The sequence below is a fragment of the Papaver somniferum genome, chromosome 2 (assembly GCF_003573695.1).
Source record: "Papaver somniferum cultivar HN1 chromosome 2, ASM357369v1, whole genome shotgun sequence".
In the NCBI taxonomy this organism is placed as follows: Eukaryota; Viridiplantae; Streptophyta; class Magnoliopsida; order Ranunculales; family Papaveraceae; genus Papaver; species Papaver somniferum.
In genome coordinates this window covers 97,310,851-97,382,939 of record NC_039359.1, presented here as the reverse complement: position 1 = coordinate 97,382,939, position 72,089 = coordinate 97,310,851, and the positions used below count along the sequence as shown (strand labels likewise).

General features: G+C 36.7%; 1 protein-coding gene across 1 annotated transcript; it reads left to right on the top strand.

Moving 5' to 3' along the window:
• Window positions 1–13,606: 13,606 nt before the first annotated feature.
• Window positions 13,607–18,038, top strand: LOC113348501 (ornithine carbamoyltransferase, chloroplastic-like). Its single transcript, XM_026592302.1, has 5 exons — window positions 13,607–13,971; window positions 15,894–16,228; window positions 16,883–17,014; window positions 17,141–17,416; window positions 17,523–18,038. Exons 1-5 carry the CDS (start codon window positions 13,779–13,781, stop codon window positions 17,703–17,705), a joined length of 1,119 nt encoding a protein of 372 aa, XP_026448087.1. The 5' UTR covers window positions 13,607–13,778; the 3' UTR covers window positions 17,706–18,038.
• The last annotated feature ends 54,051 nt before the right edge of the window (window positions 18,039–72,089 follow it).

Sequence of the window (72,089 nt, the reverse complement as noted above, 5' to 3'; positions counted from 1 at the left end):
TATCCGAAAGTATACGATTTTCTTCCATTCAAGACACGTACAAAATCTTACTATCATGGTAAGAAGATAATCATGTCTTAAAGACACAAATATCCCCACAATATCATGACCAGAATCTCACACAGTTGAGATTTCTTTTCCCGCCAAATATCTTTCCCGTGAAGAAGAAGATGGGTTCCCCTTATCCGGTCCTGGGGTGCGAATAGCAGATGCCATGAGGGGTGTCTCTGATCAGCTGCTTGGGTGCAAATATCCCTTGGGTACCCCTTATCATTTGGGTGCCCCTTATCCACAAGTGAGAGTCTGAATAACACGTTCCTTCCGGTGCTTTAGATGACTTTTCGAGCCGATTTTTCCAAGAATGTTTATTTCCAAAAATACCTAAAAACACATAAAATACCATAATAAGTACAAAAATTTACTACCAACAATACATGAAATTAAGGACAACGTAGACACAAAATGTGTCTATCAAATACCCCCAAACTTATTATTTGCTACTCCTCGAGCAAATCTAGAAAATAAAAATGACTACACTTAGCACGTGCAGCAAGCCGTTAAACCGCTAGGTGGCCCTAGCGGCGGAGTGTTGTCTACGGAGGGTTTACCAGAGGTGTACCCACAAAACCATTACTCCAGACCCTAGCTATCTAAGAAGAACCTTGGAAGGAATTAAAGAATCTCCTTGGTTGGCATACAATGATTGACTGTAGGAGGAAGTACCCTGATGCGAAATTTTAATTGATGTACACGAGTTTGCACTCAGCATACTAAAATTCATATACAAGTGACAGAGCTCTACTCAGATAGGTACATCATAACCGGAGTCAACCAATCACATGGAAAGATTAAGAAGATGGATAAAGAGATGGTTAAAAGTGAACGGTGTTTCCCATATCTGTCTGAAGGCCTCTGCCAAGGTGAACCTATCCTAATGGACTGAGATACCGGTCTGACTAATATCAACACATCTGGCATATACAAGGGGACCAGTGGTCGATAAACCTAACTCCAGGTCAACACAACTGGCATATACAAGGGCACCAGTGGTCGACTTTATTGAATTTATTCCGGTTGGTCTAATGGCCTGGTCTTTTTTTTTTTTTTTTTTTTTTTTGTATCTCAATCACTCTATTCCACCCTAGCAAAGGTAACAACTTGAATCATGTGCCCCACCAAATCACTTAAAAAAATAAAAACAGAAGGATTAGGATTCAATGAGATACGACGAAACTACCATGTTTTTTTAAATCTAACACCTGAGCTCTGTGCTTTTATGAATAGACTCTTTAGATGTTTCCTTCTAATCAGATTGGTTCCTCAACTCCTACAACCAAGATGTTCCCATCCATTAGATTGGTTAGTGCCAACCTTAATAAGCATAAATTTCTAGGCTCTGGAGTTTATTTTTTGCAGCTAAGAGCTAACAAAAAGTTTCTTCCCCACACCCAAACTTAAATCTAACATTGTCCTCAATGTTCTAAAGATGAAATTAAAAGCATGTACAATAAGAAACTGTTACCACTTGATGGATGGAAAAAGAAATAAGTAAGGATATTACCGTAAGCATGAGTACCTCCTAGGAAATGCTAAATTTAAAGTCTTTAGCTAGACATCAAATACCTCAAAAAGTATTTTCACCTTCCAAAGTCATATATCAATAGTAGAAACAATTGTGGGTCCATAAGACCAAATAGAGCTGACACCAGTATGAGACAACTGCAGTGATTCAGAAAAATGAAAAGAAGGAGCACGTCCTCATCTAAGGTTTCTGTCAAGACAACTGGGTTTACCCGCGGCGCGTAATTGAACTTCATATGTGTGTCTCGATAAATAGATTCATCCGAAAAACGGGTGTCTAATACCTGGGTTACCTCCTGGACAGTATCAGGAGGATCGGGTTGCGGATTCTGAAAAGACTCAAGTAATATCTCAGATGTACAAGGCTCGAGTCCCAAGTTAGGGACTCTAATTAGGGATACGATACAATCACAAGAACCATCACTACCCCCGAACTTAGGGTTCACAGACAAACCTCTAACTATTTCTTGAATTTCCGGATCTTCAGAGTCCTTAAAATACTCAAGAGATTCTTCTAGTTCTCTACCCCAAACTTAGGGTCATCATTATTCTCAGAAAAACCTAAAACTATTGCCTGAATTTCTGGGTCCATAGAATCTTTAAAATACTCAAGAGCTTCTTCTAAAGATTGATCACATATCTGATCTAAGAGAATGGTTTCCTCAAAATCATCTAAAGAATCTACCAGTAAAGTGTCAAGCCAATTATCCTGAACCAAATCCTGAACTAAAGTGCATCATATTCACTTCTTCTAAATCATTCTCAGAAGGTGTCTAGTAACATTAAAGACATTTAGTTCAGTGGTCATATTACCAAAGGATATGTTCATAAGCCCAGTCCTACAGTTGATGACAGCGTTAGCTGTGGCTAAAAATGGGCGACCTAAAATCACTGGGATTTGACGACTTGGGTCCTGAACAGGCTGGGTGTCTAGAACAACGAAATCCACAGGATAAATAAACTTATCAACCTCAATCAGAACATCCTCTATGACACCACGAGGGACTTTGACAGACCTATCAGCTAATTGTAGTGTCATTTTAGTCGGTTTCAACTTACCAAGACCTAGCTGGGTGTATACATGATACGGGAGTAAGTTAACACTAGCTCCTAAGTCAAGTAAAGCTTTATCGACCATGTGATTACCAATCGCACAACATATGGTGGGGCATCCAGGATCCTTATACTTAGGGGGTGTTTGGTTCAGAAGAATGGAACTTACCTGACCAGCTAAAAAAGCTTTCTTATGGACATTAAGCTCACGCTTTCGTGTACAAAGATATTTAAGGAACTTGGCATAAGCAGGCATCTGCCTAATTACTTCTAATAGCGTAATTTTGATGTTCACCTGCTTAAATGTTTCCATTATCTCGTTGAAAGTCGACTCCTTCTTTGTTGGGGCTAACAAATGTGGATATGGGGCTCTAGGCACAAAGGTAGACCTATCAGGAATTTCTTGGGAATCCTTAGACTGTTTCAGTTTCCTCGTCTACGGGCTCCTCTTGGGAAGTAGAAAGTGGAACTACAGTATGTCCACTAGGCATGGCTACCTTATTGTCTACCTTTTTACCACTCCTAAGGGTTGTTATCGAGTTCACATGGTTTGATGATTTCTCACCAGCTAAAGATATTTGATGGACTCCCCTAGGGTTGGGTTGTGGTTGACAAGGAAACTTTCCTTTTTCTCTTAATGTCTCATTTATCTGACTAACCTGGGTTTTCAACTCGGAAATAGCCTGAGAGTTAGCCTGATCTCTTCTCTTATTTTCTTCTAAACCTTGAGCAACAAATTGCTAAAACTGCACAGTGTTACGAGTAAACAAAGCAAGAGACTCTTCTAAACTCATAATCTTCTTATCCGAAGGGTTCTGAAACTGTGCCGTAGCTGAAGGATTCTTAGTATAGCCATAACCTGGGGGAACCTGAACATTACTAGACTGATCTTGATTCTGGCACTTGGACCAAGAAAGGTTTGGATGGTTTCTCCAGCCAGGGTTATAGGTTTCTGAATATGGGTCAAACTTCTGTTGGTTATCAAAACTAGTGTTGTTATAAAGAGCATTGGCTTTCTCTTCAACAACATGGCCTTCCCAAAAAGTCTCATTTCTTCCACTACTACCACTAGAATGACCTAATTCTAAGGCTTTTAACCTTTTGGCTATAGCTGCTATTTTGGCATCTGACTCATAAGATCCTTCTACCCTATTAACATTTCCTCTACTTAGAAGAATTATTTTCTGGGGTTCCCTACTATTTTCCCATTGTTGGGTCTTATCAGCGATTTCATTCAAAAATGTCATCGCTTCATCAACAGTTTTATTCTCAAACCCACCTGTGCATAAGGACTCAACCATGGTTGTTGTTGAATAATCTAAACCCTCGTAGAGGATCTGAACTAACCTAACCTTCTCCAAACCATGATGAGGACATTGAGATATCAAGTCATTGAACCTTTCTAAGTACCTATATAAAGATTCGCCCTCTTGTTGGGCAAAAGTACAGATTTGTGTCCTAATAGACGATGTTTTATGCCTTGGGAAAAACTTATGTATAAAGGCAGAAGTAAGTTGGTCATAGGTTTCAATTGACTCAGAGTCCAAACTATACAACCAAGATTTGAATTTATCTTTTAAGGAAAAGGGGAATAACCTAAGTTTCAACGCATCATCACTTCGGTTTTTAATTTTCAGAGTATTACAAACTTCCTCAAATTCCCTAACATGAAAATAGGGGTTCTCATTCTCCCTTCCCTAAAAACATTGGGAGCATCTGTAAAGTCCCAGGTTTCAGTTCATAATTTGCCTCGGTTTCAGCTAACTTGATACAAGACGGACGAGAGGTCCTAGTTGGGTTTAGCAAAGCTTTCAAAGTTTCCATTTCTGGCACTACCAAAGGACTAGGAGTACTAGGGGTACTTTCCTCACGAAGAGACTGATTCTCAAAACTGAAGTTTCCAAAAACGGGGCTCAAAAGAAGAGTCTTCGAGCTCCCCGTCTTCACAAGAAGAACTACTAGGTTTTTCACTAATCAAACAACCTAGAGTGTTTCTTTTCCAAGCCCGTTTAAAAACTTCGAGCATACACTAGAAAAACAAAATCAAAAAGAAAAGTCCTAAAACGGAAGGGATGTTCTATGCAAACACAAGCAAGGATGACTCCACCAAAGCAAACCTACTGATTTCTAGCAAACAAAAAGCATGATGGATCCACTTAGGTTGTTTCTCGACCAGCTTCTAATCCTTCGAACGGGAATTCGTTACAATTTAAGCAAACCCCCCTGGAATCAATCCGAGTCAAAGTAAGTTGAATAGAGGCGAGGGAATCTCGGTGGAGCTTTGATACCCAAGGCCTCACCGGTATTACAAGGCGGCGCAGTCACGCATTCAACTTACAGAAACCGTCAAGAACTTCGAAGTATGCTTAAAAGAGTAACCAATATTTTTCGAATGACTTTCCTGCTAAGCTCGTTACCCTATCGGTCTCGTTCTAGTCAAAATTTTAGGCTTAGGTTCGCGTTTGGTGTCGTTTTTCTAAGGCGGGCAAGAAGAGAACGGTGATGAAATCCGAACCCTTATCTTGCATGGCCAGTCCTTGCCCTTTACTAGGAAATTAAAGCAGCCGTTTTCAAGTCCTCAACATATATGCATACGAAGGAAGACAGTAACTCGCTGACAGGGGATTCGCGAGTGTTTCGACAAACTTACCTCCCGTACCAGACGGGGGATGAACCTTTGTAGTCGACTCGGGCCACGACTCTTATGTCATGTACGAACCCGAGGAGCCGAGGTGATATCGTAATCACTGTCCTTCTCTGCAAACAATTTATATTTAAACTACCCTTCCGTAGGGTTTAAAAAAAATAATGTCTCAAAATTTAAAGTCCAAAGTCCAAAAATATAAAGTGCAAAAGAAAATCTAAAAAAAAAAAAATCTACAAAAATAAAAATGTCTCTCCTTTTTTTTTTTCTCTTTTTTTATATAAAAAAAATCTTCTTCTTTCGCTTTTCCTTTCACTTGAAGTCTTTAAGTATTCACCAAAATCTTTGGCAAAATTTTCTTTCGCTCCAAATTCCGAATTCATTAAGAAAAACACAAAAATCCAAAAACGTAAAGAAGAACAAATAAAATAAAAACCTAAAAAAAAAATCTAAAAACTCTAGCCTAAAAACAAATCCGCGTCGGCGGCGCCAAAAATTTGATGTATTTTTCAAAGTTGTTGTAGTAGTATGATTCGTTCAAGACTTGTGAAAGCGGATTTTTAGATTTTTTTTAATAAATAAAAATAGCGAACTAATTTAAAAAGATGTTGTGAAAATTATGGAGAGAATAGAGATAGGATTCCACCATTGGTTGATATTCATGATTTAATAAAACAATAATTATGCAACTCAACATTCAAATTGATTCTAATAGTATTGCCTAGACATGTAGATTTCCAAAAGAATAGATGTTAATCCAAGCATAGAATATCAAAACCCTGAAGCAAGCATATTCTATCAAGAGAAAATACACCTAACTAATCAAAATCATATAAACAATTTTTAGTTCAATGCAAAAATCATAATAGAGTTGTTGTAATTAATTAATAGAAATATATCACTTTTACCGAAACAACGGCTTCCTCCATAGCCCCAAGGATTGGGTTTAGCTCTGCATATTGGAAACACACTCAGAATAATTTTTCATTGCTTCAAAGTGTTTACAAGTGATGAAATGGGAGGAAATAATAATTAAAACGGGTTTTCTCTAAACGATCCCCAAACTATCTATTCCCCCACTGATACCCAAGGCACTCTTATTTATACTGTGAAGCCAATCTTAGGTCGACAATCATCTCAATTACTCCAAAAGATCTTTGCAGTTAATGAAAGTATTTCACGGGAATATTTCCTCTCGATTTTCACACGTCTTCTGAGTTGTATGGTATATCCAAATCTTCTCATTTAATTGAGCCAAATAATGAAGAGAATATCTTCAATTAATTCTGTGAATAATTCTTTCCCTGTTTTCGAAATTATCCAAAAGTATACGATTTCCTTTCATTCAAGACACGTACAAAATCTTACTATCATGGTAAGAAGATAATCATGTCTTAAAGACACAAATATCCCCATAATATCATGACCAGAATCTCACACAGTTGAGATTTCTTTTCCCGCCAAATATCTTTCCCGTGAAGAAGAAGATGGGTGCCCCTTATCCGGTCCTGGGGTGCGAATAACAGATGCCATGAGGGGTGTCTCTGATCAGCTTCTTGGGTGCAAATATCCTTTGGGTGCCCCTTATCCACAAGTGAGAGTCTGAATAACACGTTCCTTCCGGTGCTTTAGATGACTTTTCGAGCCGATTTTTCCAAGAATGTTTATTTCTAAAAATACCTAAAAACACATAAAATACCATAATAAGTACAAAAATTGAGTATCAACAATACATGAAATTAAGGACAACGTAGACACAAAAATGTGTCTATCAACTGGTAAATCAGATCATCAACAGATAAGCATATGTTTATGCAATGTCCATAAACCTTAAAGTTATGGAATTAGTTTTTCAACAGTTTTGGTATTGATTGAGTTTTCTTCAATTCTGTTAAAGCTACATTATGAGAACGACCATCTAAAAAAGGTAACGCTACGCATAAGAAGTTATGGGGTTTATTACAATTTGCAATCTGGTGGAACATCTAGTCAAAGAAAAACAACAGAGTGTATGGTGTTAAGAAGAGAAATTGTAATCAACTAGTCATTGTTGTGAAGTGAACCATTTATAATTGGACTAGAAACTCTAAGATTTTTGACAACATTCCTTTGAGTTATATTATTTGTAACTAGAACGCCGTATTGGCATGAGCTATTTGTTTCCCTATGACTGTATTTTTTTAATACCTTGTTGGCGTCATGCTTTGTGATTGTTACATATCTTTATATAAATTTTCCTTTTATCAAAGAAAAAAGAAAAAGAAATCACATATGTTATGATCGTATTACCAGGAAGCTACCAAGTATCAGACGGCTACTAATTGTTTTAAATACGAATACTACCACTTCTAGTACAATATAAAAAAGTGTACATAGTACATACATACGATAACCCAAGACACAAATAGAACAGAAATAAAAGGAATGTTTTATTATTACTTTCTTTGTTTTCTCTGATTACAACCAAAGGGAATAATGGCTATTTACAGCCTCCACCAAACGTAAAGTCGGCTAATGAAATGTATATGTGGCTAACACCTGTGAGCTCACTCGGCAGTATATGGCTAACTTGGATATAATGTTTATCTATAAGATAAACATGGTTAGTCTCATCTTTTATGTAGAGTGAAGGGTGGGATAATTACTAATCCATTGTATCCTTAGATCGATTGTTCTCAATTTCAAATGGTGGACCATCCACTAATTAATGTCATGCTTACGTAACACTCCCCCTTGGATCACCATTTATATCACGTTGCCTCGTTTGTTAGAAAATTTTTACGGGATAAAAACTGAACTTGGAGTGAGACTGGTCACCGCCCTGAAATACTTCCTCTATCAAAATTGTGTCAGGAAAAACCACTTGGGACAAAGCCTAAACGCCTGTAATTCATAATATTGCCGATGTCTATGGGTATGTTCTCTTGATAAGATGTTTCCAGGAAAAACCGTGTACGGTAAAAACCTGAACCAAAAGAATAATTGCGATTCTCCAATGGCGCATCTCAAGAAGCTCTATGGATGCACATCTCTTTAGATGGTGATCACAGTTATAAGATTATTATCTCATTAAAAACCTCGTCAGGAAAACCTAGAGGGACAAAACCTGGACGTAGGAAAACATGAGTTCTCAGAACAATGATAAACCCGCAGATGTTGCCTCGTTAAAACCTTGTCCGGAAAAACCCAGTGGGACAAAAACCAAGACGAAGGAAAAAGAGTACAACATGTCGAATTGCGGATAGCAGTGGAATCGCATGCCTCATTAAAACCTTGACAAGGAAAACCCAGTGGGACAAAACCTTGACTAAGGAAAAAGAGTACACGACGTAATGTCCAATATGCCCATATCCATAGTCTTCCATGGCTTTACTCCCCCTGATGAGAAGCCTTCTCGGTGGATCATTATGACTGGTAGTACTTAGAGTTCCGAACCACCCTTTAAAGTCTTGAGCAGATCCAGCTTTCTTTAGTTGAGAAAATCAGTCTGATTTTCCTCTGTGCAATTTCTTAATGATCATCTGGTTGTGCAAGTCTTTTTATTCTCCAATAGCTTTGTCTGGACAATCATATTCAATCAGAGGATAAACAAGTCTCCTATACTACCAGACTATTAGCTAGGAAAATGTTTAGCTGCTTTAACAAACCTGCCAAAAATCAAAACTTAAACAGTCTGATTATCTTTTCTCTGTGGGATACTTTCAACGATCTTTCATGCAAAAGACCAAGCTTAATGGTACCACGAAGATGAGGGGTTTTCTTCAGACCAATGTCTCGATATTGGCGCTGGATAGAACCAGACTTTCATTTTAGTAAAAATCCAATATCAGTTATACATAACATATTTCAGATAATGTACCATTTGCACATCTCTTAAATACAAACCACAGAGTGATACATCTACTTTGTTGAGATGCAAATCGATCAATCTTGTAAGTAAGAGATCGAATGACTGCAGTTATGCCAGCTTGTCCATTTAAACATGTCTAAACCTTTAAGGTTGAGGAAATTAATGGACTTCCAGCTACAATACTCAACCCACAGATTGAGACCTTGTTTTACCGAGAATCTTATCTCGAACTTTTGCTTTAAGCATTTTTGTGCTTTGGAGGACTCTTCAGAAGTTCCAATAAAGTAGATGTTGTATAAATCTAGTAAATGCATAGTACATGAGCATATAAGATGGTTCACATATCCCTGGATAATATAAGCATTCACTTAGACGATTAACCACTTTAGTCTTTATTGAGAAAATGCATATGACATGGTAATTCTACAGATAGGTGGAAACCTGCAATTATCTGTACTTCTTACAGATTCGAAATAACCACATCCTCTAGATGCATGTCGAATCCTTAAAGACTTCCAGACAAGTACCAAAGAGGTAGTTGCATCTATAACAGGGAATATGTTTCTTTGTAATCCATCTCAGGTTTCTGTGAAAGATTTTGTGCCATTAGTTGACTTTACTTTTCTCACTATGCACACACCCACTTGTAACCACTAGGGGTTACATTATCGGATGTCGGAACTACAAACATCCACCTGTGGCTAAGAGTAGCTCACATTATCGAGCGTTCTGGTTGCAGTACCAAAAACCATGCATTTTATGAGAACCTGTTATTCTGCTTGAACCTCTCGCTTCTAGTTTAACCAATCATATCTTTGATGACATCCCAATATAGAGATTGGTTCAACACCAACATCATCTATAAAAGTATCATTGGACACTTCGAGTATGTCACCAACAATCATTGTATTACGACCACAAATTTCTCTATTGCATGCATGCCTTATAGAAATCCTCTCATTTTGAGGTTTCACGACCTTTGCAGAGACATTCTCTTATTAGGAGAACTATACTCAGAGAAATCAGATATTCCTTTGATAGTCCCTTTGAGAGCACTATCTTTAAATGATTGTGACTGGTTCTTCCTTTTAGGAGAAGCATAATATTTTGAGTCAACTAATATCCATGCTCAAGGTGTGTTTTAAATGATACACTTACTATAGCTTCTCAAGAAGCAACTTGATTTGCAATTTCTGAAGATATCAAATCTTCTGCATGTCTTTCATTTCTGAAAACATCAAGATGAGATACATCCTGGTTTATCTTGTGCATACCAGAATACTTCACGCCGTTTTTCAGGCGACATCCTTTCCTTCCCCAAATGGTGGAAAGACTTTCTCATCAAATTTGCAAATCTTGTAGTATTAACAACAATGGAATGTAGCATGTTTTAAACAATAAACATGACAATGGTTCATGAGTAATAAGTTCAAAATGCTTGATGAATGAATAGAAAAACCATTCAACGAATGCACAAGAACGATAAAATACTTACCATAAATGCCCCTAGCATCACTAGGATGATACAACATCAACGAATGACATACAAGAGTTTCATTTAAAATCTATATGAGTATAGATACACAGTTACCATCCAGGTGATATGTCGAGTCATGCATGACTACCGGACCATACTCCCATGAACCTGGTTAGTGTCCGCGGAAACTCGTTGTCAAGGTTATCACTATACAACAAGCGATCTTAATTCTCTCACTACGCTTTCTTATAACCATCAAATTTCGAACTAAAGTTCGTGGATGCTAGGACTGAGGTCCTAAAAGCAAATACAAGTGAGAGAACAACTCAATATGGACCGAGATCCATATTTGACAATCACATAAACTTTGTTGATAATTTCTTTGCAAAGGGGGATATGCATCCACAGTGATTTCAGTAGCTACTCTAAATATTATCGACAACCAGTTAATAATCAGCTAGTTAACGATCTTACATCATTCTCTAGAGTATGAGGACATTCTAATCCATTGGTACCAAACTTCAATATGCGGACATGCTACTCCATGACATATCAACGCAAATTTCATGGACATGCTCCTCGTCAGGAGTTATCAACTCATCTCTCAAAGAGAATATGGACGTTATCTGATTATATTGGCATACCTCATACAAGAGGTTTTTCTTCTATGCTTCTAAGCATATTTCAGACGAAACAATCGCTGCGATTCCATGGAATGCTTCGCAAGTACTTTTAACTTACGCTGAATCAAGCACGCGTACTCTTGCTAAATCTAGCAACAGAGTAATCTCCAACACCTCTGGCATTTCTTGGTGCGAGAATTTAGATGAGACACAATTAGAATTAACCAATATCATCGACGAATCTCCCCTTGATCCTCAGGTGGGAATGTCTCATCAACAGAACCTTCAGTTTTGCATTACTCTACCTGTCAAGGGAGTAACTAGGTGTAGAAAACAACAATAACACACAACCCAGGAGAGGTAACTGGCCAGGTTTCCTCTCTCGTATACTGTCCATATGGAGTAATTTTAAGAATTTACATTTCCATGTAAAATTAACATTAAACTGTAAACGAATTTTGTGACCGTAGACACTATCTCAATATCAATCCCAGTCCTTCCAAGACGACTGATAGAGATCAACAACAATGAACGACATTTCATATGCACATATTGTGTCTGTCACAACGATAGCAAAGCTCTTCCATGCTCAAAGACGGCTTTGTTTAAACCAATCATTATGCTACCGTACCGTATTTCTCCACTTCTGGTGGTAAGGGGTTTACCAGATTCTCAAACATGATAAATATTGTGGTTACCATATCTAAATATGCCTACCACAATTGCATTTTCCTTCTTTGCCAACGATAAACTTATTTGCATAGGTACTGCTGCAAATTTAGTTCACCAAATTCAGGATTTTAGGTAATAGCTCAGGCAACGAGAAGACATGATATTAACTCTAAATATCATTTACAAAAATGCAACACTTATTATCTACGAGGCGCAGTTAACATTTGCATCATTGGTTGTTGTTGACACAACATATAAAAAGTACAAATTAAGCACTAGCTCTTTAAAGCTCGTCGATGCATATAATGCACGCCGTAAAGCTAGCGGGAACACATAAGGGCGCAAAATATGCAGCTCTCCTTATTTCTCACCACAACATTTTATACGGTGCATATATCTTCTCCAGAATTTAAGCCGAACTATGTACCACAAAAACCAATGATGAAACGGTTCTAACATAATACCGACAAATCTCCAATTTCGTCAGTTACAGAGACAAAATATTAATTTACCAAAGTTGAAATATGAACACATTCTTTATTTCACAAAACAAACTGTCTCGATATCAATTGTAGGCCATTTCAAGGACCGTTGATAGAGACTGGCTAATCGTGTTAACCTAGTGTCCATTTTTCATCGCATTCCAACCTTAGGTGGAAGGACTTTGAATTACGGAGATTATCATAGCAAAGGAATACTAAAAATTTGCTATCCTCCAGGATGCAACAATTCCTCGCGCTGCCGGTATAAAAACCATTAACACCAAAAACACTGGTGTACCAACAAAGGTATTTTTACTCTCTACGGTATCCAAAAGGACGCGGAGAAACCTTCCGCTGGTTGGCTAAAGCGGAAAATATCAAAACGCTACAAAACTCAAATATTTGGCAAAATTCGGAAACCGAAGAACATCACAAATATGAGTCGTTGCTAATACATACCTATTTTGGATATCTCTTCATGTACCATAATTGTCTGTGCTCCAAATAGCACATACAAGACACAGTAAGACACCTAACTTTCTCTTTAACAAGTCCTAATCAAAATAGGAAACAAAGTTAGACATTACAAAAATTTATACATAAAACTAATCAACAATAGTTAAATTAAATTTGCAAGAGTTGAAGAGAATTATCCTTTTCCACATCGCCATTCTCCATATCGATCACCATAGAGCAATTCGTGCTGATAACGTGTTATGATCGTATTACCAGGGAGCTACCAAGTATCAGACGGCTACTAATTGTTTTAAATACGAATACTACCACTTCTAGTACAGTATACAAAAGTGTACATAATACATACATACGAGAACCCAAGACACAAATAGAACTGGAAAGAAAAGAATGTTTTATTATTACTTTTTCTGTTTAGTCTGAGTACAACCAAAGGGAATCATGGCTATTTATAGCCTCCACCAAACATAAAATCGGCTAATGAAATGTATATGTGGCTAACACCTGTGAGCTCACTTGGCAGTATATGGCCAACTTGGATATAATGTTTATCTTATAGATAAACATGATTAGTCTCATCTTTTATGTAGAGTGAAGGTGGCGTAAATACTAATCCATTGTATCCTTAGATAGATAGATTGTTCTCAACTTTTAATGGTGGGCCATCCACTAACTAATGTCATGCTTACGTAACAACATAAATGAACTTAGTACCCGGTGGTATGTCACTAATTCAGGAATACCTATGTGAAAATCAACGGCTAGGCTACTACTAGTTGCTGGATTTGTCGAGGGAAAGAGTGGCTCCGTTCGAGGGAAAGAAATTATAAAATTAGAATTGACGGCACATCACCAAATTCTGAACTCCTCCTCTGAAAAAAGGTCTTTGCTTCCTCAAAAGTTCCAAACCAATCAAATAACGATGGCATCATCCATCTGTTGCACTTCCCCTCTCATTCAATCTGATACTTCATCTCTCTCATCATTTTCTTCATCTTTTCCAGCTCAGAAACTACTACAATCTGTTTGTTTTCCATCAAGTTTGTTGAAATCTAACCGGATTTCGTGCCAGGCATCTGCTTCTGCTTCCGTTTCATCTTCTGTTAATGGAAAAGGTTAGATTTTTCATTTCAACTCATAACTCTTTTTTTTTTTTTTTGCTTAAAAAATTGACCATGTTTAGATTTAGGTTAGGGTTTTAGCCCTGTTCGTAAGCGATGGGAAAATGGGGTCTTTTTATCGAGTTCGAGTTGGGCTTTTATTTTTAATAGGGTTTCATTTTCTTTATTGTTTCGTTTGTCTGGTAGAATAGAAACCTTTGGATTTCTTAATGGGTGAATCATATTTTGAAATATTAATGACTCTTTCTACTGATTGATTGCACTGAACCTCATTTAGTACAATGTAACTGGAAAGAAGTGGAACTTTGGTTCTTTATTATGGTTTAGGCTTTTGTAAAGCTCCTCCTCTTCAGCTGAAACTTTAGCCCCAACATGTAGAATTGTTTACATATAAATAAGAGGTTAACATAAATAGTTGAAGAATTTATACTGAGTTAATCAATCTGAAGTCCTAATAGGACTATTGAGAGACTCTCAAGTCTCTCAAGTCTCAAGTTCGCTAGACGCACGATGGTCCTTGTTTAAAAATAGAAAAATGTTGTAATACTCAATTGGTTCAACATCAGCCCACCCCCAAGTTGCAAATTTACGTTAATTAGCTGTCTATTAATGAAATTCTAACATAAACATGAACGACTAGAAAAGATATGAAGGAGGGAAAATAATAACACTTCTAGGTTGTGTTAAGAATATCACATTTCAGACTTAGGATCCACCCACGACATGTGCCTACTCTGCACCAGAGTCCTTTGCAGATGAGTAGTGTTTCAGTAGATATAGGTTAAAGAAATGTAATTACTTTTGAGTTTCGCCCTTTTAATAAAATGGATGTGTTGGAGGATATTTCATTAGTAAGTGGTCTAATGATGATCTTATAGCATTGATTAGTAGTTGGTACAAACTCTCAAAATCGACATGTATAAGCAAATAAGGTTTCAGATGAACTATCCCGCTCTCTGTTGTGTTATTTAACTGATGAATAGATATTTTTGGATAATGTAATGTACGACTTGAATTGAAATACTGATGACTTTTTCTCTAACTTCAACATAACCTCTTTATGTACATTGATTTTCATAGTTTCGGAAGAAGTGAAACCTGAATGTTTTGTTATAGTTTAGGTTCTCTCTTATGAAAGTATGCTAATCAAAGTCTTTGGCTGACTCTGAAACTGAGTAGACAAGTATGGCTAAAATCTTGAAAACAACTGCTGCCATACCATTGAAGAACAAATATTTCGCTTTTTGTTTTGCATGATAGATCGATAATCAAATATTGTATTTGTTTGATTGTGTTGAGAATATCACCAATTTCAGACTTAGGAAATACTCTTCAGAAGAGTGAATTAGCATGATAGATTGATAATCAGATATTATAACTGTTGGAGTGTGTTAAGAATGTCACCAATTTCAGGCTTAGGATCATAATCAACACTCTTCCGAAGAGTGAATTAGGATTACTAGGAAGAAACTGACGCAATTGATCCTAGAGATTACGCGGAGATATTAATCTTGCTGATGAATAATAAGTTTGCTAGTGACCTTATACAGTAATACTTGCAACATCTATTAGTGGTTCATACATACCCAGAGTTCATAATTAGTAGTAAATTCGCATGTAGTGAAGGCATACATATTACATTAGTGGATACTTCTACTATGAAGTTTTTGTTAGAATGAATAACCAGTTACTCGTGTGAATAAGTTCCCGTAATACTTGGGCTATTGTGCTTTAAACCTTTCTTCTTTTTTATTTGCAAAATGGATACCAGAAATACGCTGTTTATTTAATTAATCTTCTTTTGCCAGCAAAAACAAAGGGTACCTTTAACTTATAGTTCTGACTCTGAGTTCATGAAACAACCCACAAATACTGCAATATACTGGGCTGAATTTGTAACTTTGATGAGTTTTCAGCAAAACTGGGGCTTAAAGACTTTATTCACATCAGTGATTTTGATAAAGACACTATCTTTAAGATCCTGGATCGTGCATCTGAGGTCAAGGCGCTACTTAAATCAGGAGACAGATCATTCCAACCTTTTAAAGGGAAGACGATGGCAATGATCTTTGCAAAGCCGTCAATGAGAACTCGAGTTTCTTTCGAGACAGGGTTCTTCTTGTTAGGTGGACATGCTATATATTTAGGACCGGATGATATTCAAATGGGTAAAAGGGAGGAAACACGTGATGTTGCTCGCGTGCTTTCTGGCTATAATGATATCATTATGGCTCGTTTATTTGCTCATCAGGTATGACAGTGAGTTTTGCTTATCGTTCTAGTAGTTGTTACGTTTACTGTTAATGGGATCTGTTGGGGTTGACTTGCTGTTTCTAGATCCTGCATACTATGCCATCTTTACAAATTGGATATCCAGAAGTCGTAACTTTATTATCTTCAAGTAGTTGAGCTTGATTGAACAAAAAATCAAGTAGTTGAGCATAAGTTCAGGAGATCTTGGCTGTTCAAGCCAGTTATTCGAACTATATATTTTTAAACTCGGGCATGACTTGGTGTAAATTTAATCTTCGTTCAGTTTAAATTCAGTCTGTGTAAAATTTTGACTCAAGATTACTTGATTTGAACTAGCAGTAGCAATTATTGCTGGCAGTCACGTATCTTTACTAGCCATTGTTAAATTTGCATTCAAGCTGACAAAATTTGGATAAGTTGCATGAGGAAACCTAGTCAAGGCTTTTTTCCCCCCTGCTTAAAACCCCTTTAAGTTTACCCTCCCCTACCAAGAATCATGGCTTCGCCACTGCCACTGAGCAAGTTGAAATAGGACATGACTCCAACGCTTAGGAGATTTTTTTTTATATCAGCTATTGTGGTCATTGTTTGTGCTTTTCTTGATGTACCTATGTTTCTTGTTCTACTAACCACAACTTTTTTAACAATGCAGGACATTCTTGATTTGGCAAAATACGCTTCTGTACCGGTCATCAATGGCCTGACTGATTACAATCATCCTGTTCAAATTATGGCCGACGCACTCACTATAATTGAACATGTTGGTCAGCTTGAAGGAACAAAGGTAATTTAATTCCTCTCTTGTTGTTGAATAACACCTTCGGAAAGCAAAATGAATTCTCCTTATTTTAAATATTCCTTTTTATTTTAGACTATGCTGATATTGCTCTTTTGTCAATGTGAACCACAGGTCGTTTATGTAGGAGATGGAAACAACATTGTGCATTCGTGGCTCTTATTGGCATCAGTGGTTCCTTTTCATTTCGTTTGTGCATGTCCTAAAGGATTTGAACCTGATGAAAAGACTGTTGAGAAGGCACGGGATGCTGGAATAAGCAAAATCGAGATAACCAATGATCCCAAAGAAGCTGTTAAAGGGGCAAATGTTGTGTACTCTGACGTTTGGGCAAGTATGGGTCAAAAAGGGGAGGCTGAATACCGCCGTAAAGTTTTTGAAGGATTTCAGGTATACTTTTATAATTTTGACTGTCACACTGAATGGTTGAATCATGTGATTATGTGTACTAACTATGAATTACTCCCCGCATGTCTTCTTTAAAACTCTATTGCAGGTAAATGAAGAGCTAATGACACTAGCAGGACCAGAAGCGTATTTTATGCACTGCCTACCAGCAGAAAGAGGTGTCGAGGTCACAAATGGAGTCATTGAAGCTCCCAACTCCATCGTCTTTCCACAAGCTGAAAACCGTATGCATGCACAGAATGCTATAATGCTTCATCAATTTGGTTTGTAACTGTTAGGAAGTGAGGGTAAATAATAGCTCAGTTGGTATTACTAGTCCTAGTGGTAGTAGTGTTTTTTTCTGTAGGGCAGCCAATTTCTGATGGTAGACTAAGTCTTATATGATGCTTAGAGCGAAAAACACTATCCTTTCTCGATATCCGTCGTCTACATTAGGAATGAAAAACTAGTAGTGGGTACACCATTGTTTCTTCTTATCTCCTTCATGTGGTTAAAGACTGTTACCTCGTGTTTGTACTTGGAAAGTATTTGTTTAATGTTTGTTACTCATGGAATCACAATTTGAATATTAATAGGAGGATCCAATAACCACACTCTTTCGGTTCGAGCTAGTTTAGATAGAATATCAGCTATTTTATTTTGCTCTTTAGGCACATGATTACATTGCCAAGAGGGGAAAAGTTTAAAAAGTTCTTTGATATCTAGTAAAATCAAATTGTGAATTCTCCTGTCTATATTGAAGACATCCTTATGCAACGCATCTCTACGATCTTTGAGTCCAGCCCAAACTCCACCTTCTGCAAGTTCTTTTTTCTAGCCCATTGTGCTGCTTCCCATAGCCCTCCGCATTCAGCGTGCTTTGCTTCAGACTCGTTGGAATGGTTAGATATATGCATTTCGATCCAAGATGGGAACCTGCAAAATCATGGGAACCTGCAAAATCACGAAGGATTAGTCCAATGCCACAAATATTATTATGTTCAACATAAGATCTATTTGAATTAATTTTAAATGTTCCTCTTGAGGGAGGGAACTAGTGGAGATTAGAGACTATTGCAGGTGCAGCAGCTTTGGCTGTAAAATCCGTTAGTTCTTTTTGACATCTTCTAATAATTATTCCCAACGAAGAATCATTGCCTTTGAACAACTTGTCACATCTCGCATTCCACAGGCACCAAGCAACTATTACTATTCCATATAGTTCTTCCTGCATAATTTGGTGAGCCATGAGTTTATCAAACCACTCACACAACCAGACTGCAATGTTACTGTTGCTGCTTCCAGTATGAAAACGAAGAGTAGCAAACCATACCGACTCGGACAAAGGACAATGTAAGATACAATGAGTCGGGATTTTTGAAACCTGTTCACAGAAACGACATAGCGATTCTTCTGCGTGAATAAAATGAAGCAGCTTATCTATGGTAGGAAAAATATCCTTGACACATTCCCGGGCAAATTGATTTATACGTGGAAGAAGAGGGAGTTTCCATAGTCTCTTAAAGATACTCTTCAGTCTTTGCCCCACAGAATTGTTTGTATTCTTCTCTTCCATCATTCTCTTATATGCAGATTTAACCGTAAATTTCCCATTCTTCTCAAAGGTCCGGACAAGTTTATGTTATGGTGTATAGAAACATTAAGAATTAACCTTACTGTAGTCAAGTCGAATAAGGAGAAGATAAGGCAAGAATTCCAACCTCTAGAGTTTGGTTCAAAGAACTGGTAAACATGAATGAAATCTTGAGCATTAGATGCACCATCCTTAGGCAGTGGAGGTGTAGGTAAATCTGCTATCCATCTGTAGTCCCAGATTCTATTTTTTGGCCATTTCCAAGACACCAACAACTGTACTTTTTGATGAACTGAAGTTCAGATGAAATGCTCCTCCAAGACCATGTAGAATTTGCATTTTCTTGAATGTTAACCGCTTTACCATCATGGAAGTATTTAGCTTTGAGTGATCTAGCACAAATGGATGTATCATCGGTGCATAACTTCCAGGCAGATTTGGCAAGTAAATCCCTGTTAAAAACTTCTAAATCTCTAAAACCTAGTCCACCTTCCTCATTTAGTTTATTATCATTTCTCCATGCTATAAAGTGCTTGCCTCTATTCGTCTTCTTGTCACACCAGAAATTTTGCTGAGTTGAATTCATCTTGCATATAGTGCTTTCTGGCAGTTTGAAGTTGATCATGTGATGAACTGGTATTGCGTTTGTGACATTACGTATCATAACCGATCTACCAGCTTCAAAGATATTAGTAGCTGACCATCTTGAAAGTTGAGATTCCATCTTATCTATAGGAGTTGCAAAATTTTTTTTGAGAGATATCAAGTTGACGAACCTGTAAGATGCCACTGAATATATGACAGCTTGAAGGACTCGTATTCTTACTGAAGTAAACTGCAGATTTTTGAGTTGTCTAGAACAAGCACTAAACTCCTCAATAACATTAAGCAGCTTATGAATTTGAGTAAGAATTGCTTTACAAAAAAGAAGACAGTCGTCAGCAAATAATAGATGATTGATTCTTGGAGCCGATCTTGAGATTTTCATACCTGTTAATTGGTTCACATTTTCATATAAATTAAGCTGCCTAGAAAAAGCTTTTATGGAAAGGATGAATAGGTAGGAAGAGATGATCCCCTTGTCTAATAACTATTGAAGGTTTGAATATTTGAGATGAAAACCGTTAATCATGATTTCTATTTGAGTTGTGCTGATACATTGCATTATAAGACGAATTTTTTTCGCAGAAACCGAATTTTCTTAAGACCTCAATCAGGAAAACCCACTCTAGACAATCAAAGGCTCTAGACATGTCCATTTTGAGTGCAAGATGCCCAGTTCTACCACTCTTTCTCTTCATAGCCTTTAATAATTCTTGGACCATACAAATATTTTCTGAGATTTGTCTTCCAGGTACATACGCTGACTGCATAAGAGAGATGATGCTTGTAAAGTGTTTTTTTAAATCGAAGAGCAATGATCTTAGAAATCTGTTTATAAATTGTATTGCAAAGAGCAATTGGGCGATAGTCTTCTAGTTTGTAAGATGTAGTTGTCTTAGGAATAAAAAAAACCCTTGTGTTATTGATTTGCTTGAGCAGATAACCAAAATGAAAGAATTCCTTTACTGTGTTGCACAATATTCTCTGATTGCAACCCACTGAGTCTGATAAAACCCAGGAGGAAAACCATCCGACCCCGGGGATGTCCAAGGAGCCATAGTCATTAAAGCCTGATGTATTTCTTGGTCAGAAGGAACCTTAACCAACTCGTCTTTGTCTTGATCTGAGACACTGTTATTGAATGCTGAAGAAAGTGATAGCTATCAGAAGGACTTGAAAACGTACTAATCTTTTTGAAGTGGGAAACCAACAGATCTTCAATAGATGTCCTACCTTGACACCATGTACCATCCGGAGCTTGTAGAGAATCAATACGATTTCTGACTCTTCTTTTATTGACTCTAATATGGAAATATTTAGAGTTTCTATCCAAGTCTTTGTAGAAGTGATCCCTCGCTTTTTTCCTATTAGAGCTAATTTGGATCTCGTTCAGATAATTAATTTGTTGCTTGAAGCTGAGTTAAGTTTTGTTGTAGACTAGTGATTCTTGCTGGAATGTGACCAAAAGTGTTCTTACTCCAAATTGATAACACATGTCTAGTATTAAACTGTTTATCTGATAATAAAAAAGCTGCAGAACCTGCCAAGTTAGTCTTCCAAGCATTTACTATTTCATTTTTACAAAAATCCTTATGAAGTTAGTGTTCAAAGAATTTCCAGTTTCTGCCAAAAAGAACTAACATTATTACTCATGGGTAAAAGAATAGGTGTATGGTCTGAGCCTTTTTGAGGGAGATGAACTAGTTTAGCATTAGGGTAAACAAGGGTCCATTCACTATTGGTAAGAGATATATCAAGCCTAGATTTAATCTTCCCTGTACCATGACTATTACTAGTCCAGGTGAAAGGATTTCCACTAAATCCCATATCATGAAGATCAGATTCTCTGATTAAATCTAAGATCTCAAGGGAAGTAGGCTCTGAATTACATTTTCTCTCCGAACTAGTCATTGTGATGTTAAGGTCACCTATAAGCACCCATGGTATATGGACAACTGAACTTAGGATTTTAATGTACCCCCATTAACTAGGTTGATCATTTTATAAGGCGTGCCATAAACACAGGAAAAGAACCATTCTCCTTTTCTAAGATCATTTTGGACAATAACATGAAACATATTATGAGAAGAATTAACAATGTCTAAGTGGAAACCATCCTTCCAGAGAAGGATTATACCACCCGCTTGGCCAATAGAGGGAACATAAGATCTATTCGGCATCCTTAGCATATTAGTAAGACTTAAAATTCTTTCGTCATTTATCTTTGTTTCAGCCAAAAAATGATATCAGGAGAGTGTAAGTTGTTCAGGTGAGCTAGATGTTCTCTAGTTTCTTTCCCTAAAAATCCATGACAGTACCAGCTTAGCATAGAGGTTTTCTGAAAGTATCTCATGTAAGTCTTGGCCAACTAATTTATAAGTATCTCATCAAATACAAATTCTCCATTGTTACAATAACATGATGACCGGGGATCAACAATATCAACCCGATCATTATCCTCTCAGAACCAATACTTGCACATGCATTTTTTATAAGTGCATAATTCATATGATTTTAGTGTTCATTCCACATTTGTTTTAGCTATTATTCTTGCATATTTTCGTATTATTACTCTTGTTTTCTCTTATTTGCCTCTGTTAGGTGAATTATCCAAAAAGGAGCTACAAAGTTCTGAAAATATCTAAGAAGATAAGTATTCCAAGTATCCAAGTGCCCAAGTCCAAGAGAAGTGAAAGAAGTGCGATGAAAAGGAGCAAATCGCTAAAAATCAAGAGACGGGACAAATACCAAGCTTAAAACATTCAAATTCAGAATTTCTTATCACCATCTTGAAGATAATTGAAATGGGAAAATAATGAAAAAAGAATGAGGTCATTCCGAGTTTGGACGAAGAAGTTGTGGGCAAAACAAGTTTTTTATCGAATACCGAAGACAAGCAAGTATGCAAATGGATTTTCAGTATGCAAACGGGTATTGATGGGGTTTCAAAGTTGTTGTAGTAAAAAGGTTCGTTGAGACCTGTGAAGGAAGATTTTTTTAGACTTAATTTTTATAAATAAAAAAAATATAACAAACTCGAATAAAAAGTGTTGTGAGAATTATGGAGAGATCGGGGCTAGGATTCCGCTATTTACCAATTCCAAAGTGATACTAATTATAATCATGCAATTTCACACGTTCAAATTGATTCTCAACTATTGCAAAAGTAGATTTTTAGAAACAACAAATGTTAATCCAAAGCATGAGACATCAAAACCCTAGGCTAAGCATGTTCCATCAAAAGAAAAATACAATTGTCTAACAAAAACCTTAAAATCTATTTTCAATATAGGCAAATAATCATAAATTAAAAATTGCACAAATTAAATAATTAAGAATTACCACTTTTTCATTGGAAAGGTAGCATCCTCCGTCGCCCCAAGGATTGGGTTTAACTCATCATTGTGGAAACGCGCTCAAAAGTTGATTTCATTGCTCAAAGTGTTTACAAATGATGAATTGGAGAAAAACTATAAAAAATCGGGTGTTTGCAACGTTTTTAATTGTTGCAAAACACTGTTACATAAAACGATAAAAGCCAACTGTCGCTGTTCAGCTTCTATGACCCCCGCCTCTATGTCGTTATCACTGTTGATAAACGACTGTCTTCGTGTTCATCAGTTCTGCAGCAGCAGAAATGGTGTTCTCTGCAACTCGATTTTTCGGCTTTGTGATGCTGTGTAACTCTCCCAAACTCTCTATATCCCTTCTGCGCTACCCCAGAGTTGTATTTATAATCAACAGAGCCAAGGATAACTCCTCATTACTCCACGAAATCTCCCATTACTGGAGAGTGAAGAAAAATATTCTCGGAATATTTTCTTCCATGATTTTCCTTCTCACGCGTCTGCAGCTTCCTAACTCCATTCAACACGCTGAATATTGAAAATAAAATGATCCATACACACTCCAGGCTCGTGCCAACCATAGAATAACTCGGGAAAGAGAATATCAACCCTCGTGAAAGTAATAATACCAAAGTTTTCCCTCACCCGTGTTTTGCTTCCACACGATTCTTCGGCCAAATCTAATCGATTCCAAGGACCTTACCAGCCCTGTTTAGTCCCTAGCAACAAACCCATTTGATTTCAGCCATTGAATCTCCCTAAAACGCCTTCAAATCACGAACCCTAATTTTGGTGTTTTGATAATAGCTTTTCCCGCCAAATTCCAAATTCAAATGGAGAAGATGACCTCCCCCTAATCCTGTACGGGTGTGCCTTTAGCACTTTCCTTATGGGGTGTGAATAGTAAGGAAGGTGCCCCTTATTCGTTGAGGTGCCCCTTAGTAATTGAGTGCCCCTTATCTAACAGTGCGAGTCCGAATAACATGTGTCCTCCGGGTGCTTTAGACAACTTTTCGAGCCGATTTTCCAATAATGTTTATTTCCCAAAAATGTCTACAAACACATAAAATACCATAATAAGTACAAAAATCGAGTACCAACAATACATGAAATTAAGGACAACATAGACACAAAAATGTGTCTATCAAATACCCCCAAACTTATTATTTGCTAGTCCTCGAGCAAATCTAATCTAGAAAAATAAAATGACTACACTTAGCACGTGCAACAAGCCGTTAAACCGCTAGGTGGCCCTAGCGGCGGAGTGTTGTCTCCGGAGGGTTTACCAGAGGTGTACCCACAAAACCTTTACTACAGACCCTAGCTATCTACGCAGAACCTTGGAAGGCACTAAAGAATATCCTTGGTTGGGATACAATCATTGACTATAGGAGGAAGTACCCTGATGCGAAATTCCAATTGTTGTACATGAGTTTGCACTCAACATACTAAAATTCATATATAAGTGAAAGAGCTCTACTCAGATAGTTTCTGTACATCATAACCGGAGTCAACCAATCACATGGAAAGATTAAGAATATGGATAAAGAGATGGTTAAAAGTGAACGGTGTTTCCCATATCTGTCTGAAGGCCTCTGCCAAGGTGAACCTATCCTAATGGACTGAGATACCGGTCTGACTAATATCAACACAATTGGAATATACAAGGGGACCAGTGGTCGATAAACCTAACTATAGGTCAACACAACTGGTATATACAAGGGCACCAGTGGTCGACTTTATTGAATTTATTCCGGTTGGTCTAATGGTCTGGTCTCATTTTTTTTTGTTTTTTTTTTTTCATTTTTTTTCATTTTTTTTTTCATTTTTTTGGTATCTCAATCACTCTATTCCACCGTAGCAAAGGTAACAGCTTGAATCGTGTGCCCCACCAAATCACTTAAAAAAATAAAAACAGAAGGATTAGGATTCAATGAGATATGACGAAACTACCATGTTTTTTTAATTCTAACACCTGAGCTCTGTGCTTTTATGAATAGACTCTTTAGATGTTTCCTTCTAATCAGATTGGTTCCTCAACTCCTACAACCAAGATGTTCCCATCCATTAGATTGGTTAGTGCCAACCTTAATAATCATAAATTTCTAGGCTCTGGAGTTTATTTGTTGCAGCTAAGAGCTAACAAAAAGTTTCTTCCCCACCCCCAAACTTAAATCTAACATTGTCCTCAATGTTCTAAAGATGAAATTAAAAGCATGAACAATAAGAAACTGTTACCACTTGATGGATGGAAAAAGAAATAAGGAAGGATATTACCGTAAGCATGAGTACCTCCCAGGAAATGCAAAATTTAAAGTCTGTAGCTAGACATCAAATACCTCAAAAAGGATTGTCACCTTCCAAAGTCATATATCAATAGTCGAAACAATTGTGGGTCCATAAGACCAAATAGAGCTGACACCAGTATGAGACAACTGCACTAATTCATAAAAATGAAAAGAAGGAGCACGTCCTCATCTAAGGTTTCTGTCAAGAAAACTGGGTTTATCTGCGGCGCGTAATTGAACTTCATATGTGTGTCTCGATAAATAGATTCATCCGAAAAACGGGTCTCTAATACCTGGGTTACCTCTTGGATAGTATCAGGAAGATCGGGTTACGGAGTCTGAAAAGACTCAAGTAATATCTCAGATGTACAAGGATCGAGTCCCAAGTTAGGGACTCTAATTAGGGATACGATACAATCACAAGAACCATCACTACCCCCGAACTTAGGGTTCACAGACAAACCTCTAACTATTGCCTGAATTTCTGGGTCCATAGAATCTTTAAAATACTCAAGAGCTTCTTCTAAAGATTGATCACATATCTGATCTAAGAGAATGGTTTCCTCAAAATCATCTAAAGAATCTACCAGTAAAGTGTCAAGCCAATTATCCTGAACCAAATCCTGAACTAAAGTGCTAATCATATTCACTTCTTCTAAATCATCGTTCTCAGAAGGTTGTCTAGTAACATTAAATACATTTTGTTCAGTGGTCATATTACCAAAGGATATGTTCATAAGCCCAGTCCTACAGTTGATGACAGCGTTAGCTGTGGCTAAAAATGGCGACCTAAAATCACTGGGATTTGACGACTTGGGTCCTGAACAGGCTGGGTGTCTAGAACAACGAAATCCACGGGATAAATAAACTTATCAACCTCAATCAGAACATCCTCTATGACACCACGAGGGACTTTGACAGACCTATCAGCTAATTGTAGTGTCATTTTAGTCTGTTTCAACTTACCAATGCCTAAATGGGTGTATACATGATACAGGAGTAAGTTAGCACTAGCTCCTAAGTCAAGTAAAGCTTTATCGACCATGTGATTACCAATCGCACAAGATATGGAGGGGCATCCAGGATCCTTATACTTAGGGGGTGTTTGATTCAGAAGAATGGAACTTACCTGACCAGCTAAAAAAGCTTTCTTATTGACATTAAGCTTACGCTTTCGTGTACAGAGATCTTTAAGGAACTTGGCATAAGCAGGCATCTGCCTGATTTCTTCTAATAGCGGAATGTTGATGTTCACTTGCTTAAATGTTTCCATTATCTCGTTGAAAGTCGACTCCTTCTTTGTTGGGGCTAACAAATATGGATATCGGGATCTAGGCACAAAGGTAAACCTATCAGAAATTTCTTGGGAATCTTAGAGACTGTTTCTGTTTCCTCGTCTACGGGATCCTCTTGGGAAGTAGAAGGTGGAACTACAGTATGTCCAATAGGCATGGCTACCTTATTGTCTACCATTTTACCACTCCTAAGGGTTGTTATCGAGTTCACATGGTTTGATGATTTCTCACCAGCTAAAGATATTTGATGGACTCCCCTAGGGTTGGGTTGTGGTTGACTAGGAAACTTTCATTTTTCTCTTAGTGTCTCATTTATATGACTAACCTGGGTTTTCAACTTGGATATATCCTGAGAGTTAGCTTATACCATCTTTTTATTTTCATCTAATCCTTGTGCAACCGATTGCTGAAATTCTAAAGTGTTCCGAGTTAACAAGGCAAGAGACTCTTCTAAACTCATGATTTTCTTATCTGAAGGGATCTGAAACTGTGCCGGAGCTGAAGGATTCTTAGTATAGCCAAAACCTGGGGGAACATGGGAATTACTAGACTGACCTTGATTCTGGCCCTTGGACCAAGAAAGGTTTGGATGGTTTCTCCAGCCAGGGTTATATGTTTCTGAATATGGGTCAAACTGTTTTCGGTTATCAAACCTGGTGTTGTTATAAAGAACATGGCCTTCCCAAAAAGGCTCATTTCTTCCACTACTACCACTAGAATGACCTAATTGTAAGGCTTCTAACCTTTTGGCTATAGCTTCTATTTTGGCATCTGACTCATGAGATCTTTCTACCCTATTAACATTTCCTCTACTTAGAAGAATTTTTTTCTGGGGTACCCTACTGTTTTCCCATTGTTGGGTCTTATCGGCGATTTCATTCAAAAATGTCATCGCTTCATCAACAGTTTTATTCTCAAACCCACCTGTGCATAAGGACTCAACCATGGTTGTTGTTGAATAATCTAAACCCTCGTAGAGGATCTGAACTAACCTAACCTTCTCCAAACCATGATGAGGACATTGAGATATCAAGTCATTGAACCTTTCTAAGTACCTATATAAAGATTCTCCCTCTTGTTGGGAAAAAGTACATATTTGTGTCCTAATAGACGATGTTTTATGCCTTGGGAAAAACTTATGTATAAAGGCAGAAGTAAGTTGGTCATAGGTTTCAATTGACCCAGAGTCCAAACTATACAGCCAAGATTTGGCTTTATCTTTTAAGGAAAAGGGGAATAACCTAAGTTTCAACGCATCATCACTTAGGTTTTTAATTTTCAGAGTACTACAAACTTCCTCAAATTCCCTAACATGAAAATAGGGGTTCTCATTATCCTTCCCTAAAAAAATTGGGAGCATCTGTAAAGTCCCAGGTTTCAGTTCATAATTTGCCTCGGTTTCAGCTAACTTGATACAAGACGGTCGAGAGGTCCTACTTGGGTTTAGCAAAGCTTTCAAAGTTGCCATTTCTGGCACTACCAAAGGACTAGGAGTACTAGGGGTACTTTCCTCACGAAGAGACAGATTATCAAAACTGAAGTTTCCAAAAACGGGGCTCTCAAAAGGAGAGTCTTCGATCTTCCCGCCTTCACAAGAACAACTACTAGGTTTGTCACTAATCAAACGACCTAGAGTGTTTCTTTTCCAAGCCCGTTTAAAAACTTCGGGCATACACTAGAAAAACAAAATCAAAAAGAAAAGTCCTAAAACGGAAGGGATGTTCTATGCAAACACAAACAAGGTTGACTCCACCAAAGCAAACCTACTGATTTCTAGCAAACAAAAAGCATGATGGTTCTACTTAGATTGTTTCTAGACCAGCTTCTAATCCTTCGAACGGGAATTCGTTACAATTTAAGCAAACCCCTCTGGAATAAATCCGAGTCAAAGTAAGTTGAATATAGGCGAGGGAAGCTCGGTGGAGCTTTGATACCCAAGGCTTCACCGGTATTACAAGGCGGCGCAGTCACGCATTCAACTTACAGAAACCGTCAAGAACTTCGAAGTATGCTTAAAAGAGTAACCAATATTTTTCGAATGACTTTCCTGTTAAGCTCGTTACCCTATCGTCTCGTTCTAGTCAAAATTTTAGGCTTAGGTTCGCGTTTGGTGTCGTTTTCCTAAGGCGGGCAAGAAGAGAACGGTGATGAAATCCGAACCCTTATCTTGTATGGCCAGTCCTCGCCCTTTACTAGGAAATTAAAGTAGCCGTTTCAAGTCCTCAACATATATGCATACGAAGGAAGACAGTAACTCGCTGACAGGGGATTCGCGAGTGTTTCGACAAACTTACCTCCCGTACCAGACGAGGGATGAACCTTTGTAGTCGACTCGGGCCACGACTCCTATGTCATGTACGAACCCGAGGGGCCGAGGTGACATCGTAATCACCGTCCTTCTCTGCAAACAGTTTATATTTAAACTACCCTTCCGTAGGGTTTAAAAATAATGTCCCAAAATTTAAAGTCCAAAGTCCAAAAATATAAAGTGCAAAAGAAAAAGAAAGTCTAAAAAAAAAAAAATCTACAAAAATAAAAATGTCTCTCTTTTTTCTTCTCTTTTTTATAAAAAAAAATCTTCTTCTTTCGCTCCTTTCGCTTTGCCTTTTACTCCAGTCTTTAAGTATTCACCAAAAGCTTTGGAAAAATTTTCTTTCCCTCCAAATTCCAAAATCTGAAAGAAAAAGACAATAACCCAAAAACATAAAGAAGAACAAATAAAAATAAAAACCTAAAAAAAAAAAATCTAAAAACTCTAGCCTAAAGACAAGTCTGCATCGGTGGCGCCAAACATTTGATGGGGTTTCAAAGTTGTTGTAGTAAAAAGGTTCGTTGAGACTTGTGAAGGAAGATTTTTTTAGACTTAATTTTTATAAACAAAAAAAATATAACAAACTCGAATGAAAAGTGTTGTGAGAATTATGGAGAGACTGGGACTAGGATTCTGCTATTTACCAATTCCAAAGTGATACTAATTATAATCATGCAATTTCACACGTTGTATTTGATCTCAACTATTGCAAAAGTAGATTTTTAGAAACAACAAATGTTAATCCAAAGCATGAAACATCAAAACCCTAGGCTAAGCATGTTCCATCAAAAGAAAATACAATTGTTTAACAAAAACCATAAAATATATTTTCAATCTAGGCAAATAATCATAAATAAAAATTGCACAAATTAAATAATTAAGAATTACCACTTTTCATTGGAAAGATAGCATCCTCCGTCGCCCCAAGGATTGGGTTTATCTCATCATTGTGGAAACGCGCTCAAAAGTTGATTTCATTGCTCAAAGTGTTTACAAATGATGAATTGGAGAAAAACTATTAAAAATCGGGTGTTTGCAACGTTTTTAATTGTTGCAAAACACTGTTACATAAAACGATAAAAGCCAACTGTCGTTGTTCAGCTTCTATGACCCCCGCCTCTGTGTCGTTATCACTGTTGATAAACGACTGTCTTCGTGAGTCTGTTCTTCGTGTTCTTCAGTTCTGCAGCAGCAGAAATGGTGTTCTCTGCAACTCGATTTTTCAGCTCTGTAATGCTTTGTAACTCTCCCAAACTCTCTATATCCCTTCTACGCTACCCCAGAGTTTTATTTATAATCAACAGGGCCAAGGATAACTCCTCATTGCTCCAATTAATCTCCCATTACTCGACAGTGAAGAAAAATATTCTCGGAATATTTTCTTCCCTGATTTTCCTTCTCACGCGTTTGCAGCTTCCTAACTCCATTCAACACGCTGAATATTGAAAATAAAATGATCCATACACACTCCAGGCTCGTGCCAACCATAGAATAACTCGGGAAAGAGAATATCAACCCTCGTGAAAGTAAGAATACCAAAGTTTTCCCTCACCCGTGTTTTGCTTCCACACGATTCTTCGGCCAAATCTAATCGATTCCAAGGACCTTACCAGCCCTGTTTAGTCCCTAGCAACAAACCCATTTGATTTCAGCCATTGAATCTCCCTAAAACGCCTTCAAATCACGAACCCTAATTTTGGTGTTTTGATAATAGCTTTTCCCGCCAAATTCCAAATTCAAATGGAGAAGATGACCTCCCCCTAATCCTGTATGGGTGTCCCTTTAGCACTTGCCTTATGGGGTGTGAATAGTAAGGAAGGTGCCCCTTAGTAATTGAGTGCCCCTTATCTAACAGTGCGAGTCCGAATAACATGTGTCCTCCGGGTGCTTTAGACAACTTTTCGAGCCGATTTTTCCAATAATGTTTATTTCCCAAAGATGCCTACAAACACATAAAATACCATAATAAGTACAAAAATCGAGTACCACTAATACATGAAATTAAGGTCAACGTAGACACAAAAATGTGTCTATCAGGTATGCATACTTATTCCCCTGGATTTTAACTGAAATTTAAGTATGCAAACGGGTATGCATACTGGTGAAGGCCAAAACTCATGGTCAGGGTCGGGTTCTTGAACCGAACTTGATACTTGAATTCCAAGCAATATAAACCTACAAAAAGAGGTATTAGGTCATGAATGAAAGATCGTCAAGAGGTCACAAAATTTTAAGTCTTGGAGAGGAGAAAAAACATACAGAACGAAAGCTAGGGTTTCAGAGCAATTCTGCAAATCGTAACGATATCTCTTTACTTTCTCATATGTATATCGTGGATGTTTCTACATCCATGAGTAGCTAAACACCTATTGATTGAAGATGAATTCTTAGTTGTAAACAAGATTTGAGTTATTATATTAATCTACTTTGAAGTTCTTCATATGATTATCATTTGTTTATACTATAATGAATATTTATGATTGATTGATAGATTGTTTAGGTGGCCAGATGAATGATTTGTCGATTTAATCTATTTCTAGTATTGAGATAGGAGATAATTAATCGTCGAATAAATTGTACACAAGTAGAGAACACAAAACCTTACAGAGGGATTATGTGGAGAGATTGTGTGTATAAACAACACTAAAAAGTGGACCTTAATCTAAGAGTCTAACTAGTAGGATCAACCTATAAATTCACAGAAAATAAAGCATTCGACCAAATTACACCTTGAGTGATCTACTATTAGGTGGTTTAGACGAATAGAATCTGGTAGGCGAGAACTTCCGTATCCAGTTATTAGGGGATATCACTGATCTAGCTGTTATTCTACGGTTGGTGATAATATATGATTAGCGACGAGTAGGCAACTATAATAACTCAGCGATGGTTTATTAACGAAGAAGGATTCCACGATCATATCTCTTTCTATTCATTACAATTCAACTTTATTTGCTTTGATTATTTATTTTGTTTAAATTCTAAAACAAAACCCCCTATTGTGACACTTTGACAACTAAAACTCACTGCTCTTCGTGGAAACAATCCTTACTTCCATTATGTTACCCGTTAATAATGTGGAAATAAGATTATTAATTTGATTGCACTTACGACAGCCATCAAATTTTGGCGCCGCTTCCGGGGAGCAGTCGGTAGCTTTAGTTGTTATTTTTATTATTGTTTTTAGATTTTCTTTTAGTTTTTAATTTTCTTTTTCTAGATTTATGGTTTCAGGTACTTAATATCTGGCACCGAAAGATTTGGATTACCAGAGGTGCGGAATTCAAACCCGTAAAGGAACAGTGTTACTAGCACATCAACAACCACAACAAGAACATTCTACAGAAGAGATGGTTAATACAGACAACAAGAGAGATCCTCCATCTCCGGAGAGGAAATTAAGAGAGTTGACATCTCCATGCTTAGATTCGCAACCATTGTGCATTACAATCACTAACCCAGTGGAGCTGAAGTCGAATCTAAAGTTCAAGGGACATCCAGGTGAAAATACAAATCGACACCTTCAACAGTTCCAGAACATGATTACAAGTCTGAGGAATGCAACCACAGACAGAGATACGACTATGCTACAAGCCTTTCTGTTCTCATTGGCATACTTAGCAGAAGAATGATTGTATTACCTTCCTCTAGGGAGTGTTACAACATGGACTGAGATGAAAAATCTATTTCTAAAGAAGTATTTCCCTGCTTCTAAGGAAGCCTCTATTCGTAAAAAGATTAATGGTATTCTTCATATTACTGGGGAGTCTCTCTATGAATACTTGGATAGGTACAAAAAATTAGTAGCGAGTTTCCCCCATTACAACATATCCCCAACACCCGTCATTCAATACTATGAAGGGTTACTTCCATAGAAACGGAACTTGATTGCGAAGCCACTGGTGGTTCACTTACTTAAACGACAGTCTCGCAAGCGACTAGTTTGATTGAGAGTATGGCAGCGAATGTTCAACAGTTTTACACAAGAAACGACTCAAGTATCAGAAGAGTTAACGAGGTGGGAGATTTCTCTCATATAGAGCAACAGATCGGTAAAATGGAAAAGATGGTTCAACGAATATCTTCAGTGGTTTTTCCTACATATGAAGAAGAGGCTGAGGTAAACGCAATTTTCCCAAATCAGAGGCAAAGGTATAATCCATATTCTAATACTTATAACCCTGGTTGGAAAAATCACCCTAATTTCAGTTATGCCAACAAGCAAGCCGCGGATCCTATGCCAGCTTATGGGCAACAAAATGCTTTTCAACCTCAACAACAGAACCGGAGCTCTAGTATAGAAGAGATGATGAAGGCTATGATGCAAAACCAAGATCAAGCTTCCCAAGAACAAAAGGTGATATACCAACAAAATATGCAATATCAACAAAAAAATGATAACGCTATTAAAGACTTGTAGACTCAGATGGGACAAATGGAAACTGTTAGAGCATTGCTCGGTCGAATTCGCATGCGTTTCTATCTCAAGCATGTTTGTCAATGTTAGTGATCAAAACTATAAGTCTTGATTTCTAGTCTATTATAGCTAAGTCTCGGACTAGGATAGAAAGTGTAGTTGAGCTCAAGGACTTCATGGAGATTCATCATACAAGTAGAAGAACTACTCAAGGAACCGGTGGAACTTCTCGACAAAAAGTTATGTGAAGACTTGAACTTATCTATCACTCAAAAGCCTACCTACTCTATATCCTACTCTTTGATACAAGAAGTCGTATGCTATATATATAGACTTGGATTATACACATTTGGTATTTCGAGCTGAGTATACCTCGTCTATCTATATCTCGAAATATGTGTTAGTAAGCTTTTCGCTTCGATCAAGTTTATCTTTACCATGTGACGAAAGTCATGATATGTTTCAATCATCTTGAAAACTTCTTTGACGAGAAATGGTGTAACAACTGTATAACGTCATCTAAGAATGTTTATATGATTGAAATGATAGTTTAGATTACATAACCAATAGTGGACATAAGCATTGTTTTGGAAACATATTTATGTGTAAGTCCTATTCTTTGAACCAAAGTTTGTGAACTTTGTTGATCAAGAGAACCAGAAGAATGGCGTGATCCAAGTCTGCGAACTCAGTTCGCGAACTGTCGAAGTTCTCAAACCCGAGAATTTCTGATAGAGTTGACAAACTGCTTGTGTGAAGCTAAGTCCGCGAACCGTCGAAGATCTCATACCCGAGAATTTCTGCTGGAGTTTGTAAACCCTGCCCGGTAACTTAAGTCCGCGAACCTAGTATGCGAACTTGAGAAGGTTATATATCTGAAGATGATTTCTGAACTTAAACTTAAAAATACTAAGGAATGCAGTTTGCAAACCGTGGCTATAAAAGCTCATGAACCGATTCAAGTGAATCAAATCATCTTTGCTTCAATTGTGTCTTGTGTAGTACATAAGATTTCCTTGCAATTGAACAACTCTCTAACTAGTTCATTTGAAGTCATTTGAACTAGTTATGGTGAAGAAGAAAATGGTTGATATGAAATGCTCATATGTCTAACCTTTTGGTTAACTATTGTTGAACCAATAAGTGCATATATTTTGGTACGGTTAACAAACCTAGAAGCGTGCATTTTCAAGTGTGTGTAACAAGCTAAGTTTTCGATCTAACGGTTTAGAAATATTATCTTGAATCTAAATCAGGTTTTCATCTAACGGTGAATATTGAAGATTTGTTACTAAGTTAACATTCATTGCAAACCCTGATTTGAAAGACTATATAAAGGAAACATCTAGTATTATGCAAAATTAATCCCCACAACTTACGTGTGATACTAGTTTGCGTGCTAGGGTCGATTTTCCTTTAACCTTTGGTTTTCTTCTTCTAAAACCAGGTTAACGACTTAGAGACGTCATTGGGATTGTGAAGCCTGACCGATATTAATTTTATCGTAGTTGTGTGATCTAATCTTGCATCTTCTATCGTACGAGTACAATCAGATTGATTGTCTTGAGATTGATAGCTCCGATAGGCAAGATATAAAAATTAATCACAAACATCTTCGTCTCATTGTTTGTGATTCCGCAACATCTTGTTTCGCTACCATACGATTAAGATTGTTGTGAGGTGATTGATAACCCTAGGATGTTCTTCGGGAATATAAGATCGGATTATCAATTGGTTCGTGTTCACCTTAATTATTATCAAAAGATGGAACAAAACCTTTAGGGTTTATCTGTGGGAGACAGATTGATCCTTTGATAGACTTGTCTGTGTGAGACAGATTTCTTTATTGTCAAAGCCTACGATTTTGGGTCGTAGCAACTCTTAGTTATGGGTGAGATCGTCTAAGGGAATCAAGTGCGCAGTATCCTGCTGGGATCATAGGCGTAGGTGCATAATTGTACCTTGGATCAGTGGGAGATTGATAAGGGTTCAACTACAGTCCAGTCCGAAGTTAGGTTGGAGTAGGCTAGTGTCTGTAGCGGCTTAATACAGTGTGTCTTCAATCTGGACTAGGTCCTGGGGTTTTTCTGCATTTGCGGTTTTCTCTTTAACAAAATTTCCGGTGTCTGTGCTATTTAAATTTCCGCATTATATTGTTTTATCTTTATAATTGAAATAATACAGGTTGTGCGTTATATCATCAATTAGAGTAATCCAACCTTTGGTTGTTGATTGTCATTGATTGATCCTTCGATATTGGTCTTTGGTACCATCCAATTTATTCCTTACATTTGATTAGAACTCGCAGTTCCTGCTTGAGTAAATCAAATCAATAAGAGAGATATAAACTCGTTTATATACTTTTAATTGATTGAGTCTTGTTGATTCTCTTAAAAGTATATTCGAGTTTGTCCATACAGATTGTTAAGAAAAATATTGGGTGGTGTTGTTAGACCCCCGCTTTTTCAATTGATATCAGAGCAGGCAAACACGTTCAAGACCTTACAAGTCTGTGTTTGTAAGCAATCTGAGTCTGAGGACAGAATCTCTTACACATACCAAGATTCCTCCTGCTTTCAACTATGTCAGCTGTCTCGGGAATACCTCAAAGGATTGCTCCTTAGTTGATTCTTTCGAATCCCGAGGTAGGAAGATTATCTCATCCTGTGTTGATCACTCTTCCTCCAATGAGACATTGTACACGATGGCAAAAGCTGAAATGGAGCTCACCAGAATGGCAAAAATTCTACTGAGTTTGTTGATCTTCATAATCATGATCAACTCATCGATGAATTTGAAAAATCTATTGATCGAGAACGTGTACTCTATAACATTATTGAGTCCTTCTCTAAGGATATTGAGAAACTTCTTCAAGAAAATAATCTACAGCGTGAAAAGATTTGTGATCTTGAAAATATTTTCAAAGAAGGGTCAATTAGAGAAAAATGTTTGATCAAGACGTATTCATCTGATCTTGACAGACTTCGTGTTGAAAAGAGAAACTAGAAGCATCCCTTTCACTATCCCATGAACAGTGCAAGTCCTTGGAAAAGGACAACTCCGTCTTAAGGAAAAATTCTTCTGTTCCAACTGTTCCTGACGTACAATACATGAAGAAATATCCTCCAAGAGAATATTGTGTCAAGAAAATTTTTCATAACTTACCATCTTCTCACAGGGCTGTGAAGTTAAAACAGATGCCGTTTTTTGCTTCTCCTCCATGAACCTGTACTTTCTGTGGAAAAGGGAACCACTATGCTATCCATTGTTTTTCCAGGAGGAAACAAATTGCTAAAATTCACCATTTGCTTCGCTTCTCTGTCAATGGAACAAATAGTCAGTCGACTACAGCAGTAAACCTTATGTCCACCGGAAACCAGACAACTTATAAGAATGATATCTTCCCTAGAAATCATTACAGGACCTTTGTGCATTCTAGTGGTACAAATTCTTGTGCTGCTAATGAAAGCATGTCCTGTTCTTATAAGAACAACTCTAGTAAATCTAAGTCTAGAGTATGGAGAGACATTTCAGAAAATCCTCTAGAACCGGTCTCTAGAGGTCTTAGACTCAGTAATCAGAAAGCCTCTTTTGTTGAACCTTCGGGAAGGGATGTGAGAAATTTTCCTATATTTGGAAACTGCCAAGGAAAAACAAGAAATATTGAGGTCAGATATCCTGGTGGAAATCACAACTACTCTCTCAAAACCCATGGTGAGACTATGTCTCCCTCTGCTACTTAATAGCAGAAAGTTCCGTTCTTGTATCTAACTTGAGAGATACAAGGATGATGTTTGAGAGATGCTCAAGTGATTAGCATATTTTCATCAGTTTGTATGTTTGATATCTTATGATGTGAGTTTTTAGTATTTCTTTCTTTCTTCACTGTGACCTTTATTTTTAGGGATGGAGAAATTTTGAAAGCAAACAATATGCAGTTTTCCTGGTTCGGTCCAGTTTTTTGGCGTATGGTTTAGTCCACGAACGTACATATCTCCTCAAGGAACTCTAGGGTTTCTATCTAGGGTGTACACTTGAACATATATATATCTCATATATGCGTTCATTAATCTTCAGAAAGGAACTCGATGGAAACTGTTCCCAAGGAAGAAGTTAACCCTATTGTAGAGAATGATCTCAAAGGAAGTGATCCTGCTCAAGAGTTTATTCTGAAGAAGATGCATGAAAGGAAAGAGTATAACTCTTGGATTGCAGAATCTGTCAAAGATTTAATTCTCGTTCAGAATGAAGTAAAGAACGAACTTGCTAAGCTTCAATTGTAAATAAACCATCTTATTGATGGACATGAAAAAAACCCTTGGTACTCAGAACATCTTGATCAGGAATCAGAAGAAAGTTATTCTTGACCACACTAAGTCTCGACACTTTGTTCGCATTGTTGATCGAAAAACTAACATTCTGACTCATGAATATGGTGTCTCTACGGTCAACAAAATCAAGGATATCAGTGACTCCTATTTCGATGGACCATTCCATAGGTATGAAATCATCAATGAAAACTGAGTTTTATTTGTTGCCTAGTATGTCTTCTTTTTGGTTTAGTTGGAAGAATAACTAGTGCTTTGAATAACAATGATTGTGACTACACATAGCTATTATGTTTCATCTTCTTGTTCTTTTTAGGTTTATTTGGTATTAAATTCTAAAAATATTTGGAGGATGATGTTTTGTAGTATTAATTTTTATGATTTGGTATATTGCAATTTGTTATGGGATATTGGTGTTACGCCTGTGAACTATGTTTGTCCCATACTCTGTCAAAAGTAAAGTCGTTTGTGATCGGTATTCACGTACTGGTAAAAGAATGAATAAACTTTTGACAAATAGAAAAGTTAAGCCTATATTGTCAAACATTTGATGGAAGATAGGTTAAAATATTTTGTTTTCAAGGATTATGTCTATTAATTGTCGTTATGCAAATAGTGATTGAAGATAGAATGAATCTTTGTGTATTCTGCAGTATTGATCATCCCTGATCCATATTTTATGTATTACTGTGAAGCTCCGTAATGTATCTTATGTTGAGCACTATACAACCAAGTTGATCTTTTAGCTTAGTTGGTGTTCCGTGAGATATTTTATGTCGAGCATATTGAACTAAATAATCATCTTGTTTGGTTATTTAGTTATTGCTCTGTAAGTTTTCTTATATCGAGCAAAACAAATGACAATTAAATTGATTACTTTTGTGATTAGTTTGGTTGTGTTTTCCAATTAGATTAATTCTGGGTTCTCTTGTAATTAATCTAGTTGAGTATTTTCGTGTCTCCATAAGTTCTCTTATGTTGAGCATAGTCAATTGAATTGATCACCTCTTGTGTTTAATTTGATTGTGTATTCCGATTAAATTAATCATAGGTTTACTTGTGATTAATTTCATTGAGTTTTTGGATATAGAAAATCATTCTTATGGTTTTTGGTGTCCAATAAAATACTTTTTTTCTTTTGAAATTAAGGTCGCTCTTGTTATTCTTTAGGGAATGACATCAAATGGGGGAGAGTTCTTTTGAACTTTTGCTTAATGGTCATATCTTGAGGGGTGTGCGGCTGTGGAATTTTATAGGGTTTATCTTGTATCTTTAAACTCCTTGATGAATGCATTTAGCTTCGGCTTTATGATTGCATCTAAATTAGTTGGTACGTATTTTTTTTTCCTTTTGTCATGAAATATCTCTCTCAGAAATTTCATTATGATCCCGTTCTTGTACCTTTGCCAATTTTATTGACAAAAAAGGGGAGAATTAATATGTAGTTCACACTAAAATACATATGGTTTTAGGATCATTGTGTAAGGGGGAGTGGTTTCCATGTGAGATGGAGTATTGACTAAGGGGGAGTGATACATATCACCATAGTATTATTGTTGAAGTTGTGATACATATCACTATAGTATTATTGTTGAAGTTGTGATACAATTGGACTTTGACACTGTGTAATAATACTATGACACTGTATAACAATGATCAATACTGATGCTTTCTCATTGTTATAGGTACGGACCTTCAACAACGGTGATGCTAAACTTACAACCTTTGGGATCATTGGAGTACTTGGAAGTGACGAAGATTTCGAGGAATGTTGAAGATTAGACATGTGGAATAGGGGCTACTAAAGTTTCTTTAACTTTTTTGTATTCCATATGTATTGATAGTTTTGTCACTAAAATTGACAAAGGGGGAGATTGTTAGAGCATTGCTCGGTCGAACTCGCATGTGTTGCTATCTCAAGCATGTTTGTCAATGTTAGTGATCAATACTATAACTCTTGATTTCTAGTCTATTATAGCTAAGTCTCGGACTAGGATAGAAAGTGTAGTTGAGCTCAAGGACTTCACGGTGATTCATCATACAAGTTGAAGAACTACTCAAGGAACCGGTGGAACTTCGCGACAAAAAGGTATGTGAAGACTTGAACTTATCTATCACTCAAAAGTCTATCTACTCTATCTCCTACTCTTTGAGACAAGAAGTCGTATGCTATATATATAGACTTGGATTATACACATTTGGTATTTCGAGCCGAGTATACCTCGCCTATCTATATCTCGAAATATGTGTTGGTAAGCTTTTCGCTTCGATCAAGTTTATCTTTACCATGTGACGAAAGTCATGATATGTTTCAATCATCTTAAAAATTGCTTTGACGCGAAATGGTGTAGCAACTACATAACGTCCTCTAAGAATGTTTTAATGATTTAAATGAGAGTTTATATTACATAATCAATGGTGGACATAAGCATTGTTGTGGAAACACATTTATTTATAAGTCATATTCCTTGAACCAAAGTTTGCGTACTTTGTTGATCAAGAGAACCGGAAGAATGACGTGAGCCAAGTTCGCGAACTGCCGAAGTTCTCAAACCCGAGAATTTATGCTGGAGTTGACAAACTACTTGCGCGAAGCTAAGTCCGCGAACCCAGTCCGAGAACCGGCGAAGTTCTCATATCCGAGAATTTCTGCTGGAGTTTGTAAACTCTGCCCGGTAACTTAAGTCCGCGAACCTAGTCTGCGAAATTGAGAAGGTTATATATCTGAATATGATTTCTGAACTTAAACTTAAAAATACTAAGGAATTCAATTTGCAAACCGTGGCTATAAAAGTTCATGAACCCATTTAAGTGAATCAAATCATCTTTGCTTCAATTGTGTCTTGTGTAGTACATAAGATTTCCTTGCAATTGAACAACTCTCTAACTAGTTCATTTGAAGTCATTTGAACTAGTTATGGTGAAGAAGAACATGGTTGATATGAAATGCTCATATGGTTAACCTTTTGGTTAACTATTGTTGAACCAACAAGTGCATACGTTTTGGTACGGTTAACAATCCTAGAAGCTTGCATTGTCAAGTGTGTGTAACAAGCTAAGTTTTTGATCTAATGGTTGAGAAATATTAGCTTGAATCTAAATCAGGTTTTCATCTAACGGTGAATATTGAATGCTTTGTTACTATGCTAACATTGATTGCAAACCCTGATTTGAAAGGCTATATAAAGGAGACATCTAGTATTTTGCAAAAATAATCCCCGCATCTTACATGTGATACTAGTTTACATGCTAGAGTTTATTATCCTTTAACCTTTGGTTTTCTTCTTCTAAAACTAAGTTAACGACTTAAAGACTTCATTGGGGTTGTGAAGCCAGACCGATACTACTTTTATCGTAGTTGTGTGATCTGATCTTGCATCTTCTATTGTACGAGTACAATCAGATTAATTGGCTTGATATTGATATCTTTGATAGGCAAGATATAAAAAGTAATCACAAACATCTTCGTCTCATTAGTTGTGATTCGACAACATCTTGTTTCGCTACCATACGATTAAGATTGTTGTGAGGTGATTGCTAACTCTAGGATGTTCTTAGGAAATATGATACCGGATTATCAATTGATTCCTGTTCACCTTGATTATTATCAAAAGACGGAACAAAACCTTTAGGGTTTATCTGTGGGAGACAGATTGATCCTTTGATAAACTTGTCTGTGTGAGACAGATTTGTTTATTGTCAAAGCCTGCGATTTTGGGTCGTAGAAACTCTTAGTTGTGGGTGAGATCATCTAAGGGAATCAAGTGTGCAGTATCGTGCTGGGATCAGAGGAGTAGGAGCATAACTGTACCTTGGATCAGTGGAAGATTTATTGGGGTTCAACTTGAGTCCAGTACGAAGTTAGCTTGGAGTAGGCTAGTTTCTGTAGCGGCTTAATACAGTGTGTGTTCAATCTGAACTAGGTCCCTGGGTTTTTCTGCATTTGCCGTTTCCTCGTTAACAAAATTTCTGGTATCTGTCTTATTTCAATTTCCGCATTATATTGTTTTATCTTTATAATTGAAATAATACAGGTTGTGCGTTAGATCATCAATTAGAGTAATCCAACCTTTGGTTGTTGATTGTCATTGATTGATCCTTGGATATTGGTCTTTGGTACCATCCAAGTTATTACTTACATTTGATTAGAACTCGCAGTTCCTGCTTGAGTAAATCAAATCAAGAAGAGAGGTATAAACTCGTTGATATACTTTTAATTGATTGAGTCTTGTTTATTCTCTTAAAAGTATATTCGAGTTTGTCCATACATATTGCTAAGCGAAATATTGGTTGGTGTTGTTAGACCCCCGCTTTTTCATCAACTGATATGAATCTTATAAAGGCTCATGCATCGACAACACTCCAATCACAACCTTTTGTGAATCCAAAAGAGCACATCAAGGCAGTAACCTTAAGAAGTGGAAGGCAAGTAGAAGATTCCAATATGGATACAGGGACAATACGCGTACCTAATGACGATATTGAGAAAGAAGTGGAGTCGGAAACCGTATCGAAGGAAAAGCCAACCTCAACTGTCCAACCTAAGGACACGGTTCACAGTTTTACTATACCACCTCCTTTTCCTAGTCGTTTCACCAAATCCAAGAAAGAAGCTCAAGACAAGGAACTCATGGATATTTTCAGCAAGATACAAATCAATAATCCATTTATTGAGGCCATCAGAACCGTACCCAGGTATGCCAAGACTTTGAAGGATTTGTGTACAAGGAAGGATAAGTTGATTGTTAATCAAATTACTCAAGTGGGCGAAAGTGCTACAATTATGTTACTAAAGAAGATGCCTAAAAAGTGTGAAGATACTGGCGGTTTCACAGTACTCGTTACCATTGGTAACCGACGATTTGAGCGTGTTTGCTTGATTTGGGAGCATGCATAAGTGTTATGTCATCCGATGTTTATCATTCTTTTAATCTTGGACCTTTAAAAGATACGGGGATTAATACTCAATTGGCAAACAAGTCTTATATATCCTAAGGGAGTTGTGGAGGACGTGTTAGTTCAAGTGAATCAATTAATCTTTCCAGTTGATTTCTACATTGTAGATATGCAGAATGAAGAAAGTAGTTCATCTTAATTCGTTACTTCTTGGGAGGTCGTTTATGAAAACTGCAAAGATGAAGATTGATGTTGACAGTGGTGCACTCACTATGGAATTTGAAGAGGAGATCATATGGTTCAATATTTTTGAAACCATGAGATATCCTAGTGATGTTCTGTTGTGTTTCCACAAAAAATTAACACACAGAATTGAAGTAACAAAGAAATCTGATTCAAGAAAATAGCCTAAGAGGAAGAAGATATAACTAAATTACTACTTTCATTCATTCATGGTCGCTCACAACAGGATTCTTACACATTTATTGGTTGGTCCTTATCCCCAAAGGACTAACCGATACAAGAAACGTGCAACAATCCTAACGGCTAAGGACAGGTAGTTTTCCACTAAGAGTGATTAGTACACCCAAAACTATCACTACTGGCATACCCTAATGCAAAAAGAGAGAATAAGCAAAACAAGGGACTTAGACATATGAAAATACCCCCCGATGGAATAACCCATGTCCTCAAGGGTTGAAATGTAAAAAATGGGTTGTAATGTTTGCAGCATCCTCCCATGTATCTTCTTCAGCAGAGGCATTGGACCAGTGAATGAGGAGTTGATGAACAGAGTGGTCGCCTCTAGAAATGTTCCTTGAATCTAAGACAACAATGGGTGTAACCACTACCTGACCTGCATGATCCACCAATGGCAGAGTGGGAGAAGGAATATGATCAGAACCAATTCGCTTCTTTAACTGAGAGACGTGAAAGACAGGGTGGATGCGTGCCTCAAGAAGAAGTTGCAATTTAGAAGCCACAGATCCTATCTTCTGGACAATGAGAAAAGGCCCATAATATTTTACTCATAACTTGAAATTCTTGCGCAGAGAAACAGAGGTCTATCTATATGGCTGAAGTTTGAGATACACTTGGTGTCAAATAGTTTTTGATCAACAAATAACTTTGTGCGTTCTTGAGCTTTGATAACATATCTTTGAGAAACTGCAACATCACATTCCTTTGGTGCAAATATTGCTCCACTGAAGCTACAGCAGTAATAGCTTGAGTAGGGAATGCTAAATGAGGAGCTTCATATCCATATAAGGCTTTGAAGGGAGACATTTTGATGCTTGTGTGGAAGCTACTGTTCTACCACCATTCAGCTAAATCCAACCAACTTGCCCAATTTCTGGGTTGATGACCTGTCATGCACCTCAAATAGTTCTCAAGACAGGCATTGACTCTCTCAGTCTAGACATCTGTTTGAGGATGGTAAGCAATGCTGAGTTTCCATTGTGCACCCAAATTCTTGAATAAGTCCTGCCAAAAGTTACTTGTAAAAACCTTGTCCCTTTCAAACACTATTGAAGATGGAAGGCCATGGAGTCTGACTATATGATGCATGAAGGCCTTTGCCACTGAAGAAGCTGTAAAAGGGTGTTGTAATGAAATGAAATGGCTGTACTTAGTGAGCCTATCAACCACTACCAAAATGACATCTTTTCTGTCACTTTTGGGGAGGCCTTCTATGAAATCCATGCTATTGTGTTGCCACGCTTGATCAGGTATAGGGTGAGGTTGTATCAAGCCAGCAGGTAATGTGTTCTCTCCTTTGTTTCTTTGTCATATATCACAAGAGGAAACCAGTGAGTAAATGTCTTGTTTCATGTTAGGCCAAAAAAATGAGTTATGTCCCTGATATAAGTGGCTTGTATGCCAGAGTGGCCACCTATAGCTGAAGTATGGAGAGAGTGGAGAATGGAATTCCTGACCTGGTTACTGCTTCAAATATACAGCCTGGATTTGTATCTTAAAATTTCATCTTGGTAAGTGAAGTTTTGAGTAGATGGAGAGAGAAACAGTTGAGCAATAAGTTGTTGAGCTTTTGGATCATGTGCATAGATGGAGATGACTTCTTGAACCCACATAGGCTTTGAGAGTGTGAGGGTCAGTAATTCAGCTGGAGGATGAGGCCTTCTTGATAAAGCATCAGCAACTCTGTTCTCCACTCTTTTCTTGTACTGAATATCATAATCAAACCCCGGTAATTTCATCAGCCATTTTTGTTGAAGTCCAGTATTAATCTTTTGCTCCAAAAAGTATTTAATGCTCTCATGATCAGTCTTGATGGTAAAGTGGTGGCCTTGAAAGTAGTGTCTCTACTTAGTGACAGCTGAACCAACTGCAATTAACTCCTTTTCATATGTAGATAAAATTCTTGCTCTAGGCCCCAAGGGCTTGCTGAAGTAAGAAATTGGTTTATTCTCCTGCATTAACACAACTCTAATGTCAGTGTCACAAGCATCAGTCTTCAAGACAAATGGCTTTGAAAAATCTGGTAAGGCCAGCACTGGAGTTGTAGTCATGGATTTCTTGAGTGCATTAAAGGCCTGTGTAGAAGTTTCAGTCCAACAGAAAGAGTCATTTCTGAGCAAGTCAGTAAGTGGCTTACTTATCAATCCATAGTGTCTGACAAACTTCCTGTAATACCCTGTAAGGCCTAAAAATCCTCTGAGTTCCTTGATATTTGCTGGAAGAGGCCAAGTGGTCATTGCAAAGACTTTTGCTGGATCAGTTACCACTCCTTGGGAAGTAACGATATGACCCAGATACTCCAACTAAGATTGGGCAAAACAACATTTAGAGATTTTTGCAAACAATTGATTGTTGTCCCAAGAGAGAAAGAGTAATTTGTAAATGTTGGGCATGAGTCTCCATATCAGGACTATAAATAAGAATATCATCAAAAAATACTAAGATGAATTGTCTCAGATAGGGTTTGAAAATGTCATTCATTAAGGCTTGGAAGGTGGCAGGGGAATTTGTTAGGCCAAAAGGCATGAAAGTGAATTCATAGTGCCCCTGGTGGGTTCTAAAAGTTGTCTTGTAAATGTCCTGCATTGTGACCCCGATCTGGTGGTACCCTACCCTTAAATCAATTCTAGTAAAGACACAAGAACCATTTAATTCATCTAAAAGTTCATCAATCACAAGAATAGGGAACTTATCTTTTATAGTGATGTTGTTGAGCTTTCTGTAATCCACACAAAATCTCCAGCTGTTATCTTTCTTCTTAACCAGAAGAATTGGAGAATCAAATGGACTATGACTAGGTTGAATGACACCACTGTGTAACATTTCTTGTACCAACTGCTCAATGATATATTTATGCACATAAGGGCACTTATATGGTCTCTGGTTTATTGGGGTTGAATTTGGTTGAAGTGGAATAGAGTGATCCAGAGATCTATGAGGTGGGAGCTGAGTAGGTTCAGAAAAAACATCCTGAAAGTCCTTAAGAACTTCAGAGATGATAGGAGGTGGGGATGGGGGGTTTGGAGTTACAGAGCACAAATGAGAAAATATGCCATGAGAATTATTCTTGAAAAACTCTTTTACTCCCTTAGGACCAATCTTCCTTAATACAGTTGGTGAATGGGTTCCAACCAATTTGACTTGCTGACCTTTGTACATGAAGGAAATACTTAAGTTATCAAGATTAAAAGTAGTATCACCCAAACCTCTAAGCCAATTTTCTCCAAGAACTATGTCACAGCCACCCAGTGCAAGTAGCCTCAAGTTTTCAGTGAAAGAATGATTCTGCATTTTCCAATGAAGAGAGTTACAAATTTCAGTACTTGTAGTCTTTTCACCATTAGCAACAGTAACTGATAGGTTGGAAGTTGGAGTGATGCAACACCCAAGAGAAGAAGTTAAGTCACAATCAATAAAACTGTGAGTACTGCTTGTGTCAATGAGGACAGATACTGCATGAGTATTAAGGAAACCTGGAATTCGAATAGTGTCACCAATTGCATTGCCAGTAAGGGAATTAAAGGAGATTTCCATGTCACTCTCCACTGTTGGAGGGTCATCAACATCAGTAACTGCTTCATCCGGTTCATTAGTTTCTGCTTCTTCCTCTGTGGCCACCATTAAGTAAAGCTGTTGTTTCTTGCAGAAATGACCTGGCCTAAAAACCTCATCACAGTTGAAACAAAGCCCTAGAGTCTTGCATTTCTGCATTTGGTCAGGTGTGAGTCTTTTAATAGGTAGTGGTGCAGAATCAGAAGGCTGAGTGGTGGATGTTGGTAATGGGAGAAAGGGTGGGAGGGAATTAGGCTTAGAAGAAAATTTTTGGTGGCTAGATTGTTTGGTGGTGGGGAAAATTTTATTGGTAGGTCTGGTAAATTTTTGTTGATTATTGAGAGTTTGTTCTTACATCCTAGCAAGTGAAAATGCTTCCATTAATGTAGTAGGATGAAACATACTGACAGAGTGTTTGATCTCATCCTTTAGCCCACCAATGAAACTCATCACAAAATATTGTTCATTCAACATAGGATAATATCGAAATAAAAGCCCCTTTCAGTTCTCAAACTGCTCAAAATAATCGTCTACAGTAGTGGTTTGAGATAACTTACTGAATATGCCTAAGATGTTGTCATTTGCAGGATTTTCGAATCTATTACAAGCATGCTCAGCTATCTCAAACCAGGAAGTAATAGATCTAGTAGACTGCAGATTGGTTAACCACTCATCTACTTTTCCCTCCATATGCATAGCTTCCATAGTAACCTTATGGTGCCCATCTCTAATGTTGTTGAGCAAGAAATACCTGTCACACTTTTGAATCCAGCTTTTGGGGTTCTCTCCATCAAATCTAGGGAAATCCAGCTTTGGTAAACGTTGGACGTTGTTAGAATCACGACCCCCTTGTGGATAATTGAACATCAACCCTCCGAGCTGGAAAGAATTTGTATGATATTCTCCACCTGAATCTCTTGTTTTTTCCTGTCTCTTGCCTATAAAAGTCTCCACGTATTTGACAAAGTCGTCTCTGGACAATACAGATTCCTTCAACTCTTTGTTTTGCGCAGCGAGGTCGTTGTATTGTAAAGAAAGGGTGTTGTATTGTGAAGAGAGATCATCAATTTGTTTAGTAAATTTCTCTGAATTTTTTTGAAGATCTTCATTCACGTCTTTAATGATAGGATGATTTTCTCCACCCATTGAGAGGATAGAATGGACCTGATGCCAATTGTTGTGTTTCCATAACAAATAAACACACATAATTGAAGTAACAAAGAAATCTGATTCAAGGAATCAGCCCAAGAGAAAGAAGAGATAACTAAATTACTGTTTTCATTCATTCATGGTCGCTCACAACAGGATTCTTACGCATTTATTGGCTGGTCCTTATTCCCAAAGGACTAACCGATACAAGACACGTGCATCAATTCTAACAGCTAAGGACAGGTAGTTTCCCACTAAGAGTGATTAGTACACCCAAAACTATCACTACTGGCAGACCCTAATGCAAAAATAGGGAATAAGCAAAACTAGGGACTTAGACATATGACATGTTCACTCGGCTTTCTCCATCGATGTTATTGGCTCGTTAGCACAACAAATGCTTGAATTGAATGGTAAATATGAACTTGGAGTTGTGTTACGCAAAAGCATTGCTTTGGACTTTCACGGACAACCGAACCTGGACGTTGATTTAGCTAAAGAACCGGTGGAAATGTGTGGTGATTTAACGGCACTACAAGAAGCCAAAACGGGTAATATCTCTTATATTTCTTTACCTTTAAATAATGAGGTTCCATTACCTTCTATTGTGCATGCACCGAAACTAGAACTGAAGCCGCTTCCAGATCACTTAAGGTACGCGTACTTGGGTGATAAAGAAGAACTTACGGTGATTACTGCAAAGAACCTCACCCTAAAACCAGAAGAACGTCTACTTAGGGTTCTGAAAGAGCATAAAACGGCTATTGGTTGGACAATTGCTGATATCAAAGGCATTAGTCCATCCATGTGCATGCATAAAATCCTAATGGAAGATGATTTCAAGCCGATACGTGATGCTCAGCGTAGGATTAACCCCCAATGATGTAGGTCGTGAAGAAAGAGATCCTCAAATTACTAAGTGCGGGGGTGATTTACCCAATTTCTGACAGCAAATGGGTTAGTGCGGTTCAAGTGGTGCCTAAAAAATCAAGTGTCATTGTTGTTAGAAATCAAGATGACGAACTTGTTCCTACAAGAGTTCAAACCGGATGGAGAGTGTGCATAGACTACAAAAATATCAATACCGCAACCCGAAAGGATCACTTTCCTTTACCTTTCATTGATCAAATATTAGAGAGGTTAGCGGTACATTCACATTATTGCTTTTTGGACGGTTATTCGGGCTACAATCAGATTTTTATTGCACCGTAGGATCAGGAGAAGACTATTTTTACTTGTCCTTTTGGTACATTTGCTTATAGATGGATGTCGTTTGGTCTTTGCAATGCGCCTGCCACTTTTCAGAGGTGTATGGTTAGTATATTTTCTGACTATGTGGGACGCATCATTGAGGTATTTATGGATGATTTTAGTGTTTATGGAAATTCATTTGATATTTGTTTACAAAATCTTGAACTTGTGCTTAAAAGATGCATAGACACTAACCTTGTTCTTAATTGGGAGAAATGCCATTTTATGGTAGACCATGGAATAGTGCTCGGTCACATTGTGTCCTATTGAGGGCTTGAAGTTTACAAAGCAAAGATATACTTAATAAGAAACTTACAATATCCCACTTCGGTGAGGGAAATTCGCTCGTTTCTTGGTCATGCAGGTTTTTACAGGCGGTTTATCAAGGATTTATCCAAAATCTCAATGTCGATATGCAAATTATTATAAAAAGAGGTTGTTTTTGACTTCAACCAGGAGTTCAAAGATGCCTTTGATAAATGGAAAGAATTGTTGACAACTGCACCAATTATTAAGTCAGCGGACTTGAGTTTAATATTTGAATTAATGTGTGATGCAAGTGACTATGCACTTGGAGCCGTTTTGGTTCAAAGAGTAGACAAGTCGTCTCATGTGATTTATTATGCATCTAAGACCCTAAACGACGCACAAATCAAATATTTTACCACCGAGAAAGAATTTTAGCTATAGTGTTTGCACTGGAAAAATTTAGATCCTATTTGGTGGGTTCAAAAGTGGTTGTATATTCCGATCACGCAACACTTAGGTATCTATTAAAGAAGAAAGAAGCTAAGCCAAGACTTATACGGTGGATACTACTATTGCAAGAATTTGATTACGAAATCAAGGATAAAAGAGGTTTTGGAAATACTTTCGCGGATCACCTTAGTAGACTTTTTGTTTCCGAAGAAGAACTTCCCTTACATGATCATTTTCCATACGAACAACTTTTCTCAATCTAAGATTCAACACCTTGGTACGCAGACATAGTGAACTACTTAGTGACAAGACAAGTACCTAGTAAAATGTCTAATTTTCAAAAGCTTAATCTTACGAAAATAACCAAGCAGTATGAGTGGGATGAGCCCTACTTGTGGAAATACGGTTCTGATCAAATCATTCGCAGGTGCGTACCTAATTCCGAATTTCAATTTATTCTTACTTTTTGTCATACTTATCACTTATGCATGTGGTTGTCACTTTGGTTCTAAACGTACCGCTTTCAAATTACTTGAAAGTGGCTTTTATTGGCCTACCTATTTGAGGATGCATATGTTTTTTTGCAAATCTTGTGATAGATGCCAAGGAACGGGCAATCTAGGAGCTCGAAATCAAATGCCACTCACATCAGTTCTTGTTTTTGAAGTATTTGATATGTGGGAAATTTATTTTATGGGCCCTTTTGTCAATTCTAATGGGAAATTTTATATACTTCTTGTTATGGATTATGTTTCAAAATGGGTGGAAGCTAAAGCCACCTCTACTAATGATTCTCAAGTTGTTTGTGTGTTTATGAAGGAATATATTTTTTGTAGACATGGTACACCAAGAGTGGTTACCAGTAACAGAGGCTCACATTTTCAGAAATCCTTCCATGCTCTACTCAATAAGTACAACATATCACACAAGGTTGGTACGCCATATCACCCACAAACTAGTTGGAAAGCCGAAATATCGAACCGTGAGATTAAATCCATTCTTGAAAAAACCGTTAACACCAGACAGAAAGATTAGAGTTATAGGCTTAATGATGCACTTTGGGACCGACGTACAAAACACCAATTGGTATGTCTCCATATCGGTTGGTTTATGGCAAAGCTTGTCATCTTCCGGTTGAAATTGAACACAATACATATTGGGCGATAAAGATGTGCAACATGAATTATGACAGTGCAGGGAAACAACGGAAGTTACAACTTAACAAGCTAGAGGAGATACGTAATGATGCTTACGAGAGTTCTCGTATATACAAGGAGAAGACGAAACTTTTCCGCGACAAGATGATTTCTCGAAAGAATTTTTTGTGGGCCAAAAAGTTCTTTTATCTTATTCTCGTCTTAAACTATTTCCTGGTAAGCTAAGGTCCAGATGGATTGGACCGTATGTTGTTACTAATGTTTATTCTCATGACGCAGTTGAAATTTCTAGTCTTAGAGATGGAATAAATTTAAAGGTTCACGGCCATAGATTGAAGACATATTATGAAAGCATTGGTTATGTGGATATGGATGTGTAAGAATTTCGTGATTATATCCCTCTGGAGGAGTAATTGAAGGAATGCCAAGTCGGGATGAGGACATTAAACTAAGCGCTATATGGGAGGAAACCAATCGGTTTTGTATCTCCATCTCTTTTATTTTTGATTTTCTTAGGTTTTGCATATCATATCTTGCATTCCCATCTTAGATTTTACAAAGTTCTATATCTATAATGAAAGTTTTTACGAATTCGCAGAAAATTATGACTGTGCGCTTGTCACGAAAACAGCTCTCGAGACTTCATACGGAGTCCGATTTGAGTAGTTGACCCCAACTTTTAAGAGGACAGACTCACATTTTTTTTCCAAAAATAAAATCTGAATTAGGAGTATGTTAAGTTGGACCGTTTGGCCTGGACATTTGAGTTTCGGTATTTTTCAGAACTTTTTCAGATTGTATGTCTGTAAGTCCGGAGGCCATAAAAGTCACACCGTTCATAGAAACACTGTGCCCTTTTGACACCTTATAGGAAAGATGTAGGCGAAAAACTTTCGTTTAGGATGTTTTTTTTAGTTCCCTACCCATTGGTACAGGTTTTCGAGTTTTTCAGAGTTGTTATGTCAGGAATTAGAATTTTCAATTTTAAACATTGAGGGCAGTGTTGAGTTTAAGTGTGTGAGAGCATTTAGTATTATAATATATGCATATACACATAAAAAATAATACTCTTTGATTTCTTTCATTCTTGATACTTCAACTTTTGGAGTTAATTATGAGCTATTTAGGATGACAATCTAAACCTTTTTAGGTTGAAACAGTTCTTACGACTCTAGATTGAGTTCCACTTAATCGTTCTAAAATCCTTAAATATATACATTCATAATTGAATGCGAAACTCAGATGCTAGAAATGGCATGGTTGTCGTTTGAAAGATTCATCCTCGCAATTAATCATTACTGAATCACTTTCTTTTTATTTTTGCAGTTATATGTTTTTATAAAGTGATTTGGTGGGATCCTGATACTACCATGGATGTTGTAGCAAGGTAATCATTGGTTGAGTTTATATAAAATCCCCATAGACAATCGTGTTACACTCATAAAGCGTGAGCCAAAAATAAAAAAATCAAAAATATATCTTAGTAGGCTCCTCTTCATTACCGACATTTTATAAAAAAATACAAAGAGAAGATTCTCACTGTTTTCGTCGCCTAAACAAGCGTGGAATGCAGGATCCATGGGAATTAATCACGTAGTCGATGAAATAAGTTAAACCTATAATCATTATATAAAAAGTCAAAAAGACTATTGATGAGGTTGTTGACACTTGGATAGAAGTATGTGTGAAATGTTGTCCCTGTCTCCGTCGGCTAAACAAGCGTGGAACATAGGATCTAAGGCAACTATCACATACTTCCTGAAAAAAAACATGCGCTTAGAGTATCAAATCATGTGGTCGAGTTAAATGGGTGGTTCCCTCAACTATTGCACTATAAATAAAAATCCTTTGACGACATTCATACAAGTATTGTGGGTAACATCTTTCACTTTAGTCAACATTTGCATACTTCACTTTTCTATTTCCATTTTCTTATATATCCATGTGATTTCAGTATACGAGTGTTGTGGCAAACGTTGCAACAAGTACGATGACTATCTTAGTAGAGTTTTACAATTAGGCTGAATGTCACATGTAAGTAATTGCTTATGTGTGATGATTGGAATGTATGTGGGATGTTGCAGCTAAAGAACTTATGCAGGCTGATTATTTGGCTTTGTACTTTGTTTCTATCCTTAGTGGTTCTTTCAAGGCGAGAAATTGGAGTAGGTTTTGTGGGTATACCTCCACGAGACTATAACTCGTCCACTAGGGACACCCAGGAGTTTGAAGGCATGTTACATAAGCTAAGTGTAACCGTTTTCTCAACGACATGGAGTTGTTGTATTTATGATTAGTTTTAATTAGTTTGCTCGAGGACTATCAAAATCTAAGTGTGGGGGAATTTGATAAGTGCATAATTCATATGATTTTAGTGTCCATTTCATACTTGTTTTAGCTATTATTCTTGCATATTTTCGTATTATTACTCTTGTTTTCTCTTGTTTTCCTCTATTAGGTGAATCATCCAAAAAGGAGCTACAAAGTGATGAAAAGAGCTAACAAGAGAAGTATTCCAAGTATCCAAGTGCCCAAGTCCAAGAGAAGTGGAGGAAGTGCGACTAAAAGGAGTAAAACGCTAAAAATCAAGAGATGGGCCAAAAACCAAGCTTAGCTCATTCAAATTAAGGATTTATTATCACCATCTTGAAGAGAATTTAAATAGGAAAAGAATTCAAAAATAATGAGGTCATTTCGAGTTCGGACGAAGAAGTTGTGGGTAAAACAATCTTTTTATCGAATACCGAAGACAAGAAAGTATGCAAACGGATTTTCAGTATGCAAACGGGTATGCATACTTATTCCCATGGATTTTAACTGAAATTTAACTGTGCAAACGAGGATGCATGCTGGTAAAGGCCAAAACTCACGGTTAGGGTCTTTATTTCATATTTTCGGGTCGGGTTCTTGACCCGAACTAGATAGTTGAAGTCCAAGCAATGTAAACCTATAAAAATAGGTATTAGGTTATGAATGAAAGATCATCAAGAGGTCAAGAAATTGTAAGCCTTGGATAGGAGAAACAACACATGAGCGAAAGCTAGTGTTTCAGAACAGTTCTTCAAATCGTAATGATATCTCTTTACTTTGTCATATGTATATCATGGATATTTCTACATTCCTGAGTAGCTAAACACCTATTGATTGAGGATGAATTCTAAGTTTTAAACAAGATTTGAGTTATTATTTTAATCTACTTTGAAGTTCTTCATATGATTATCGTTTGTTTATACTATAATGAATATTTATGATTGATTGATAGATTTTTTAGGTGGACAACTGAATTGATTTTTTGATTTAATCTATTTCTATTATTGAGTTAGGAGATAATTAATCGTCGAGTAACTTGTACACAAGTAGATAACACAATACCTTACAGAGCGATAGGGTTGGTGATAATCTATGATTAATGACGAGTAGGAAACTATAATAACTCAGCGTCGATTTTTTATCGAAGAAGGATTCGACGATCATATCTCTATCTATTGAGTTACAATTCAACTTCTTTGATTATTTATTCCCCCCTTTGTGACATTTTGACAACTAAAACTTACTGCTATTCGTGGGAACGATACTTACTTCCATTATCTTACCAGTTAATTGTGTGGAAATAATATTATTAATTTGATTGCACTTACGACAACCATCAATTCTGCATTTGTAATCTAGTGCCAAACTTTCACCAATAAGATTATGAATCTCATGGAAGGCAGACGTGAGTAGTTATGGAATTTGGAACATCAAAATATGGCGAAGGATTTCTAATCCCACCAATATGCAAGCCTGACGTGAGGTTGGTGGGAGAAGTAAAGATTCAACAAAGAACTGTGCTGCACCGTAGTGGCGCAACATAAATTTAGCCTCTGAAATGGCCATCCCAGTCAGTTGACTGACACATTTGACTGAGTCGACTCAGTTTGACTCGGATTTGACTCAATGTTTAAACCGATTTGACCTCTTGAACTGACTTTGACCCAATTTGACCTTGACCAGTTGCCCTAACGTTGACCGTTAGATGGCCGAGTTCGGACATTAGTTTGAATCTTGATTGATTGTTAGTTGAACGGTAGCTGGGTGACAATTCCGGTCACCTTAGATAGTTTTTGTCGACTTTTCCGGCCAGTTTGCTGATTCTCGAATGACCAATTTGGACAAAATTTTAATAAATTTTGAAAAAGCGGGGGTCTAACAACCTCACCCTTCGTTTAGGAAATCTGTATGGACAAACCCCAATATAATTCCAAGAGAATCAATTAGAGAGTCAGACTCAATCAATGGAAATATATCTAAGAGTTGTATCTTTGTTTCACAATGTAATCAGCAAATCAAACATATAGAAATCCGCGAGCGTGATTATTATGTGAAACAACTTGAACAATACCAAAGACCAATGTTCTAGTGTCACTCAATTTATATGAATAACCAAAGGTTGGATTATCTAATTGATTGAACTACGCACAACCTGTGATATTTCAATTATATATAAAATATAATGCGGAAAAGAAATAACACAGACACCAGAAGTTTTGTTAACAAGGAAATCGCAAATTCAGAAAAATCCCGGGACCTAATCCAGATTTGAACATCACATTGTATTAAGCCGCTACAGACACTACCCTACTCCAAGTTAACTTCGGACTGGAGACTTGATAAACCAATCTGTCTCACACAGAAAAGTCTATTGAATAGATAAATCTGTCTCCCACAAAAAATACCTATGAGTTTTATTCCGTCTTTTGATAAATAAAGGTGAACATGAACCAATTGATACACTAGACTTATATTCCCGAAGAACAGCCTAGTAATATCAATCACCTCACAATAATCTTAATCGTATCACTACACCAAATATTGAGATTAGTAACAGAACTGAGCCGTTACTAAAACGGGTTGTAACGGCTCTTGTCTGTTTCAAAAAGGGGTGTTACATTTTTTTTGTAACGGCAATGGGGCCGTTACGAATTTTGGGTTGTAACGGCGTTAGTAATAGGCAGGAGCCGTTACTACGTGGCGAGTCGTAACAGGCGAGAGACGTTACGAAATTTTTGTAACTTGACAGTCGTAACATCTGTGAGCCATTACGAACTTTTTTGTAACAACAAAAAAATTACTGCCAGTCAACATTGACCTGGTCAAAATCAGTCAAGACGACCAATTTTGACCAGGTTAATATTAACCGGCAGTTCATTTTCAGCCGGAATTATGCTGGAATTCTAATAACCAGCCTACCCTTTTCATTCCATAAAATTCATTCAATTCAAATAACTTTCAATCAAAGAAGAACATTCAATTCATATAACTTTCAATCAAAGAAGATCATTCAATTCATATAACTTTCAATCAAAGAAGAAAATAAATTCTTCTAAGTACCAAAATTCTTGTATGTATCAAATTCTAAGTTAAAGAACTTGCTGAGTTCATAAAAACTTACTACATTGTAACTTACAAAACTTACAATATTGAAAAGCAACAATCAGATGCCAATCAGTTCATAGATAGTTCATAAGCCAAGGCTATCCCACCAAACCTGCAATCAAGATATGTGAATTAGATAAGGCAAAGCAAAGGCTATCAGATAAGTAGTGTCAATCCACACCCACGAGAGTATATAGTAAAGTATGATGTTATCAGTGTCACCATCGATCCCAGCTTTATCCCACACGTCAGATTAGTGTTATGCTTCACTCCATTAATGTGGTAATTCCATGACCCACTATCGGGAACCTGAAAATACAAAGCACCAGTTAGCCTCTAGTTCATCATATACAAAAAACCACAAGGAAAACATCTACCATACAAATTAGTTCAAGACATTTTGCACCTATCATACTAAAAATCCAATCTCAATAACGGGTATCGGAAGTTCTATAAAAATATAAAGAGTATGTGCAAAAGACAATTACCATGTTGAAGATAAATGACATTCGACCAGGAAGAAACATCTCATCCAACTTGACAGTAGTTTTTGGCTTGACAATCCATTGATACACTGACTACACAACCAAGAAATCAATGTCAGAAACCAAATAAACACAACTCCTTCCCATCCTAAGATACCGTAAATAAAAAGTTCATCACATTCTATGCAGGACAAACACACCTTTGCAGTCGCGGTACGACAAGTCACATCATGCTCTTCCTTCACAACTTTGCTAGACATCACGAACAACAAACTCAGTAAAACACCCCACCCAATAAAAGCAAGCACAACATCACCCAACACACACAAATATAATAAGTACAGAAAAGCATCAAAGTAATCCACTAGCACCATATCAGGATGTCAAGTATCCTATCCAAAATTTGTAATATATTTGGCAATATAATGACAGAAAATCTGTCACTTAAATACTGAGTGTGAAGTAGTGGAACTAGACTTTGGTTATGGGGAGGACTTGACTCTTTTCTTGGGCTGGCTTAAGGGTAAAATTTATACACACATTATGACCCAACTAAAAAAGGGCTATGAAAAAAATGTCTTTGTGTCTTGTTAGGGCTGGCTTAAGCAAGCCCTAGTCCAAGGGTAGTTCCGCCCATGTGAGTGTGCCAAGCTTCAGCTTCACATTAAGAAAAACGTAAAGGAAAATAATGAAACATGGAATGACTAGTTCAACTCCAATGGGAAGTATCATGTATGCTAGTTATCTACCCCAACATTAACTTATTTTGTAACATTTAGTAGGAAATTGCAGGAGTTAGCAAAACAATAGAAATTCATGGAAATATTAATAGGAAGCTAGAAATCCAGAGAAGAGAACAACAAATACCTGGAAATTAGAGAGTTGATCCATAGTCAAAGGGGTTGATCGAGCAGAAATTAAAACAACATTATTCAGTTCTTGAAGCTTCGTTACAGAAGCAACTGCACGATTCTTTCCAACATCATCCTATGAGAAAATAAAGTTGCTGGACAAGTCCCATAGTTCAACATTTCCCTCATCGTGCAATGTCACATATTTGACACCATCAAGGATAAGATTTTTTTCCACAAGATGCAAAAACCACTATAAGCTTTCAACAGAGAAAAAAACAACGGGACCATTACAGAGCAAAGCAGCCTAAAAGCTTTTACCACTTATTAACATCAAAATCATATGTCACTACTAGCTTACAACCAAATCAAGAACACAATACAAGTATTATATCTATTCATCAACGAAAAACGCCTAAAAGCTGATGTATCACTGTATCAATGATCAAAAACTTCCATAAGAACCACAACACTCAACCAATCAAAATTTTAAACAGCTAGATCAAATCCCTAGGGAAATTTACACAGCATAATTAAGGATCCAAGTATAAATTTACACAGAATTATCTCAGAACCAGCTAGGGTGAAACAGTAACAAGATCTACCAGACGAATTCAATAGCTACATATGTCAGACTGAAACCCTAACTACAAAATTCAGAATCAAACTCAACAAGACCGAGTAATAGAGTAGTAGACTCACCAATATCTGCACCGAGACATTGCATCCCAGAAACAAGGATATTGGAAGCAAAAAGTCTCTGCATAGTTTCTCTTCCATAAACAACAAGTTGTCTACTATGCAAATCCACATAAATTTCATGTGAATTTCCATCACCTAAAGACATCGTCGCAGCAGAAACCCTAGCTTGGTTCTCCTCCTCGTTTCTAGATTTCTTAATAAGACTTGTAATCGAACTGTAATCAGCATGCATTTCATAAGTTGCAGACAACAATTCATGCAACACTTACCAGGTCAAATACTTTAACCAATGCTTTCTTGTACTTTTCCTTAATTTCTTCTGCCAATACCTACAACAAACGCAACCTTGAGCCGAATACAACAAAAAATTCAAGCACTTAGGATCAACGTCAATCAACTTAAAACCTAAGGGAAAGAAATATGGAATTTTAAGGCATTATAAAGTTTATAGTAAAGTAGGAAAAGTAAGTGCGGATTCAACTACATTGGACACCTTTCTCCATGGTTTTCCTAACCTACTATGGAAGACGTGTTATTATTCTCAAAAACTAATTTACAGACACAAAAGGTTCACAACTTTAACAAAGTTTATGCAGTTTCCCGTCAATTAACTTTACTGCCTGAAAGATCGAAGTACTTGAGTTCATCATTTTCATTCTCTAAGACTAAGGTGTTGGTTCTGTTAATCCAACAGATTCAAAGAATATTCAAATATTCCTACAAATGAGATGAACACAAAAAAAATTTCCCAAATTTGGCAAAATACAGCTAAACCCCAAAAGAAATGAATTACCTAAAAAAAAAACTAATTGTACTTTACCTTAGCAAATCCTTCTGCAATACCAGTCTGAGTACCAAAAAATATAGTGATCTTAGTTTTACCAGACTCTTTCTTCTCTGAATTCTTAGCTCAAGAATCAGCCAAAAACATCACAAATTTCTATCATTCGCATCTCCATGACATTCTTAATTTCTCAGTTCATCAAATTTCAACCCAACAACGACTTCACCTCATTTTTTACTCTAGAGCCCTCATCTGATAGGAGAATGAAATTCAATCATTTATCAAACATAATCACAGATTATCAAGTACAATTGACAGAAAATGAAGCAGTAACCAAACCGAGAAAATAAACAATTTGAAAGAAATTCAAAACAAAATCATAAACAAAACCCCCAACATTTCTTCTAAAAAATCATCATAAAAAACCCAAAATCTATAAAACCAAAAAACACACATATTATGTATGATGGTTAAATCATTAGGGTTTTGAAGCTAGAATTGATTCATTGACAGGAATCAAAGAAACAAAAATCCCTAAATGAAAACCCTAAATCGCTACATAATATCAAAAACCCATAAATCACTGACATAGATACAATCGAATCCGAACCATACGCAGAGATAATACTCTTGATAAAGAAACCAAAATAAAGAATGAGATCTAGAAAACCGAAGGAAAAAAACCTTACCGGATAAAATAGAACAAGGTAGGCTAATCGATTTTAACAATTCATTATCAGCAGAACAACCATCTCATAGGATTCTCGACATGCTTCTTACAGTAATCAATCACCCTTACCAACATCTTTCAATCTTCTTCACAAATCTATACAACATCAATCACCCTCAAAAGCATATTAGGTTATGAAGCTCTTAAAGTAGAAAAACAAAAGGAGGAAGATGTGTATAGAAAATCATAACTAAAGGAAGTTCTTCCCGGTTTTGGGTAGAGAGATTGAGAGAAAGCAACAGAGATGAAGAGGTTGAGAGTCTTGAGACGATGCGGCAGAATGATAAGATAGAAAAGAAATAAAAGATGAAGGGAATATTATCTAGGGTTCTATGTTTGAAAGTGCATCTCGAGAAACATATGAAGGGTAGAGATATTAGTATAGGTATATACGGTGTAGATGGATTGTTAGAAATGTGGGCCCCAGAAAGAACTCAGGTGTTACGACCCAGGTGTGACCAAGCGTGTGGCTGGCACGCCTGTAAAAAATTTTCGTAAGGCTCTCCCTTGTTACGAATTTTTGGAAAATTCGAAATGGGCAGTTGTAACGGGAATTTTGTAACGGCCACAAAGACGTTATGAATTGCTGTTACTCATCCTGGAATTTGGTGTAGTGTATGGTAGTGAAACAAGATATTGTGGAATCACAAACGATGAGACGAAGATTTTTGTGACTACTTTTTATCTTGCCTATCGGAGAATAAATCTCGAGCAAATCTTAGAGAAGATAGTACTGAATACGATAGAAAACAAAAAAATCAGAACATGCAATTATAGAGAACATATTTGGGTCTGGTTTCACAATCCCAATGAAGTCTTCAAGTCGTTAACCTATAATAGTTTTAGAAAAACCTAGGTTAAAGGAGAATCGACTCTAGTCACAACTAATATCACACAGGAGGTGTGGGGATTAGGTTTTCCAGTTGCTAGAGTTCTCTCTTATATAGTATTCAAATCATAACTAGTTGCTAGAGTCTCCCTTAGATAGAACTTAGCTTGTTACACACAAATGAGAAGTGACTTCATTTAGATATGGGTAACCGTACCTAAACGGGTACACCTTGTTGGCTCAACAATAGTTAAACGAAGTTAGCAATATGAACACTTTCATATCAACCTTGTTCATCTTAACCATAACTAGTTCAAATGACTCAAATGAAACTAGTTCTAGAGTTGTTCAATTGTTTATATTCTTATAGAAGTATACAAGACACAATTGAAGCAAAATCGATTTTGATTCACTCGAATCAATTCATGAACATTATAGCCACAGTTTGCAAAAGATTACATTCCTAAATTTGTAAATGTATTAGTTCATGAAAAAACCGATTTTAGAATATCACGTACTCAAGTATGCAAACGGGTAGGCATACCTAAGTGGCCGGACTAAGTTTGGGTTCGCCAGTATGCGAACTGGTAACGCATACCTTCTAAACTCAGTTGAATTTCCGGACATGAACTTACGCCAGTACGCATGCGGGTATGCATACTAAGTTTCCAGTCTTCCATTAAACCAACCAGTACGCATACGGGTATGCGTACTTTGGTTCCCGGACTTGGAATAGCTTGCAACAGTTAGCATACAAGTACGGATAATGTGCTATATCCAATCATGTTTAATTGTTCTAAACTATTATTTCAATGATTGAAACATTCTTAGAAGACGACAATAGCTCTCTCATACAAACTATTAGCTTCAAAGAAATTTTCAAGTGATCGATAGATCAATACGAAACATTCCGAGTCTACATCAAATGACTGTCTCCCACACATCATGTAAGATGTTACCAGGCGATTTTCACATGATCATCTTTTGAATTTCGTCAAGTATATAAGATGAACGTGGTTAAAACGAAAGCTTACCAACACATATTTCAAGAAATATGTAAGCGAGTTAAACTCAGCTCGAAATATCAAATGTGTATAATCGAAGTTTATATAGCTATATGACTTTTGTCTCAAATAGGAGATAGAGTAGATAAAATTTTGAGTGATAGATGACTTCAATTCTCCGCATACCTTTTGTTGACGAAGTTCCACAAGCACTCCCTAGTAGTTCTTTGTCTTCAATCGATGAACGTTGTGAAGTCTAAAGCTCAACTACACTTTCTATCCTAATCCGAGACTTAGCTATAAGTAGACTAGAAATCAAGACTTATAGTTTTGGCAACTAAACTTGACAAACAAGCTTGAGATAGCAAAGATTGCGAGTTCGACCGAGCAGTGCTCTAAAAATCTCCCCCTTTGTCAATTTTAGTGATAAAACTTCAATACATATGGATTACAAAATAAATAAACTTTGTAGCTTCTCATCCAAATGCTTGATTTCCTTGGTTCTTCAACATTACTCGAAATCTTCGTCACTTCCAAGTACTCCATGGATTCTGAACGTGTTCAACTTAGCATCATAGTTGTTGAAGATCCGTAGCTATAACAATGAGAAAACCGTATCTCCCAATCATTGTTATACAGTGTCATAGTATTATTACACAACATCAAAATCCAAATGTTTCACAACTTTAACAACAATACTACGGTGAAATGCATCACTCCCCCTTAGTCAATACTTCATCTATAATGAAAACCACTCCCCCTTACATAATGATCCTTAAAACATATGTATTTGTAGTGTGAACTACACATTAATTCTCCCCCTTTTTGCCAATATAAATTGGCAAAGGTACGAAAATTAGTGGGATCATAATGAAATTGTCATAAAGATACTTCATGACTAAAAAAATATATCAACTTTGTTTCGATGATTTCACGTAGTCGAAACTTAATGTATTCATCAAGAAGTTTATAAAGATACAAGAAAACTCCTACAATATTCCACAGCCGTACTCCCCACAAAGATTTGGTAATTAAGCACAAGTTCAATTAAGAACTCTCCCCATAAAATGTCATTCCCAAGAGAACAACAAGAGCGACCTTACTTTTTCAAGAAAATAAGTATTTATTTGGATATTAACAAATTACATGAGACATGAATTTGTATCGAGAAAACTCAATTAAATTAACCACAAAAGAACCTATGATTAATTTAATCGGAAATGCTCAACATAAGAGAACTTACGAAGCTGCACAGTACTTTCACATGGAAGTGGATCAGGAAAAGATCAATACTGCGGAATATTCAAAGATTCATTCTATTTTCATCAATATTTTCATAATGATATCATAGACTTAATCTTTGTTATCAAAGGTTCATTTTATTTTCCATCAATATTTGCATAAAGACATAATAGACTTAACTTTTGACATACATGGGACAATCATAGTTTACGGACGCAAACACACATATCCCATAACAATTTTTGCAATATATAAAACCAATAAATATTAATAATGCAAAATCATCTTCCAAATAACCTTTAGAATTTAAATAAATATAAAACATTGCAAGATAAAATCGTTAGCAATAGCTATGTGTACTCATAATAATTGTTATTCCAAACCCTACTTATCCTTTTTAAAACATAGGAATAAATTCTCATAAGAATTTTCCTAGACAAAATAAGAAATATAACTCTTAATAAGAACAAAACTGAAGGTCTTCTGAAAATACGAGGGTCTAACAACCACACCCAACAATTCGTTTGGAAATTTAGAGGACTTACTCCGATACACTTTCTAGAGAATCAACTAGATAGTCAGACTCAATCTAGAATAAAGTATATCAAAGAGTTTAATATCTCTAACTCTTAATTCAATCTGCAATCAGCAAATAGAAATTTACGAGCCTGATTGAATATAAGAGGAGTTACTTGAACGGTACCAAAGACCAATGTTCAAGTGTCAATCAATGTAAATCAACAACCAAAGGTTGGATATTCTAATTGATTGATCTTAACGCACAACCTATGATATTTCAATTATATAACAAAATATAATGCGGAAAATAAATAACACAGACACCAGAATTTTGTTAACGAGGAAACCGCAAATGCAGAAAAACCCCGGGACCTAGTCCAGATTGAACACCACACTGTATTAAGCCGCTACATATACTAGCCTACTACCAATTAACTTCGGACTGGACTGTAGTTGAACCCTAATCAATCTCATACTGATTCAAGGTACAGTTGCGCTCCTTACGTCTCTAATCCCAGCAGGATACTACGCACTTGATTCCCTTAGCTGATCTCACCCACAACCAAGAGTTGCTACGACCCAAAGTCGAAGACTTGATTGACAAATCTGTCTCACACAAAAAAGTCTATAGGATTGAACAAATCTGTCTCGCACAAAAATAACCAAGAGTTTTTGTTCCGTCTTTTGATAAATCAAGGTGAACAGGAACCAATTGATAAACCAGACTTATATTCCCGAAGAATAGCCTAGTATTATCAATCACCTCACAATAAACTTAATCGACTAGTGAAACAAGTTATTGTGGAATCACAAAAGATGAGACGAAGTTTGTTTGTGATTACTTTTCTATCTTGCCTATCGGAGATATAAAATCTCGAGCCAATTATTTCAATTGTACTCAACACGATAGAAACAACAAGATCAGATCACGCAACTACAAAGATAATAGTTGGGTCTGGCTTCACAATCCCAATGAAGTCTTAAAGTCGTTAACCTACAGGGTCTCGAGAATAAACCTAAGGTTAAAGGAGAATCAACTCTAGTTATGCAACTAGTAACACACAGGAGGTGTGGGGATTAGGTTTCCAAGTTGCTAGAGTTCTCCTTTATATAGTTTTCAAATCAGGGTTTGCAATCCAAGTTACCTTGGTAACAAAGCATTCAATATTAACCGTTAGATGAAAAACCTGATTCAACCAAGCTAATATCTTTAAACCGTTAGATCGAACTTAGATTGTTACACACAAATGAAATGTACCCTCATTTAGGTTTATGTAACTGTACCTAAACGTGTACACCATGTTGGTTCAAAAATAGTTAACCGAGGTTAGCCATATGATTACTCTCATATCAACCTTATTCATCTTAACCATAACTAGTTCAAACGACTCAAATGAAACTAGTTAAGAGTTGTTCAATTGTTTAGAAAACACAGATAAAATCAAATCGATTTGATTCACTTGAATCAATCATAAACATTACAGACACGGTTAGCAAAGATTACATTCCTTAAGATTTAAATGTTTAAGTTCATGGACTTGACCGATTTGACAAAGTAACCAGCTTAAGTATGCGTACGGGTATGCGTACTTAAGCAACCGGTTTTTGAGTTTGTAAAGTTTCCAAACTCAGCAGAAATTTTCGGTTCAAAAACTTCCGCCAGTATGCGTACGGGTACACATACTTAAGGTGACTAGTTAAGAATTTTGCCAAAACCAAACTCAGCAGAAATTCTCGGTTCGAGAACTTCCACCAGTATGCGTACGGGTACGCATACTTAACCTGTCTCCTTCACCAATTTCGTATACACACATATGCATACTCTTGGCTTCCGATTTATGGACTTATACACTAATGTGCGAACATACTATATATGCTTATATCCAAAGATGGTTACATCATAAACTCTTTATTTCAATCATTGAAACATTCTTCTATAATGTCAATAGTCGTTTTCGCACACTATTAGCGTCAAAACAATTTTTAAGATATTGAAGTAATCATTATTGAAACCTTCCAAGTCTTACACCAAATGATTGTATCTTACAAACCGTGTAAGATGTTACTCGGAAATTTTCTCATGATATAAGATGAACTTGGTCGAAGCAAAAGCTTACCAACACATATTTCGAGAAATATGTAAACGGGATATATTGAGCTCAAAATCTCAAATGTGTATATAGAAAACTATATCGTAACACGACTTATGTCTCAATATAGGAGATAGTAGAAATATACTTTCCAAGTGATATATAAGTTCAAGTCTCCATATATCTTTTGTCCAAGAAGTTCCACAAGCTCCCCTTAGTAGTTCTTCGTCTTCAAGAGATGAACGTCGAGATATTTAAGCTCAACTACATTATCTATATCCTAGTCTGAGACATCTACAAATAGGCTAGAAATCAAGACTTATAGTTTTGATCACTAACATTGACAAACATGCTTGATATAGCAACGCATGCGAGTTTGACCGAGCAATGCTCTAACATATTCAGACATAATCAACAACTAGAGACCGAACACAAACAAGTTCATCAGTTGCTTTCTTCAGTTCGGTCTTCAGAAATTCAAGATTCTTAGTTGCAATTTCAGGTTGTTCACGAACAACCCCAAAATATCGAAGAAGATTTCCCACCAATTAAGATGACATCTGAACTGGCAGATCTTCTTCATGATCCACTGCATGGAAGCAGGTCATGGACAGATGATTTTTGTGGAACTCAATAACTTTCTTGCCTTCAACATTGTCTTCCTTTTTGCCTCCATCCATTGTGCACACCATAATCTCACAATAGAATTTTGACGTTACTGAACGAGTATATATCATAAGAAGAATTCATGATATATATATATATATATATATATATATATATATATATATATATATATGAGATATTCATAGGGAAACCCTAGGGTTACTCGTTTGCGTTCGGTAATGGGCCATGTGCACGTACGCTCATGTTTATGAACCAGATTCAAATCCAACAGAACAATGGAGCCTAATTTAGAAGTAGTTTTGATAAATATCAAAGATAAATTCTAAACATATTGACAGAAAATCTTAGCTCAAAATAAAACAACATACGATAATTGTTGATAGTCAACAAATCAAGTGTCATTTAGGAAGAAAAACGAGGGTTTTCAAAGTGAGCAACAATGAGAATTTTCTCAAGAGTTACTGATCAAATATATTACATATGTAATATTAACCGGATCAAAGCTCAACAGTAAGATGATCATTTTATTCTTAAACGAAAACAGATACAACAAAGACCGCTTTGTCAAGAAGAAGAGCTTCTTGAGAATAATGAGCATCCTTACACGGTCTCAAAAAGGATGCTCATTCGTAAGTAGTCAAGTTGTGGTTTGACAAGCATATAACTCATCATGGGTATTTAAATTGTCCATTTTTCTTTCTTGATTGACATCAGAAAAGTCACAAGATTTTTCAGGAGAATTAATAAAAGGAGAAAAAGTATTACCTGATGCAGCAGCTTTTCTCGCCTTCGTAATACTGCGTTTGAGTTTATTGATACTGATCTTGAGATCTGAGATACGATTATTGATGTGAATGTATTCGGGAACAGACACTTTGGATTCAAGTTTTTCTTCAGCGAGAGACAAGGAGTTTGAAATTTTCTTCTTCCTTCGATGACTTTTTCTCTTCACAGAGCAATCCAAAAAGTCAGTCGTCCATATAACATTCTTCCCTTTACAATTGTAAACAGAATTTGTGTCATATTTACAACCAAGAATTGGCCCATCACAACACTTTTCTTGATTGCATACAAGACCTTTAACACCATCATAATGAGAAACAAGTTTGATTACTTCTTTAGACATCCAGACAAGAATGTTATGAAGTTTTTCATTCCGCAGTCAAAAAGGACATCCCATTTCAAGGTGACCTTTGTTTCCGCAATAATAACAGTTGAAGGCAATGTTTTTGACTGATCTCATTTGAACTGTTTTTGAAGGTTGAAATTTTTTGTTTTTAGGAACATCAGTTGTTGAAGGTAGTTTTTCACTTTTGAAATCAGTGACGTTTTCACTTAGGAAATTGTCTTTAGCACAGACAAAATTGATCTTACTAGAACTTGGAGCGTTTATTCCTTTATATCCCAGACCACGTGTATCATGATGTTCTTTACATGCTCCAGCATAGTGGATAATTTTGTAGAACTAGCATTAAATCTTTTCAGATTCTCTTCCAGTGATTTGACCTTATCAAGAGCAGCAGTTAGATCAGCCTCCAATTGTTTCTCTCTGGCGAGAAAGCCGATTTTTCTTTCATTAAAACATTTTTGTTGAGAGTCATATCTTGCTTCAGTTTCTGCAAGTCTTTCATTCAACACAAAGAGATTTCAACGAAGATTATCACATTCAGAATTTTTTGAACGCACATCTTCTTCACGGTCTTTCAGAAGAGATTGTAAGAGTTTATAACCACAATCATATCCCTTAAAGAGTTTCCTCACTTTCCAAATTTCTAGACAGAGAGGAGTCAGAAATTCAGCCAAGCAAGCTGTTGACTTCTTTTTCTTTATGAGATGGTCGAAAAGCTTGATATATTATGAGACTTCCTTATCAACATCTTGTCCCTCATCTGAATCACTTTCATCCGAAAGATCATCCAACGGTTTATCTAGGCGTTTTTCCCAATTGAACTCAGTTTCAGACAATAGAGAAGACGTGAGAGATTTCTCATGAGACACAAGGCTTTGAACCAAGTCAGAATGTTTCTGAACTGGTGCTACGTTGTCATAGATAACGCTAATGTCCATAGAGTCAGATCACTACAAACACATACTTATGAGGTCTTAAATGTGTTTGCATGCTCTGATATCAATTGAAAAAACGGGGGTCTAACAACCTCATCTAATATTTTGTTTAGTAAATCTGTATGGATAAACTCCAATATAATTCCAAGAGAATCAACTAGACATTCAGACTCAATCAATGGAAATATATCCATGAGTTGTATCTCTGTTTCACAATGTAATCAGCAAATTAAACAGATAGAAATCCGTGAGCCTGATTATTATCTGAAATAACTTGAACGGTACCAAAGACCAATGTTCAAATGTCAATCAATTCATATCAACAACCAAAGCTTGGATTATCTAATTGATTGAACTATGCACAACCCGTGATATTTCAATTATATGTAAAATATAGCGCGAAAAAGAAATAACACAGACACCAGAAGTTTTGTTAACGAAGAAACCGCAAATGCAGAAAAACCCTGGGACCTAGTCCATATTTGAACACCACATTGTATTAAGCCGCTACAGACACTAGCTTACTCCAAGTTAACTTCGGACTGGAATATAGTTGAGCCCTAACCAATCTCACACTGATCAAGGTACTATCGCGTTCCTTACGCCTCTGAATCCTAGCAGGACTCTACACACTTGATTCCCTTTGCTGATCTCACCCATAACTAAGAGTTGCTACGACCCAAAGTCGAAGACTCGATAAACCATTTTGGCTCACACAGAAAAGTTTATTGAATAAATAAATCTGTCTCCCACAGAAATACCTACGAGTTGTGTTTCATATTTTGATAGATCAAGGTGAACAGGAACCAATTGGTACACCATACTTATATTCCCGAAAAAACCCTAGTAATATCAATCATCTCATAATAATCTTAATCGTATGCTAGCGAAACAAGAAATTGTGGAATCACAAACCATGAGATGAAGATGTTTGTGACTACTTTTTATCTTGCCTATCGAAGAATAAATCTCGAGAAAATCTTAGAGAAGATAATATCAATACGATAGAAAACAACAAGATCAGAACACGCAACTACAGAGAAAAATAGTTGGGTCTGGCTTCACCATCCCAATGAAGTCTTCAAGTCGTTAACCTATAATGGTTTTAAAAAAACCTAGGTTAAACGAGAATCGACTCTAGTCGCAACTAGTATCACACAGGAGGTATCGGGAATAGGTTTCCCAGTTGCTAGAGTTCTCTTATATAGTCTTCAAATCAGGGTTTGCAATCAATGTTACCTTGTGAAAAGACGAGGGTACCCAAATATACCTCAATCTAAAACTTTTCCTACATATAAGTCCTTTCTCCGAAAGTGATTGTCTATGGACTGAGTCGAGACAATACAACTAATCGGTTCACATTTCGTGTGAACGTTTATGGATACGAGATCGAGACAATACAAAAACGAAGTATGTTTACTTGATAAAAAGGTTCGGACTTAACCAAACACAATAGGATTCACTTATCAAGTAAATAGGAATTAACATTTGTGTGATTTACTTTAATTATAATAAAACAATTATAATACGGAAAATAAAAGTAAATGACACGGCAAGATTTTGTTAACGAGGAAAACAGCAAATGCAGAAAAATCCCGGGACCTAGTCCAGAATTGAATACTCTCGGGATTAAGCCGCTACACAAAATTACACCAACTTCGTATAGTTGAGACCAACCAACTAAACCTATAGTTCACCTAGTTCCGCCTGTATCCCACACCTCAAACTTATAAATAAGTCACGTACTTGGATCAATTCCTTTGGTTCGTATTCCAAACAATAAAGGAATAACAAATCTGTTTGGTATCAACTCTCTTCAACCAAGTGATATAAGTCGGACAAAGGCTCTTCTTCAGGTTCTTAGATATATCTTATGTTCAATTACCAAAGTAATCGTTAAGATTTTGCGATCAACACTCTTAATCCAAAGAATTGTGTTGATGCCGATCTACCCAATTAATCAATCCAATTCTATCACAAGGATAAAACCGATTATTAATTGGATCCTCTTTTTACCGAAACAAGTATTGTGCACACCAAAGATTATGAACTCACAAATCATAAATCTTCAATATCTTCTTCGTCTTCAAATCTTCTTAGATCTTCAATAAACACCTGCACACAATCACTTGAATCTCTTGTGATCAATCACGCACAGAACGAAGTCTGTTAACAATGGATTATCACAAGATCGTCTTTAGAACTAACAACAGTCTAAAGATCCCTGTCGAAACTCTGAACTAGTTTGAGTGAATCTTATATGAGAAAAGAAGATTCTCAAGCATAAACAAACTAGGTGCAATCAAAGTTCAACCACCGTTAGTCAATTAAATCAATGAAAACAAAAGATAAACCACAATTATCTAGTTTCCCACCAACGGTACTGACTAGAGCTTCTCAATCCCAATGAAGACTTTAAATCGAGCGGCCGTAAGAGATTTCGCCTAATTAGCTTACTCTCCTATCCAAATAGGCGGCATCACCAGTAGCAGCACAACAAGAGGTAGTTTGCTGTTACGAAGGATTAGTTTACTAAAAATGCAAACTTCAGTATTTATAGACAAGGAAGTTTGGACACCAAGGAATTTCCAAAACCAAAAATATTCTCAAGATATTCATTAAAGCACAAATTCGGTTTCCATAATTCCTAGAAATGCTCTGTCCAAAAATAATGATCAAAATCTCTCAGAAAATCTTTAATTAGTAAATGCACATTACTAATTCTTATTTTCCTAAAAATGAAATTAATAACCTTAATTAAAATATTCTTAACTTATTTATGTTTCGATCCTGGGATTCTCTTCCCTTAACTATTAAGGAATAACTTTGAACAATTAAATAATAAACATTCACATCACGTGTTCAAAGTATGTCGACATCCTAACTTTGTAAGTTCTCTTTCATACTTACAACCTTGAAACCGATTTTCCACACTTCCAAACAAGTTTAGAATTGGTTCATCTGACTTTCAAGAACTATGCGATTGATCAAATAACATTCAATCACAAATCATGGGTGTAACGGTTCTACCAAAACAAGTTTCGGTTCTACCTCCATGTGAGTATTGTGCATAGTCACACTAGCTTTCCAAAATTCGGTTGACTAGGTACTAGGATCGGTTCCCCACATATATATGGTATATAACTTGAATGTGTTGCACATTTCCATAGGATCGGTTCCCCTTTGTCTAAAAACGCGTTGCACCTCATACAAGGATCGGTTCCCCTTTGTGATGTACTGCACCTCTTACTAGGATCGGTTCCCCTTTTCCCAGTTTTGGTCAGACTTAAAATCACAAACCCGATCATACCATCTCAGGTGATTACTTAAGATTGGTTTCACTAATAAAAGTCATACCAATACATAAGTCAGGCCTTTGTGAATAGTTCTACCAAGAACACAAACAAGTTGTGAGAGGTTATACTCAATCACACATATTGGTTGTTCATAAGATAATCAATGAATATCAAAACCAATAACACCTGAAGATTTCCTTTTCGATTCACAAACCAAGTTCATGAATTTACTTCCTTTGAACACATTTAAACATTGTTCCCTAGGATAAAATCCTCACCTCATACCCATACATAATCACAATATCATTCTAATGATTATGGCGATGTCTTATCTAGAAAGTTTAATGGTTGAGAAATAAACCTCGTATTGTATTCCTTAATACTATGTCTATCTAGAGTTCAAACATGCTTCGCAGTTTTGTTTTCAATATGCACGACTTGAAAGATACGTTAGGGAATGAAACAGTTCAAGTAAAATATCACTAACCTCCAGTGGAAGGATGATTGTTGTCGTTGTAGCTCATTGGTTCTTCGCATCTTCAAGTCTTCGCAATACTTGTAATGTCTCACATCCTAATACTTTCAAGCTAACTTATATGAAGTTGACTCTAGTACATAATCAAGCGACTCTTAACATGAGTTTTGATTCACTAAAATATGACAACCAAACT

Bases quoted from the DNA above. Each gene is read 5' to 3' on its own strand.
- LOC113348501 (XM_026592302.1), top strand. From the start codon at position 13,779: ATGGCATCATCCATCTGTTGCACTTCCCCTCTCATTCAATCTGATACT. The intron at 17,015-17,140 runs GTAATTTAATTC...TGTGAACCACAG, and splicing joins GTCAGCTTGAAGGAACAAAG to GTCGTTTATGTAGGAGATGG. The intron at 17,417-17,522 runs GTATACTTTTAT...ACTCTATTGCAG, and splicing joins AAGTTTTTGAAGGATTTCAG to GTAAATGAAGAGCTAATGAC.